The following is a 72,089-nucleotide window of genomic DNA, read 5'->3' as shown; positions in this document are numbered from 1 at the left end:
CACTATACAAACACACACACACACATGATAACATTCACACTATACAAACACACACACACACATGATAACATTCACACTATACAAACACACACACACACACATGATAACATTCACACTATACAAACACACACACACACACATGATAACATTCACACTATACAAACACACACACACACACATGATAACATTCACACTATACAAACACACACACACACATAACATTCACACTATACAAACACACACACACACATGATAACATTCGCACTATACAAACACACACACACACATGATAACATTCACACTATACAAACACACACACACACACATGATAACATTCACACTATACAAACACACACACACACATAACATTCACACTATACAAACACACACACACATGATAACATTCACACTATACAAACACACACACACATGATAACATTCACACTATACAAACACACACACACATGATAACATTCACACTATACAAACACACACACACATGATAACATTCACACTATACAAACACACACACACACATTCACACTATACAAACACACACACACATGATAACATTCACAATACAAACACACACACACATGATAACATTCACACTATACAAACACACACACACACATGATAACATTCACACTATACAAACACACACACACACACACATGATAACATTCACACTATACAAACACACACACACATGATAACATTCACACTATACAAACACACACACACACACACACACACACACATGATAACATTCACACTATACAAACACACACACACATGATAACATTCACACTATACAAACACACACACACATGATAACATTCACACTATACAAACACACACACACATGATAACATTCACACTATACAAACACACACACACATGATAACATTCACACTATACAAACACACACACACACAATAACATTCACACTATACAAACACACACACACATGATAACATTCACACTATACAAACACACACACACACACACACATGATAACATTCACACTATACAAACACACACACACATGATAACATTCACACTATACAAACACACACACACACACACACACATGATAACATTCACACTATACAAACACACACACACATGATAACATTCACACTATACAAACACACACACACATGACAACATTCACACTATACAAACACACACACACATGATAACATTCACACTATACAAACACACACACACATGATAACATTCACACTATACAAACACACACACACATGATAACATTCACACTATACAAACACACACACACACACACACACATGATAACATTCACACTATACAAACACACACACACATGATAACATTCACACTATACAAACACACACACACACACACATGATAACATTCACACTATACAAACACACACACACATGATAACATTCACACTATACAAACACACACACACATGATAACATTCACACTATACAAACACACACACACATGATAACATTCACACTATACAAACACACACACACATGATAACATTCACACTATACAAACACACACACACATGATAACATTCACACTATACAAACACACACACACATGATAACATTCACACTATACAAACACACACACACATGATAACATTCACACTATACAAACACACACACACACACACACACACATGATAACATTCACACTATACAAACACACACACACACATGATAACATTCACACTATACAAACACACACAAACACACACACACATGATAACATTCACACTATACAAACACACACACATGTCATTTTGTGTTGTAGATATGTGGTAGTGGAGTAGGGGCCTGAAGGCACACACTTACTGTGTTGATAAATCTGTTTTGAATGTGTTGGGTGGTCCTTTGCGAGGGGTGATGTATGCTAATGGGGATCCATAATAAACCCCAGGAAGAGCAGCTAATGGGGATCCATAATAAACCCCAGGAAGAGCAGCTAATGGGGATCCATAATAAACCCCAGGAAGAGCAGCTAATGGGGATCCATAATAAACCAGGAAGAGCAGCTAATGGGGATCCATAATAAACCCCAGGAAGAGCAGCTAATGGGGATCCATAATAAACCCCAGGAAGAGCAGCTAATGGGGATCCATAATAAACCCCAGGAAGAGCAGCTAATGGGGATCCATAATAAACCCCAGGAAGAGCAGCTAATGGGGATCCATAATAAACCCCAGGAAGAGCAGCTAATGGGGATCCATAATAAACCCCAGGAAGAGCAGCTAATGGGGATCCATAATAAACCCCAGGAAGAGCAGCTAATGGGGATCCATAATAAACCCCAGGAAGAGCAGCTAATGGGGATCCATAATAAACCCCAGGAAGAGCAGTTAATGGGGATCCATAATAAACACAAATACAAATCCCACTGCTACTGTTCTAAATGACAGCTGCAAATCAAATCAAATTATATTTGTCACATGCGCCGAATACAACAGGTGTAGACGTTACCAATGCAGTTTTAAGAAAATAAAGTTTAGAAAATGTTTACTAAATAAACTCAAGTAAAACATTTCAATAATACTAAATGAAACTAGTAGACAAGTCAGTGGTTTTGGTTGGTAGAGTTGGAAAGCTTGCTGATGAGAGTGGTTTGAGGGAGTTGACAGTTCCCCCTTCTGTGGTGATAAGGGATTTTCCTCCATGGTTACTCTCAGATCCTGTTGTTGATCTAATCTTGGTAGAGAAAAGAAATGATTGGTCAGAAGTCAGCGATAAAGGGATACTGGTTGACAATAACATTCGTAGAAGTTTTAATGCTTTGTTATCGGGTTTCACAGATGGATCCAAGGTAGTGGGCCCACATGAGCAGGCGTTTACGTTCATTCATTCGATGTGCAGATATGTAGAAGACTAAAGGATGAGCTGTCAGTGTACTCAGTTGAAATGTTGGCGAAAATAGTTCCCCTCCAGTGGGTGGAGAACGTACAAACTGTTTGAATTATAGGATGCTCAGATTCTCTGTCTGTATTGATTAGCTTAGCTGGTAAATCTAATAGGAGTTACTATTGGAGATATTCATGTTAGCATTTCGCTACACCCGCAATAACATCTGTTATATATACACTACCGGTCAAAAGGTTTAAAACACCTAATCATTCAAGGTTTTTTTTTTATTTTTACTATCTTCTACATTGTAGAATAATAGTGAAGACATTGACACTATGTAATAACACAAATGGAATCAAAACAAACGTGTTAAACAAATCAAAACATGTTTTATATTTGAGATTCTTCAAATAGCCACCCTTTGCCTTGATGACATATTATGGCAAGAATGCTTCACAGTGTTCAAGTAACAGACACATCTCAACATCAACTGTTCAGAGGAGACTGTGTGAATCAGGCCTTCGTGGTCGAATTGCTGCAAAGAAACCACTACTAAAGGACACCAATAATAAGAAGAGACTTGCTTGGGCCAAGAAACACGAGCAATGGACATTAGACCGGTGGAAATCTGTCCTTTGGTCGGATGAGGCCACATTGGAGATATTTGGTTCCAACCACTGTGTCTTTGTGAGACGCAGTGTGGGTGAATGGATGATCTCCGCATGTGTATTTCCCACCGTGAAGCATGGAGGAGGAGGTGTTATGGTCTGGGGGTGCTTTGCTGGCGACACTGTCTGTGATTTATTTAGAATTCAAGACACACTTAACCAGCATGGCAACCACAACATTCTGCAGCAATACGCCATCCCATCTGGTTTGCGCTTAGTGGGACTATCGTTTGTTTTTCAAAAGGACAATGACCCAACACACTCCAGACTGTGTAAGGCCTATTTTACCAAGAAGGGGAGTGATGGAGTGCTGCATCAGATGACCTGGCCTTCACAATCCCCTGACCTCAACCCAATTGAGATGGTTTGGGATGAGTTGGATTGCAGAGTGAAGGAAAAGCAGCCAACAAATGCTCAGCATATTGTATGTGGATACTCCTTCAAGACAGTTGGAAAAGCATTCCAGGTGATGCTGGTTGAGAGAATGACGAGGGTGTGCAAAGCTGTCATCAAGGCGGCATCAAGGTGGCTATTTGAAGAATCTCAAATATAACATATATTTTGAAGGGTTAACACTTTTTTGGTAACTAAAAGTGTTTTTTATTTATTTGTGCTATTTTCTACATTGCAGAATAATAGTGAAGACATCAAAACTATGAAATAACACATATTGAATCATGTGGTATCTACAAAAGTGTTAAACGAATAAATAGATATTTTATATTTGAGGTTCTTCAAAGTAGTTTAAGAATATTTTGAAGATAAATACACAACACAGAGGATTAGAGGTCAACACAGAACTAGAGAATGAGAGGACGCGAGAGTACTAACGACCAATAGGGAATTATCAATGGAAATAGTCAACATCGGTTTAGAATCTGTGCAATGTCAGTCCTGGACTCAGAGCTACGTGTGCCACGTTTTCATTGGTCTGTCCATTGAGTCTGGAGCAGGATACTTGTTATTTGGCCATTGGCCCAGGTGTACTGCAAGGACTTCTGATTGGTCAACCACAGGCTAGTGAGGGGGGTTAAACATAACATCCTGTTACTTTGTTCTGTGGAGAAAAACTGAGGACAGGGGAGAATGAATATCTACCATCTACCTCCCAGCAAAACATCTGTGATTTGTCCTTTTCAAATAAATCTATTTTTCTCCCCCTGATTTGCTTTGGGGTCTTTGTTATTGAAGAGTAACATCAACTGCTAACAGTAGCCACCCTTTGCCTTGATGACAGCTTTGCTCACTCTTGGCATTCTCTCAACCAGCTTCATGAGGTAGTCACCTGGGATACATTTCAATTAACAGGTGTCCCTTGTTAAAAGTTAATTTGTGGAATTTATTCCTAATTAATGCGTTTGAGCCGATCAATTGTGTTGTGACAAGGTATACAGAAGATAGCCCTATTTGGTAAAATACCAAGTCCATATTATGGCAAGATCAGCTCAAATAAACAAAGAGAAACGACAGTTCATCATTACTTCAAGAAATGAAGTTCAGTCAGGTCAGATTAGGAAGGAAGAAGTGATGTTCGGCTCGATTGATCTAGGACATTGTACATTGAACTCGTCATTACATCTGGTTGGCAAGCATGTGAAGGGTATGTGTCTGGAGTGTATGGTCAATGAAAATGGTGGAGCATCTGTTGTTATATTGTTGTAAGTATGCTGAAGGGAGAGAAAGATTGAAGTGTCATCGAGGTAGGACTGGGTTGAGGGAGGAGGTTGGAAGGGATGTTGGAGATAGGAGAGGGGAAGCATCTATTACAAGGTAGTACTGGGTTAGGTCGGAGGATTTAGAAATGTTGTAAACCGTGATTGACCACACACTCCAGCACAGTAGGTTGGCTCACCCATCGCGTTAGCGGGATCATTTTCGTCAACATCCGCTGAATTGCAGAGCGCCAAATTCAAATTAAATGACTATAAATATTTAATTTTCATGCTTCTTGTTAATCCACCTGGCGAGTCAGATTTCAAAAAAGCTTTACAGCGAAAGCAAACCAAGCGTTTATGTTAGAGCAGCTCTCTCAGCAGACAAAACATTACAAACAGCTAGCAGCAAAGTAAATTGGTCACAAAAGTCAGAAAAGCAATCAAATTAATTGCTTACCTTTGATGATCTTCAGATGTTTGCACTCACGAGACTCACAGTTACACAATAAATGTTCATTTTGTTCGATAAAGATGATTTTTATATCCCAAAACCTCCATTTGGTTGGCGCATTTTGTTTAGTATTCCACAGGCTCATACAGGTCACGACGGGCAGACGCAAATTCCAAATAGTATCCGTATAGTTCGTAGAAACATGTCCAACGTTTTTTATAATCAATCCTCAGGTCGTTTTTAAAATAAATAATCAATAATATTTCAACCGGACGGTAGCTTTTTCAATAGGGGAGAGAGAGAAAATGTCTGCTCCAAGCTGTTGACGCATGCAAAACTCTTGGGACACCCAGCCATCCACTGACGCGATGTGATCGTTCTCGCTCATTTTTCAGAATAAAAGGCTGAAACTATGTCTAAAGACTGTTCACACCATGTGGAAGCCATAGGGAAAGGAATCTAGATGATATCCCTTTAAATGGAATGAAGGCATGCAATGGAACAGAGAACTTTCAGGAAAAACCTTAACTTCCTGGTTGGATTTTCCTCAGGTTTTCGCCTGCAATATCAGTTCTGTTATACTCACAGACAATATTTTGACAGTTATGGAAACTTTACAGTGTTTTCTATCCGAATCTGCCAATTATATGCATATTCTGGGCCTGAGAAATAGGCAGTTTCATTTGGGTACGTTTTTCATCTAAACATCAAAATACTGCCCCCTAGTATCAACAGGTTAACGTTTGTTTGCGGACTGCCAATTATATCATAGAAGAAGAAGAATAAGGTAAAGGGGCGGAAGACGCAGCCATATCTGGGGTACGGTGAACATCTGATGAATCCTCTGATGACTTGTTTCTCAAAGCAACACAAGAAAGTAACCAGCTGGATCCCAACCTACCTACTATTCCAGGTCAGCTGTGTTTCACATGGCTGCAGTAAAACCTTCCTGGCCATCCAGCTAGTTCTGTGGGTCCTACATTTCAACAGAGCCAGCATTTATTTCAAGGGTCATGTGAGTAGTATAATTAGTGTAATTGTAGATCCTCAAATGGAGCAGAACCGTGTTTCGATGGGAAAAGGCCTGGCTACCTGGATCACTCCTGGGAAACATTAAACCCCTACAACTCATCCAGAACGCCGCAGCCCGTCTGGTGTTCAACCTTCCCAAGTTCTCTCACGTCACCCCGCTCCTCCGCTCTCTCCACTGGCTTCCAGTTGAAGCTCGCATCCGCTACAAGACCATGGTGCTTGCCTACGGAGCTGTGAGGGGAACGGCACCTCAGTACCTCCAGGCTCTGATCAGGCCCTACACCCAAACAAGGGCACTGCGTTCATCCACCTCTGGCCTGCTCGCCTCCCTACCACTGAGGAAGTACAGTTCCCGCTCAGCCCAGTCAAAACTGTTCGCTGCTCTGGCCCCCAATGGTGGAACAAACTCCCTCACGCCAGGACAGCGGAGTCAATCACCACCTTCCGGAGACACCTGAAACCCCACCTCTTTAAGGAATACCTAGGAGAGGATAAAGTAATCCTTCTCACCCCCTCCCCCTTAAAAGATTTAGATGCACTATTGTAAAGTGGCTGTTCCACTGGATGTCATAAGGTGAATGCACCAATTTGTAAGTCGCTCTGGATAAGAGCGTCTGCTAAATGACTTAAATGTAAATGTAAATGTAAAAAAAATATTTTAGACATCAGCTGCAGAAGGGATGTAAAAAAATATTTGTTGTTCACTGGCTGATGCTGGTGCCAGACCAGATGAGAGATAATTTGCCTCATTACTGAAAAAAACGCGTTGCCACGGACACCCTTTCTGTGTGTGTAACAAAGCAATCAACGACGTCATTTATTGGTGGAGATGAGCCAGAACCTGAGAAGGAGGGTGTGTGTGTGTGTGTGTGTGTGTGTGTGTGTGTGTGTGTGTGTGTGTGTGTGTGTGTGTGTGTGTGTGTGTGTGTGTGTGTGTGTGTGTGTGTGTGTGTGTGTGTGTGTGTGTGTGTGTGTGTGTGTGTGTGTGCGCAGTTTGGAGCAGACGTCCGTCACTCCACTGACATTTGACACAAGGGTCTTGTGTGGAGTAGGAGGAATGTACCTCAGTCAGCCATTACAAGTGCTGAGTCTTCTCTAATCTCACTAACCTCGCACACGAAGAAGTCTAACATGTAGGAGGAATGTATCTCAGTCAGCCATTACAAGTGCTGATTCTCCTCTAATCTCACTAACATCGCACACAAAGAAGTCTAACAAGTTTAAATACTTAGTTTAGTCTGTTTGTTAAAGTTCTAGTGTGGAGTGATGTGTAAATACAGCCTGGTCTCATAGATTAGATGTAACATAGTAAAATCTAAATGCAGGACAGTCAAATTAGTATGATATGTTTAATTTGGTATGGTTACTTAAGACATAAGGTTACTAAAGGAAACAACTAAATTAGGGTGGTTGGTTGGAATGGATGAGTGGGTGTATAATGTGAACTTCTAGCAACCGAAAGGTGTTCAAATCTCATCAAGGACAACTTTAGCTAATTCGCAACTTAACACCTACTTACTATTTTTCTGCTACTTTGCAACTACTTGGCCTTTTAATTAACCCTTACCCTAACCGTAACCCTTTTAACCTAACTCCTGAACTTAGCCTTAACCCCTAACTCCTAGCTTAGCTAACATTAGCATTAGCGACCTAGCTAACATTAGCATTAGCGACCTAGCTAACATTAGCATTAGCGACCTAGCTAACATTAGCATTAGCAACCTAGCTAACACTAGCCACAACAAACTGGAATTTGTAACATGTCATGAGTTTTACAAATGTGTAACATATTGTACGAATTGCAATTCATAACATATTGTGCAAATTTGCAATTCGTAGCGTATCAAAATAATTGTAATAATTGTAATTCGTAACATATCATACTAATTGGAGTGTCCTGGATTGACATGTTCTATGTTAAATCTACCCCTGAGTGCAGGTTAGTTTATACGGTATGGTATGAAGTTAGTTATTGGCCCTCAAACTCCCTTTTCCAAAATACCTCCAACATGGTGTAGGCCTGAAATTATACCCTTAAGATTCTGTCTTTTGTTGGGGCCATGTGGAAAAGCTATTCCTGATCTGACTGAACAGGCTGCCAACATCAGTAGCTGTAGTAACCTTACACTTTCAGAACATAGGGTAGCCTGCACGTTCAGGGTGTGTGTTCAGGAGCTGACAGGCTGCCATTCTAAACACACACACACACACAGAGACCACCCGAATGGTCACAGAACCCTAAAAAAAAAAGATTCCTAATCCTTCAGCACCCCTTTATCTCTCTAATAGAGATGGTCTATCCCGTGCAGGGGTTCAGGTTCAAAGTTCCTCTACTCTTTCCACCCCTAGGATCCTCAACGGTCCATGACCCGGTCCAAGTATTTCATGGTATGTGGCACATGTAACAAATAAAGTTTGATTTGATTTCTGATGTGCTGTTCCTTCTATTTCCATAGTATATTTCTGTATTGTTTTAGTGATTCACCATAGTAAAAGGCTCAGGTTTTCTGGGTCTTTATGTTTTTGGTGGATAAGTTTCTGAATGTCTTTCTTAGTTTTTTACATTCTTTTTCAAAACATTTGCTGTTGTTGTTGATTTTCTAAGGTAGTCTGCTTGACATTTTTCGATTTCATAGGGAAGCTGAGAAGTAAAATATACTGTTAGGTGTTCTACTGCCAAGTTTACACCTTCATTGTCACAGTGAAACCTTTGGTGCAGGAAATTCTCTATAAGGGATTTAATTTGTTGTTGCCTAATTGTTTTTTGGTAGATTTCCACACTATTTTCCTTCCTTCTATAATGTTTCTTAATATTATTCAGTTCCTTTGGCTTTTATGCCTCATGATTGAGCAAAGCTCTGTTCAAGTAGACTGATTTTGCTGTGGTCTGATAGGGGTGTCAGTGGGCTGACTGTGAACTGTCTAAAAGACTCTGGGGTTGAGGTCAGTGATAAAATAGTCTACAGTGCTACTGCCAAGAGATGAGCTATAAGTGTACCTGCCATAGGAGTCCCCTCGAAGCCTACCATTGACTATGTACATACCCAGGATGTAACAGAGCTATAAGTGTACCTACCATAGGAGTCCTCTTGAAGCCTACCATTGACTATGTACATACCCAGGATGTAACAGAGCTATAGGTGTACCTACTATAGGAGTCCCCTCGAAGCCTACCATTGACTATGTACATACCCAGGATATAACAGAGCTATAGGTGTACCTACTATAGGAGTCCCCTCGAAGCCTACCATTGACTATGTACATACCCAGGATGTAACAGAACTATAGGTGTACCTACTATAGGAGTCCCCTCGAAGCCTACCATTGACTATGTACATACCCAGGATGTAACAGAGCTATAGGTGTACCTACTATAGGAGTCCCCTCGAAGCCTACCATTGACTATGTACATACCCAGGATGTAACAGAGCTATAGGTGTACCTACTATAGGAGTCCCCTCGAAGCCTACCATTGACTATGTACATACCCAGGATGTAACAGAGCTATAGGTGTACCTGCCATAGGAGTCCCCTTGAAGCCTATTGACTATGTACATACCCAGGATGTAACAGAACTATAGGTGTACCTACTATAGGAGTCCCCTCGAAGCCTACCATTGACTATGTACATACCCAGGATGTAACAGAACTATAGGTGTACCTACTATAGGAGTCCCCTCGAAGCCTACCATTGACTATGTACATACCCAGGATGTAACAGAACTATAGGTGTACCTACTATAGGAGTCCCCTCGAAGCCTACCATTGACTATGTACATACCCAGGATATAACAGAGCTATAGGTGTACCTACTATAGGAGTCCCCTCGAAGCCTACCATTGACTATGTACATACCCAGGATGTAACAGAACTATAGGTGTACCTACTATAGGAGTCCCCTCGAAGCCTACCATTGACTATGTACATACCCAGGATGTAACAGAACTATAGGTGTACCTACTATAGGAGTCCCCTCGAAGCCTACCATTGACTATGTACATACCCAGGATGTAACAGAGCTATAGGTGTACCTACCATAGGAGTCCTCTTGAAGCCTACCATTGACTATGTACATACCCAGGATGTAACAGAGCTATAGGTGTACCTGCCATAGGAGTCCCCTCGAAGCCTACCATTGACTATGTACATACCCAGGATGTAACAGAGCTATAGGTGTACCTACCATAGGAGTCCCCTCGAAGCCTACCATTGACTATGTACATACCCAGGATGTAACAGAGCTATAGGTGTACCTGCCATAGGAGTCCCCTCGAAGCCTACCATTGACTATGTACATACCCAGGATGTAACAGAGCTATAGGTGTACCTGCCATAGGAGTCCCCTCGAAGCCTACCATTGACTATGTACATACCCAGGATGTAACAGAGCTATAGGTGTACCTGCCATAGGAGTCCCCTCGAAGCCTACCATTGACTATGTACATACCCAGGATGTAACAGAGCTATAGGTGTACCTGCCATAGGAGTCCCCTCGAAGCCTACCATTGACTATGTACATACCCAGGATGTAACAGAGTTATAGGTGTACCTGCCATAGGAGTCCCCTCGAAGCCTACCATTGACTATGTACATACCCAGGATGTAACAGAACTATAGGTGTACCTACTATAGGAGTCCCCTCGAAGCCTACCATTGACTATGTACATACCCAGGATGTAACAGAACTATAGGTGTACCTACTATAGGAGTCCCCTCGAAGCCTACCATTGACTATGTACATACCCAGGATGTAACAGAACTATAGGTGTACCTACTATAGGAGTCCCCTCGAAGCCTACCATTGACTATGTACATACCCAGGATGTAACAGAACTATAGGTGTACCTACTATAGGTGTCCCCTCGAAGCCTACCATTGACTATGTACATACCCAGGATGTAACAGAGCTATAGGTGTACCTACTATAGGAGTCCCCTCGAAGCCTACCATTGACTATGTACATACCCAGGATGTAACAGAACTATAGGTGTACCTACTATAGGAGTCCCCTCGAAGCCTACCATTGACTATGTACATACCCAGGATGTAACAGAACTATAGGTGTACCTACTATAGGTGTCCCCTCGAAGCCTACCATTGACTATGTACATACCCAGGATGTAACAGAGCTATAGGTGTACCTACTATAGGAGTCCCCTCGAAGCCTACCATTGACTATGTACATACCCAGGATGTAACAGAACTATAGGTGTACCTACTATAGGAGTCCCCTCGAAGCCTACCATTGACTATGTACATACCCAGGATGTAACAGAACTATAGGTGTACCTACTATAGGAGTCCCCTTGAAGCCTATTGACTATGTACATACCCAGGATGTAACAGAACTATAGGTGTACCTACTATAGGAGTCCCCTTGAAGCCTATTGACTATGTACATACCCAGGATGTAACAGAACTATAGGTGTACCTACTATAGGAGTCCCCTCGAAGCCTACCATTGACTATGTACATACCCAGCGTCCGACACTGCTGCAGGAGTTGTGACCCGTTTTGTTGGTTATATTGTTGTAGTTGTAGTCTAGGGAGGAATATGGGGGAGGGAATACTGTCTCCTCCAGACAGGTGCTTGTCCCCCTGTGTGCTGAAGGTGTCAGGTTCTTGTCCAGTTCTGGCATTTGGGTAGCCACAGACTAGTACATGTCCCTGAGCCTGGAAATTGGAAACTGAAGAAGCTGTCATCATTAAAGTATAAAGATTCTATTGGGGGAATATACAGTCGGAAGTTTACATACACCTTAGCCAAATACATTTAATCTCAGTTTTTCACAATTCCTGACATTTAATCATAGTAAACAATCCCTGTTGTAGTTCAGTTAGGATCACCACTTTATTTTAAGAATGTGAAATGTCAAAATAATAGTAGAGAGAATTATTTATTTCAGCTTTTATTTCTTTCATCACATTCCCAGTGGGTCAGAAGTTTACATACACTCAATTAGTATTTTGTAGCATTGCCATTAAATTGTTTAGCTTGGGTCAAACGTTTTGGGTAGCCTTCCACAACCTTCCCACAATAAGTTGAGATAATTTTGGCCCATTCCTCCTGACAGAGCTGGTGTAACTGAGTCAGGTTTGTAAGCCTCCTTGCTCGCACACGCTTTTTCAGTTCTGCCCACAAGGTTCTGCCCACAAGGTCATTACAAGGTCATTATCCGTTTGGAAGACCCATTTGCGACCAAGCTTTAACTTCCTGACCTATGTCGAGATGTTCCTTCAATATATCCACGTAATTTTCCATCCTCATGAAGCCATCTATTTTGTGAAGTGAACCAGTCCCTCCGGCACCAAAGCACGCCCACAACATAATGCTGCAACTCCCATGCTTCATAGTTAGAATGGTGTTCTTCAGCTTGCAAGCCTCCCTCTTTTGGTCATTATGGCCAAACAGTTCTATTTTTGTTTCATCAGACCAGAGGACATTTTTCCAAAAAGTTTGATCTTTGTCCCCATGTGCAGTTGCAAACCGTAGTCTGGCTTTTTAATGGCGGTTTTGGTGCAGTGGCTTCTTCCTTGCTGAGCGGCCTTTCAGGTTATGTTGATATAGATCTCGTTTGATTGTGGATATATATACTTTTGTATCTGTTTCCTCCAGCATCTTCACAAGGTCCTTTGCTGTTGTTCTGGGATTGATTTGCACTTTTTGCACCAAAGTACTTTCATCTCTAGGAGACAGAACGTGTCTCCCTCCTGAGCGGTATGATGGCTGCGTGGTCCCATGGTGTTTATACTGGTGTACTATTGTTTGTACAGATGAATGTGGTACCTTTAGGCATTTGGAAATTGCTCCCAAGGATGAACCAGACTTGTGGAGGTCTACAATTTTTTTTTCTGAGATCTTGGCTGATTTCTTCTGATTTTCCCATGATGTCAAGCAAAGAGGCACTCCGTTTGAAGGTAGGCCTTGAAATACATCCAAACATCTCAATCGAAAATCAAATCAAGAGTCGGCTTTCTATTCCGCAACAAAGCCTCCTTCACTCACGCTGCCAAGCTTACCCTAGTAATACTGACTATCCTGTACGATCCTCGACTTCGGCGATGTCATCTGCAAAATCGCTTCCAACACTCTACTCAGCAAACTGGATGCAGTTTATCACAGTGCCATCCGTTTTGTCACTAAAGCACCTTATACTACCCACCACTGCGACTTGTATGCTCTAGTCGGCTGGCCCTCGCTACATATTCGTCGCCAGACCCACTGGCTCAGGTCATCTACAAGGCCATGCTAGGTAAAGCTCCGCCTTATCTCAGTTCACTGGTCACGATGGCAACACCCATCCGTAGCACGCGCTCCAGCAGGTGTATCTCACTGATCATCCCTAAAGCCAACACCTCATTCGGCCGCCTTTCGTTCCAGTACTCTGCTGCCTGTGACTGGAACGGATTGCAAAAATCGCTGAAGTTGGAGACTTTTATCTCCCTCACCAACTTCAAACATCAGCTATCTGAGCAGCTAACCGATCGCTGCAGCTGTACATAATCTATTGGTAAATAGCCCACCCATTTTCACCTACCTCATCCCCACAGTTTTTATTTATTTACTTTTCTGCTCTTTTGCACACCAATATCTCTACCTGTACATGACCATCTGATCATTTATCACTCCAGTGTTAATCTGCAAAATGTAATTATTCGCCTACCTCCTCATGCCTTTTTGCACACAATGTATATAGACTCCCCTTTTTTCTACTGTGTTATTGACTTGTTAATTGTTTACTCCATGTGTAACTCTGTGTTGTCTGTTCACACTGCTATGCTTTATCTTGGCCAGGTCGCAGTTGCAAATGAGAACTTGTTCTCAACTAGCCTACCTGGTTAAATAAAGGTGATCTCAACTAGCCTACCTGGTTAAATAAAGGTGTTCTCAACTAGCCTACCTGGTTAAATAAAGGTGTTCTCAACTAGCCTACCTGGTTAAATAAAGTGTTCTCAACTAGCCTACCTGGTTAAATAAAGGTGATCTCAACTAGCCTACCTGGTTAAATAAAGGTGTTCTCAACTAGCCTACCTGGTTAAATAAAGGTGTTCTCAACTAGCCTACCTGGTTAAATAAAGGTGTTCTCAACTAGCCTACCTGGTTAAATAAAGGTGTTCTCAACTAGCCTACCTGGTTAAATAAAGGTGTTCTCAACTAGCCTTCCTGGTTAAATAAAGGTGTTCTCAACTAGCCTACCTGGTTAAATAAAGGTGTTCTCAACTAGCCTACCTGGTTAAATAAAGGTGTTCTCAACTAGCCTACCTGGTTAAATAAAGGTGTTCTCAACTAGCCTACCTGGTTAAATAAAGGTGTTCTCAACTAGCCTACCTGGTTAAATAAAGGTGTTCTCAACTAGCCTACCTGGTTAAATAAAGGTGTTCTCAACTAGCCTACCTGGTTAAATAAAGGTGTTCTCAACTAGCCTACCTGGTTAAATAAAGGTGTTCTCAACTAGCCTACCTGGTTAAATAAAGGTGTTCTCAACTAGCCTACCTGGTTAAATAAAGGTGTTCTCAACTAGCCTACCTGGTTAAATAAAGGTGTTCTCAACTAGCCTACCTGGTTAAATAAAGGTGTTCTCAACTAGCCTACCTGGTTAAATAAAGGTGTTCTCAACTAGCCTACCTGGTTAAATAAAGGTGTTCTCAACTAGCCTACCTGGTTAAATAAAGGTGTTCTCAACTAGCCTACCTGGTTAAATAAAGGTGTTCTCAACTAGCCTACCTGGTTAAATAAAGGTGTTCTCAACTAGCCTACCTGGTTAAATAAAGGTGTTCTCAACTAGCCTACCTGGTTAAATAAAGGTGATCTCAACTAGCCTACCTGGTTAAATAAAGGTGTTCTCAACTAGCCTACCTGGTTAAATAAAGGTGTTCTCAACTAGCCTACCTGGTTAAATAAAGGTGTTCTCAACTAGCCTACCTGGTTAAATAAAGGTGTTCTCAACTAGCCTACCTGGTTAAATAAAGGTGTTCTCAACTAGCCTACCTGGTTAAATAAAGGTGTTCTCAACTAGCCTACCTGGTTAAATAAAGGTGTTCTCAACTAGCCTTCCTGGTTAAATAAAGGTGTTCTCAACTAGCCTACCTGGTTAAATAAAGGTGTTCTCAACTAGCCTACCTGGTTAAATAAAGGTGTTCTCAACTAGCCTACCTGGTTAAATAAAGGTGTTCTCAACTAGCCTACCTGGTTAAATAAAGGTGTTCTCAACTAGCCTACCTGGTTAAATAAAGGTGTTCTCAACTAGCCTACCTGGTTAAATAAAGGTGTTCTCAACTAGCCTACCTGGTTAAATAAAGGTGTTCTCAACTAGCCTACCTGGTTAAATAAAGGTGTTCTCAACTAGCCTACCTGGTTAAATAAAGGTGTTCTCAACTAGCCTACCTGGTTAAATAAAGGTGTTCTCAACTAGCCTACCTGGTTAAATAAAGGTGTTCTCAACTAGCCTACCTGGTTAAATAAAGGTGTTCTCAACTAGCCTACCTGGTTAAATAAAGGTGTTCTCAACTAGCCTACCTGGTTAAATAAAGGTGTTCTCAACTAGCCTACCTGGTTAAATAAAGGTGTTCTCAACTAGCCTACCTGGTTAAATAAAGGTGTTCTCAACTAGCCTACCTGGTTAAATAAAGGTGTTCTCAACTAGCCTACCTGGTTAAATAAAGGTGTTCTCAACTAGCCTACCTGGTTAAATAAAGGTGTTCTCAACTAGCCTACCTGGTTAAATAAAGGTGTTCTCAACTAGCCTACCTGGTTAAATAAAGGTGTTCTCAACTAGCCTACCTGGTTAAATAAAGGTGTTCTCAACTAGCCTACCTGGTTAAATAAAGGTGTTCTCAACTAGCCTACCTGGTTAAATAAAGGTGTTCTCAACTAGCCTACCTGGTTAAATAAAGGTGTTCTCAACTAGCCTACCTGGTTAAATAAAGGTGTTCTCAACTAGCCTACCTGGTTAAATAAAGGTGTTCTCAACTAGCCTACCTGGTTAAATAAAGGTGTTCTCAACTAGCCTACCTGGTTAAATAAAGGTGTTCTCAACTAGCCTACCTGGTTAAATAAAGGTGTTCTCAACTAGCCTACCTGGTTAAATAAAGGTGTTCTCAACTAGCCTACCTGGTTAAATAAAGGTGTTCTCAACTAGCCTACCTGGTTAAATAAAGGTGTTCTCAACTAGCCTACCTGGTTAAATAAAGGTGTTCTCAACTAGCCTACCTGGTTAAATAAAGGTGTTCTCAACTAGCCTACCTGGTTAAATAAAGGTGTTCTCAACTAGCCTACCTGGTTAAATAAAGGTGTTCTCAACTAGCCTACCTGGTTAAATAAAGGTGTTCTCAACTATCCTACCTGGTTAAATAAAGGTGTTCTCAACTAGCCTACCTGGTTAAATAAAGGTGTTCTCAACTAGCCTACCTGGTTAAATAAAGGTGTTCTCAACTAGCCTACCTGGTTAAATAAAGGTGTTCTCAACTAGCCTACCTGGTTAAATAAAGGTGATCTCAACTAGCCTACCTGGTTAAATAAAGGTGTTCTCAACTAGCCTACCTGGTTAAATAAAGGTGTTCTCAACTAGCCTACCTGGTTAAATAAAGGTGTTCTCAACTAGCCTACCTGGTTAAATAAAGGTGTTCTCAACTAGCCTACCTGGTTAAATAAAGGTGTTCTCAACTAGCCTACCTGGTTAAATAAAGGTGTTCTCAACTAGCCTACCTGGTTAAATAAAGGTGATCTCAACTAGCCTACCTGGTTAAATAAAGGTGTTCTCAACTAGCCTACCTGGTTAAATAAAGGTGTTCTCAACTAGCCTACCTGGTTAAATAAAGATGATCTCAACTATCCTACCTGGTTAAATAAAGGTGTTCTCAACTAGCCTACCTGGTTAAATAAAGGTGTTCTCAACTAGCCTACCTGGTTAAATAAAGGTGTTCTCAACTAGCCTACCTGGTTAAATAAAGGTGTTCTCAACTATCCTACCTGGTTAAATAAAGGTGAAATAAAAAATAAATAAAAAAGGTACACCTCCAATTGACTCAAATAATATCAATTAGCCTATCAGAAGCTTCTAAAGCTGTTTAAAGCCATAGTCAACTTAGTGTATGTACTTCCGACTTCAACTGTAGGTAGCACACACGATTTTCTCTGTTGAGATCATTTACTTATTAATTTCTTGCCAGATGTAAAATGTTCCTGTTTTGACTCATTTAACAGAGTGAGTTGGGTTCTCTCTCTCTCTCTCTCTCTCTCTCTCTCTCTCTCTCTCTCTCTCTCTCTCTCTCTCTCTCTCTCTCTCTCTCTCTCTCTCTTAAGGAAAACACTTTCACATCCCCTCTCTCTGTTTCTCTCTCGCTCTGGCTCTTTTTCACTCTGTCTCTCTCTATCTGACCTAAGGAAAATACTTTCACATCTCCTCTCTCTCTCTTTCTCAATTTAATTCAATGACTTGATTGACATGGGAAACATATGCTTACGTTGCTAAAGCAAGTGATGTAGATAATAAACAAAAGTGAAATAAACAATAAAACTGAACAGTAAACATTACATTCACAGAAGTTCCAAAATAATAAATACATTTCAAATGTCATAATATGTATATACAGTGTTGTAACGATGTAACCAGTAGATATTGGATTTTATCAAAATAGTGTTTGTTTTCTAATTCTTTGTGGATCTGTGTAACCTGAGGGAAAAATGTGTCTCTAATATGGTCATACATTTGTCATTTCTCAATAGCAAGGCTATGCTCACTGAGTCTGTATATAGTCAAGGCTGTCCTTATGTTTGGGTCTGTCACAGTGGTCAGGTATTCTGCCACTCTTTACTCTTTGTTCAGGTCTCAGGTCCTCTCTCTCTCTCTCTCTCTCTCTCTCTCTCTCTCTCTCTCTCTCTCTCTCTCTCTCTCTCTCTCTCTCTCTCTCTCTCTCTCTCTCTCTCTCTCTCTCTCTCTCTCTCTCTCTCTCTCTCTCTCTCTCTCTCTCTCTCTCTCTCTCTCCATGCTAAGGAAAACAGATACAGACTGGGTATCCTCCTCGGCTGTTGGAGAACATACTACCTATTTCTACTTGTTATTTTTGTCTTAACTTGTTTTATAGTTTTTATTTATATTGACGAATGAACTGCATTGTTGGGGGAGAAGTGTTGAGGGAACATTATTGAGGGAGCTTTGTTGAGGGAGCTTTGTTGAGGGAGCTTTGTTGAGGGAGCTTTGTTGAGGGAGCATTGTTGGGAGAGCATTGGTGAGGGAGCTTTGTTGAGGGAACATTATTGAGGGAGCTTTGTTGAGGGAACATTGTTGGGAGAGCATTGGTGAGGGAGCTTTGTTGAGGGAACATTTTTGAGGGAGCTTTGTTGAGGGAGCTAGCACAGACAGACAGAGAGACACAGACAGACAGACAGACAGACAGACAGACAGACAGACAGACAGACAGACAGACAGACAGACAGACAGACAGACAGACAGACAGATCCTAACCGACTTGCCAAAACTGTAGTTTGTTAACAAGAAATGTGTAGAGTGGATGAAAAACGAATTTTAATGACTCCAAACTAAGTGTATGTAAACTTCCGACTTCAGCTGTATGTCGGTATTCCTCTTGTCCCGATGGGTAGGACGGTGTGCAGTGCGATGCCAATTGCAAATTGAAGTGGAATTGGACTGAATTCTGTCCCCACAATTTTAGCTGTACAAGACTGTGTGTACTGCATTCAAACATGGAGATTATTTTTGAATTAATATGACAAAAGTTTATTTTTAAACTAACCAAGACTGAATGTGTAATATCTTGGGCTCCACGGTGCATTTACAGACCATTTCATCTGGAGGCAGCCTTTTATTAGGATTTCAACTTTAATAGATAGAAACATTTCCAAATACATCGTTCATTGTCCTGAAGGAGATGAAGTCATGTCTGGCAGCCCTAACATTATATCCAGGGGAGAAGCACAGTTATGTAACTGACACAATACATTACCCGAGAGACAGAAACATTGACTCAAGTATATCTCTTTAGGTAAGCCGTTGCTCCTGGCAACAAGCCCCTGTCTCAGTTTCACCTTGTTTCGTCATTGTAATTAATGGACTGGAGGGATATGTGAACATTTGAAACTGGACTAATGTAATGTGGAGTTGTGATGTCATAAAGAACCAGAAGCAGACATTCCAGGGCCGTGAGGTCATAATAGGGTTGTTATTGGCAGGACTGTCACGGCGCTCTTTAGATCACACATTATCCCACATTTCCTGGTCACACGATCATCACAGTAGGGTGCATCGTTATGTTTTTCTTGACCTGTGCCAATCTGTGATGTCGTATAGCCGCAGAGTGAAGAGAACATACAGATTTGTGAGGACAGTGGGACAGTGATGTTTCCTTAAAAGATCTGGCTCATAAGACATCCTTTTGCCATGTGTTTTTGTTATTCTTGGTCTGGTCCAGCCAATGATAAGGGGTGCAGTTATATGCTTAAAAATTGAAATAACTTGTTGAATAAAGATCTAAAATTAAAAATAAATCACTTATGGTAACAAAAAAACATCCATTGTATTCGGCATAGTAAACCCCCCCCCCACACACACACACACACCTGCATATGCCCAGCATGGAAACAGCATTGACCATGACTGAACATACCTATATATTGATGGTCAGATTGTGCAACAGGAGAACATTCATGGGAGGATGTTGCTGTTGTGCTGTCGTGTCTACCACAGGAAACAAAAAGCAGAAGAGGGGAAGAATGTCCCACGTGTACTAGTCATACCAGATTGACAGATATTTAAATAGAGAGAGGTGGATTTTCATTCATTTCACTGACTTGAAGAACCTATACGCCTGCATCTCAAGTAGACGACCCAACGATTCCAATCTGCCGAGAGAGAAGAAGACTAACTCAATCTTCCCCTGGGCGGGAAGCATCAGGTGGGTTCACTCAGACACATGAGACAGAATTACTCAACATCTGTCAACAGGACACAAACAAAATGTTGAACATGTAAAACAGGGAATAAGATATTAAACCTCATGTAATTTTGAAAGTTCAATATTTATGCTTTGTTAATTGTAAGGGCTTCATGGATGTACATGGTTCAAGTCCATCTACAGGTGCATTTTGTAAGTGCATTTTTTTATTAAATTAAAAACAGCTTTTTTGAATGGGAGGGCAGTTCTATTGTCTAACCCTAACCCTAATCCAGTCATCCTGACAGTAAACGATGATGGTAATAGTATGCAATGATAATAACGATAATGACAATAACAATAATGATAATAACGATAATGATGATAATATTGATAATGATAATGTTAATAATATTGATAATAATGATCATGATCATGATGTTAATATTGATAATAATGACAATGATAATAACGATAATGTTGATAATATTGACAATGATAATAACGATAATATTGATCATAACGATAATGTTGATAATATTGATAATGATAATACTGATAATAATTATAAACTGACTGTATTAATAGATGAAATTAGGAAGAATAAAGAGCTATGCAACTTTCACTTATTTTATTTTGCTTTACACAGCACAGCCCTCGACATGGACAACACAACAGAATTGGCCCTGACCCCTGTCAATAACAACTTCACCAACAGCAACTGTTCCCGTGACAACGTGCTGAAGACGGTGGTGTTTCCTGTTCTCTACTCCCTCCTCTTCCTGTTGGGCCTGTCGCTCAACGGCCTGGCAGTGTGGGTGTTCTTCAGCATCCCCAGCCGCTCCCACTTCATCATCTACCTCAAGAACATTGTGGTGGCCGACGTCCTCATGACCCTCACCTTCCCCTTCAAGGTGCATGATATTAATGATAATGATAGGAATGATATTAATTATAATGATAAGAATGATAATAACGATAATGATAATATTGATAATAATTAAAATAATAATGATAATATTGATACTAATGATAATAATGATAATATTGATACGAATGATAATAATGATAATATTGATACTAATAATAATGATAATAATTTTAATCATAATGATAATAATGATAATATTGATAATAATGATAATAAATCAGAATGATAATAATGATAATATTGATAATAATGATAATAATTTTAATCATAATGATAATAATGATAATATTGATAATAATGATAATAATGATCATATTTTTTATCATAATGATAATAATGATAATGATAATACTGGTAATACTGATAGTAGTGATAATGAAGATAATATGAATAAAGTGTATAACAAAAACAATGGAAGTATTGATTCTAAAGATAATAAATATAATATTGATACAACTATTTAAAAACTTTTTTTTTTTAAAGCCATTAAATCACTAACCTTAATAAAGACAATAAAGATGTGTTTTTCCTTCAGGTGCTGTCTGACTCCAACATGGCGTCCGTGGGTCTGCGTGTCTTTGTCTGCCGTGTCTCCTCTGTGCTCTTCTATCTCACCATGTACATCAGCATCCTCTTCTTCGGCCTCATCAGCATCGACCGCTGCAGGAAGACCCTCCAGCCCTTCAAGATGACCAACATGGCCCGTCTGACCCACAGAAAGCTGCTCTCTGTGGCTATCTGGGCCTCCCTGCTGACCCTCTCCCTGCCCAACATGATCCTGACCAGCCACAGCCCCACCTCGGCCTATTTCAAGTGCAGCGTTCTTAAAACGGAGGCTGGGCTGCTCTGGCATGAGGTGGTCAACTATGTGTCCCAGATAATCTTCTGGGGGAACTTGGTGACAGTGATAGTGTGTTACACACTCATCACCAAAGAACTGTACAGTTCATACGCCCGCACCAGGGCATGCCGTTCTACTGGAGCCATAGACAACACTGGTACTGGTGTGGGTAATGTTGAAGGGCAGCGCCAGCCCCGGAGGAAGAGTGTGAGTTCAAACGTCTTCCTGGTGCTGGCTGTGTTCTTTGTGTGCTTCGTGCCGTTCCACTTCTCCCGCGTACCGTACACCCTGAGCCAGACGAGGGTACACCTGTTTGACTGCAACCTCAAGCTGTTCTTCTTCCAGCTGAAGGAGAGTACACTCTGGCTGTCCTCCCTCAACTCCCTCCTGGACCCTCTCATCTACTTCTTCCTCTGCAAGTCCTTCAGAACCACCCTGTTCAAGACCCTCCGTCTCCCACCTGGGACCTGCAGCTGGCTCACTGGGAGAGGGTCCGATCCCAACACAGCAGAGGATCAGACCCAAACACAGGAGACTCCCCTGGGAGACACATCTATTATGTAATCTATCTGTATTTAGGTAATAGGTAACTAAAACTCTATGTTCTATCTATGTATCGTGAAGATCTGATGAATGTTTCACAGAGGATCATTACTGCCCTCTCCTGGAAGGTTGACTAAACTGAACTGTGTGTTCATTAAAATGCCTGGGCAATGGGAACAATCAATGTAAACTCAATGAGAAACAATATTTTAGCCAGTGATGATTATGATAATATGCAGAGCAGCTGTTCCAGTACAGCAATAGCTCTATGTTTGTTACACCAGTCTGATACACCAGTCTGATACACCAGTCTGATACACCAGTCTGTTATACCAGTCTGATACACCAGTCTGTTACACCAGTCTGATACACCAGTCTGATACACCAGTCTGTTACACCAGTCTGATACACCAGTCTGATACACCAGTCTGATACACCAGTCTGATACACCAGTCTGATACACCAGTCTGATACACCAGTCTGATACACCAGTCTGATACACCAGTCTGTTACACCAGTCTGATACACCAGTCTGATACACCAGTCTGATACACCAGTCTGATACACCAGTCTGTTACACCAGTCTGATACACCAGTCTGATACACCAGTCTGTTACACCAGTCTGATACACCAGTCTGATACACCAGTCTAATACACCAGTCTGATACACCAGTCTGTTACACCAGTCTGATACACCAGTCTGATATACCAGTCTGTTACACCAGTCTGTTACACCAGTCTGATACACCAGTCTGATACACCAGTCTGATACACCAGTCTGTAACAGTTAGTAGAATGTTATAACACCCTCTAAACATCACCGTAACCTCATGCCAAGGAACTCACCTCGGGTCTCCCTGTCAGTCTCGTAACAGCTTAGTTCCCTACACTGGCATTCTGCTTTGACTTCATCACTGTTTTGGCCTAGGAACTGAAATAAGAGACATACGTACTTCCCCTGTAATTATGTATAACCATGGCACAGTGCAAAACGTTCTTTACAGCATAAAAATATGACATGTGATTGTTTTTTTCTCTCTTCTATTAAATTAGTCATGTACAGTGCCTTGCGAAAGTATTCGGCCCCCTTGAACTTTGCGACCTTTTGCCACATTTCAGGCTTCAAACATAAAGATATAAAACTGTATTTTTTTGTGAAGAATCAACAACAAGTGGGACACAATCATGAAGTGGAACGACATTTATTGGATATTTCAAACTTTTTTAACAAATCAAAAACTGAAAAATTGGGCGTGCAAAATTATTCAGCCCCCTTAAGTTAATACTTTGTAGCGCCACCTTTTGCTGCGATTACAGCTGTAAGTCACTTGGGGTATGTCTCTATCAGTTTTGCACATCGAGAGACTGACATTTTTTCCCATTCCTCCTTGCAAAACAGCTCGAGCTCAGTGAGGTTGGATGGAGAGCATTTGTGAACAGCAGTTTTCAGTTCTTTCCACAGATTCTCGATTGGATTCAGGTCTGGACTTTGACTTGGCCATTCTAACACCTGGATATGTTTATTTTTGAACCATTCCATTGTAGCTTTTGCTTTATGTTTTGGATCATTGTCTTGTTGGAAGACAAATCTCCGTCCCAGTCTCAGGTCTTTTGCAGACTCCATCAGGTTTTCTTCCAGAATGGTCCTGTATTTGGTTCCATCCATCTTCCCATCAATTTTAACCATCTTCCCTGTCCCTGCTGAAGAAAAGCAGGCCCAAACCATGATGCTGCCACCACCATGTTTGACAGTGGGGATGGTGTGTTCAGGGTGATGAGCTGTGTTGCTTTTATACCAAACATAACGTTTTGCATTGTTGCCAAAAAGTTAAATTTTGGTTTCATCTGACCAGAGCACCTTCTTCCACATGTTTGGTGTGTCTCCCAGGTGGCTTGTGGCAAACTTTAAATTACACTTTTTATGGATATCTTTAAGAAATGGCGTTCTTCTTGCCACTCTTCCATAAAGGCCAGATTTGTGCAATATACGACTGATTGTTGTCCTATGGACAGAGTCTCCCACCTCAGCTGTAGATCTCTGCAGTTCATCCAGAGTGATCATGGACCTCTTGGCTGCATCTCTGATCAGTCTTCTCCTTGTATGAGCTGAAAGTTTAGAGGGACGGCCAGGTCTTGGTAGATTTGCAGTGGTCTGATACTCCTTCCATTTCAATATTATCGCTTGCACAGTGCTCCTTGGGATGTTTAAAGCTTGGGGAATCTATTTGTATCCAAATCCAGCTTTAAACTTCTTCACAACAGTATCTCGGACCTGCCTGGTGTGTTCCTTGTTCTTCATGATGCTCTCTGCGCTTTTAACGGACCTCTGAGACTATCACAGTGCAGGTGCATTTATACGGAGACTTGATTACACACAGGTCGATTGTATTTATCATCATTAGTCATTTAGGTCAACATTGGATCATTCAGAGATCCTCACTGAACTTCTGGAGAGAGTTTGCTGCACTGAAAGTAAAGGGGCTGAATAATTTTGAACGCCCAATTTTTCAGTTTTTGATTTGTTAAAAAAGTTTGAAATATCCAATAAATGTCGTTCCACTTCATGATTGTGTCCCACTTGTTGTTGATTCTTCACAAAAAAATACAGTTTTATATCTTTATGTTTGAAGCTTGAAATGTGGCAAAAGGTCGCAAAGTTCAAGGGGGCCGAATACTTTCGCAAGGCACTGTATATAAAAACCATTCTTCAACACATCAATACGATATCTAAGGAATAAATCTCCTGATTTCAGACGATTAACTGAAAGCTAGCCGTTCTGTATGTCAGACATTATACAACCTATTTAACAGATGGTCTATGGGGAGGTGAGAGGGTGCAGCCTGTTGCTGCAGGGGCGGATTGGCCATCTGGCAATTTTGGCAAATGCCAGATGGGGTGGACAGTTTTTGTTGTTGGGTGTGCTGGTAGAAATTGACACAAGCACAAAAAATAATATATATACATGGCCAGCGGCCCATGGGCCTGATAAGATATATATATATATTTTTTGTACATTTCTGTTTTATACTAATCTACAGGTAACTGCCCAAATGATGGAAACACTTGAGTACATGAGGGATACAAATTATATTAAAAGCCGGTGCTTCCACACAGGTGTGGTTCCTGAGTTAACTAAGCAATTAGTGTCCGATCATGCTGGGCAGGCCATTATTTTGGCAATTATTTTGGCTACCATGGGAATGACGCAATAAGATGACCAATGCCATCATGCATAGGGAACAAGTGGTCACTGGATGGTTTGATGAGAATGAAAACTATTTCGACCATATCCCATGTCCGTCTCAGTCACCAGATCTCAACCCAATTGAACACTTCTGGAGCAGCGTTTCCAACCATCATCAACAAAACACCAAATGATGGAATCCCTTGTGAAAGAATGGTGTTGCATCCCTCCAATAGAGTTCCAGACACGTGTAGAATCTATGGCAAGGTGCATTGAAACTGTTCTGACTCGTGGTGGCCCAATGCCCTATTGAGGCCCTATACACCGTAACAGATTTCTTTGTATTATCTTTTACCAGATCTGTTGTTTATATTCTCCTACATTCCTTTCACATTTCCACAAACTTCAAAGATGTTCCTTTCAAATGGTACCAAGAATATGCATATCCTTGCTTCAGGGCCTGAGTTACAGGCAGTTAGATTTGGGTATGTCATGTTAGGTGAAAATTGAAAAAAGGGGCAAATCCTGCCGTCCTGTACCTTCCTGACTCTGACCTGCTTACGAACCTCTGCCCACCCTGACCCCGAGCCTGCCTGCCGTCCTGTACCTGCCTGACTCTGACCTGATCACAAACCTATGGCCACCCTGACCCCGAGCCTGCCTGCCGTCCTGTACCTGCCTGACTCTGACCTGATCACAAACCTCTGGCCACCCTGACCCCGAGGCTGCCTACCGCCCTGTACCTGCCTGACTCTGACCTGATCACAAACCTCTGCCTGTCCTCATTCTGCCCTTTGCCCCGTGTTTATAATAAATGATCTGAGAACTGTACTATCTGCCTCCGGTGTCTACATCTGGGTCATATCCTGAGTCATGATAATACATAATATGACATTTGAAATGTCTTTGTTCTGTTTACTGTTAATTTTTTATTGCTTATTTCACTTTTGTTTATTATCTACCTCACTTGCTATGGCAATGTTAACATGTGTTTCCCATGCCAATAAAGTCCTTAAATTGAAATTGAATTGAGTACATGGCATCCTCACATCTAATCTGATGAGGTCTGATCTTTTGAAGAAGCAAAAACAACAACTTCCCCATGAGAATAATATAAAAATGCACGTGGAATCCGGGGGAAGTGTTAGGAGAAATACTATTCCGCCATTTAGAGCCTGTGGTGCTATCAGCAGTACATCATTCATGACAACAACAACATCATACGCCTCAGTTCTTAGAGCGCGGCTCTAGCAACACCAGGATTGATTCCTGGGTCATATTACTAAATGTACACTACCGTTCAAAAGTTTGGGGACACTTAGAAATGTCCTTGTTTTTTAAAGAAAAGCAAGTTTTTTTTGTCCATTAAAATAACATCAAATTGATCAGAAATACAGTGCAGACGTTGTTAATGTTGTAAATGACTATTGTAGCTGGAAACGGCAGATTGTTTTATGGAATATCTACATAGGTGTACAGGGGACCATTATCAGAAACCATCACTCCTGTGTTCCAATGGCACTTTGTGTTAGCTAATCCAAGTTCATCATTTTAAAAGGCTAATTGATCATTAAAAAAACCTTTTGCAATTATGATAGCACAGCTGAAAACTGTTGTTCTGATTAAAGAAGCAATAAAACTGGCCTTATTTAGATTTCTTTAGACTAGTTGAGTATCTGGAGCGTCAACATTGGGTCGGTTCAATGGCCAGAAACAAAGACCTTTCTTCTGAAACTCGTCAGTCTATTTTTGTTCTGAGAAATTAAGGCTATTCCATGTGAGCAATTGCCAAGAAACTGAAGATCTCATACAACGCTGTGTCCTACTCCCTTCACCGAACAGCGCAAACTGGCTCTAACCAGAACAGAAAGAGGTTAAGGCAGCAGCTACTCTTCCTAGCAAAATTAAGTCAGTTATATTTCTTTTTTAAAACATTACAATGCATTTACAACAGCTTTCACAACATATTAAATTGTGACGAAAGCTGAAGATACTGATAACTAAAACAGTGTGTCTATTTGACCTCTTGCCCATTTCCAGGAAGTGTATAAGGTGACGTAGAAAATAGGTTGCGGTAACATAGCTCACATGTTAGCAGAGACATTGTAGTGACTTTCCTCCATGCAGAGACATTGTAGTGACGTTCCTCCATGCAGAGACATTGTAGTGACTTTCCTTCATGCAGAGACATTGTAGTGACTTTCCTCCATGCAGAGACATTGTAGTGACTTTCCTCCATGCAGAGACATTGTAGTGACTTTCCTCCATGCAGAGACATTGTAGTGACTTTCCTCCATGCAGAGACATTGTAGTGACTTTCCTCCATGCAGAGACATTGTAGTGACTTTCCTCCATGCAGAGACATTGTAGTGACTTTCCTCCATGCAGACATTGTAGTGACTTTCCTCCATGCAGAGACATTGTAGTGACTTTCCTCCATGCAGAGACATTGTAGTGACTTTCCTCCATGCAGAGACATTGTAGTGACTTTCCTCCATGCAGAGACATTGTAGTGACTTTCCTCCATGCAGAGACATTGTAGTGACTTTCCTCCATGCAGAGACATTGTAGTGACTTTCCTTCATGCAGAGACATTGTAGTGACTTTCCTCCATGCAGAGACATTGTAGTGACTTTCCTCCATGCAGACATTGTAGTGACTTTCCTCCATGCAGAGACATTGTAGTGACTTTCCTCCATGCAGAGACATTGTAGTGACTTTCCTCCATGCAGAGACATTGTAGTGACTTTCCTCCATGCAGAGACATTGTAGTGACTTTCCTCCATGCAGAGACATTGTAGTGACTTTCCTCCATGCAGAGACATTGTAGTGACTTTCCTCCATGCAGACATTGTAGTGACTTTCCTCCATGCAGAGACATTGTAGTGACTTTCCTCCATGCAGAGACATTGTAGTGACTTTCCTCCATGCAGAGACATTCAGTGCAGAGACATTGTAGTGACTTTCCTCCATGCAGAGACATTGTAGTGACTTTCCTCCATGCAGAGACATTGTAGTGACTTTCCTTCATGCAGAGACATTGTAGTGACTTTCCTCCATGCAGAGACATTGTAGTGACTTTCCTCCATGCAGAGACATTGTAGTGACTTTCCTCCATGCAGACATTGTAGTGACTTTCCTCCATGCAGAGACATTGTAGTGACTTTCCTCCATGCAGAGACATTGTAGTGACTTTCCTCCATGCAGAGACATTGTAGTGACTTTCCTCCATGCAGAGACATTGTAGTGACGTTCCTCCATGCAGAGACATTGTAGTGACTTTCCTCCATGCAGAGACATTGTAGTGACTTTCCTCCATGCAGAGACATTGTAGTGACTTTCCTTCATGCAGAGACATTGTAGTGACTTTCCTCCATGCAGAGACATTGTAGTGACTTTCCTCCATGCAGAGACATTGTAGTGACTTTCCTCCATGCAGACATTGTAGTGACTTTCCTCCATGCAGAGACATTGTAGTGACTTTCCTCCATGCAGAGACATTGTAGTGACTTTCCTCCATGCAGAGACATTGTAGTGACTTTCCTCCATGCAGAGACATTGTAGTGACTTTCCTCCATGCAGAGACATTGTAGTGACTTTCCTCCATGCAGAGACATTGTAGTGACGTTCCTCCATGCAGAGACATTGTAGTGACGTTCCTCCATGCAGAGACATTGTAGTGACGTTCCTCCATGCAGAGACATTGTAGTGACTTTCCTCCATGCAGAGACATTGTAGTGACTTTCCTCCATGCAAAGACATTGTAGTGACGTTCCTCCATGCAGAGACATTGTAGTGACTTTCCTCCATGCAAAGACATTGTAGTGACGTTCCTCCATGCAGAGACATTGTAGTGACTTTCCTCCATGCAAAGACATTGTAGTGACGTTCCTCCATGCAAAGACATTGTAGTGACTTTCCTCCATGCAAAGACATTGTAGTGACTTTCCTCCATGCAAAGACATTGTAGTGACGTTCCTCCATGCAGAGACATTGTAGTGACTTTCCTCCATGCAAAGACATTGTAGTGACGTTCCTCCATGCAAAGACATTGTAGTGACTTTCCTCCATGCAAAGACATTGTAGTGACGTTCCTCCATGCAGAGACATTGTAGTGACTTTCCTCCATGCAAAGACATTGTAGTGACGTTCCTCCATGCAGAGACATTGTAGTGACTTTCCTCCATGCAAAGACATTGTAGTGACGTTCCTCCATGCAAAGACATTGTAGTGACGTTCCTCCATGCAAAGACATTGTAGTGACTTTCCTCAAAGACAGTCTTTCACAACTTCGCCGGTGATTTCCTTTTTACTTTATTTATTTATATAAACACATCCTCGACTCTTTTTGTCTTAAATACTATTTTCACTGTTTTGAATTGGAAGAATGTAAATTCACTAGCTATTCTCTCATGACAAAGAATGTATGCAAATATAACACATCTGACAAAAGCATGCCTTTGACAAAGACATTTCAGACATTTTTCTTGTGAAGTTTCTTATGAATCACAATCATAAGACTTGTGTATGCTATCAATTGTATTTTGCAATAACCATAGAGTATCAATTCACACAATGAAAATTAACCATATTGTGGTGTCAAATGTATTTCTTAAATAAAAGGAATAACATTAAAAAGGGGAAATCTGTGATTGGTACATTCATGTTTTAATTTATAACCCTCAAACTACGGCCTGGGGTATACTTTTGATCAAATGTGGGTAATTCAATTCTTCAAAATGTTCATATTGTCAATCAACTTGTTCTAAACAAATCAAAGAAATGCAAAGAAACCACTACTAAAGGACACCAATAAGAAGAAGAGACTTGCTTGGGCCAAGAAACAAATATGAGATTTTTGGTTCTAACCGCTGTGGCTTTGTGAGATGCAGAGTAGGTGAATGGATGATCTCCGCATGTGTGGTTCCCACCGTGAAGCATGGAGGAGGAGCTGTGGTGGTGCTTTGCTGGCGACACAATAAATCTGTGATTTATTTAGAATTCAAGGCACACTTAACCAGCATGGCTACCACAGCATTCTGCAGTAATTTGCCATCCCATCTTGTTTGCACTTAGTGAGACTATCATTTGTTTTCAACAGGAAAATGACCCAAAACACCACCAGGCTGTGTAAGGGCAATTTGACCAAGAAAGAGAGTGATGGAGTGCTGCATCAGATGACCTGGCCTCCTCAATCACCCGACCTCAACCCAATTGAGATGGTTTGGGATGAGTTGGACTGCAGAGTAAAGGAAAAGCAGCCAACAAGTGCTCAGCATACGTGGGAACTCCTTCAAGACTTTTGGAAAAGCATTCCAGGTGAAGATGGCAAGAGTGTGCAAAGCTGTCATCAAGGCAAAGGGTGGCTACTTTAAAGAAACCTGCACATTATAAGAAGAAGAAAAAACATCTTATTTTAATTTAGAGAATATGCATTGTCTATGTTTTGATAAGAAATCATTTGATATGTTGCTATGAGTAGTGCTTTTTCCAATAGTTTCTTGTTGGGGTCTAAATGACCCCAGTTGAGGATCCATGTCAAATATGTTGGTCGTTTGAGGGTTAAATTAATGATATTTCGACAATTCTCCATTGAACATGTTTTGAAGACAGTGTTTTTTACAATGACATGGTTAACAAATGAAACAAACTTATATTTGAGGTTCTGATGGGTTATGACAGTTGAAATAAGCACAGGAAGCATTTAAATTCTTAAATTATATTCATCAAGAAACAATTACTACATTGAATTCATTAAAAAATGTATGTACCGATCTCAGATTTCCCCTTTAAATGTAGAAATACATTTTTATTTGAATAATTTTTCTTGCTCTGCATATTTTTCAGATTCCTCAAATCTAGTACCACAATGCCATCACTTTCCCCTCCACTGGACTGTGGCTTTAATGAAGATACCATAAATATGACTATAACAAGTCTCTACTTCCTGTCGTTCATCCCGGCCCTCATCATCAATGGGGTAGCAGTCTGGGTCTGCATGCGCCTTCAGTCAACGTCCACCTTCATGGTGTATCTGAAGAACCTTCTGGCTGCTGATCTTCTCATGACCCTGACCATCCCTCTCAAAGCAGCCAATATCCTGCCCAGCGCTCCTCTGGCTCTGAAGGCCTTTTCCTGTCGCTACTCTGATGCTATTTTCTATCTCTGTATGTACATGAGCATCATTCTATTGGGCCTCATCAGTCTGGACTGCTTCTTCAAGATCATCAAGCCCTGTGGCAGGTTGTTGGGTCAGAACCTGGTCTTTGGAAAAGTTATGTCTGCCTCCATCTGGGTGGTGCTGTTGGCCACTGATGTCATTCCAATCATGATCCTGACCAATCAGGATCCCACCAACAAGACTAACGAAGCCTGTATGGAAATGAAGAGTGACGCAGGACACGGTTTGCACAAGAGGCGTGGTCATATTCAACAGCTCAATCTTCTGGGTGGTGTGTGTTCTCATTTGTTTCTGCTACGTATGCATAGCAAGGAAGGTTTTTAAATCATACAGGAAATCCGGAAGCAGCAATGACGAAGGGGAGGCATAAGATTAACATGCGGGTGTTTTTGGTTCTGGTGGTTTTCTTGGTGTGTTTTGGCCCCTACCACGCCATACGCATCCCCTACCCCCAGCATCAGGTTACCCAAACAACCAGCTGCGCTAAGGCTGCCTTCCGGATCTCTAAGGAGATCACCTTGTGGATGTCAGCCATGTCTGTCTGGACCCTCTCATCTACTTCTTCCTCTGTAAGACCTTCAGAACCACCCTGTTCAAGACCCTCCGTCTCCCACCACGCCATACACATCCCCTAAACCCAGCTTCAGGTTACCCAAACAACCAGCTGCGCTAAGGCTGCCTTCCGGATCTCTAAAAAGCTTGTGGATGTCAGCCATGTCTGTCTGGACCCTCTCATCTACTTCTTCCTCTGTAAGACCTTCAGAACCACCCTGTTCAAGACCCTCCGTCTCCCACCTGGGACCTGCAGCTGGCTCACTGGGAGAGGGTCCGATCCCAACACAGCGGAGGATCAGAACCAAACACAGGAGACTCCCCTGGGAGACAATTGAAGTTTTAAGAAAATACCCCCCAAAAATCTAAATAAATGTATGAGAGAAGAATAACAAATCATTAAAGAGCAGCAGTAAACAACAATAGCGGGGCTATATACAGGGGCACCGGTGTCAAGGTAATTGAGGTCATATGTACATGTAGGTAATTATTAAAGTGACTATGCGTAGATAATAACAGAGAGTAGTAGTAGCAGCGTTGCGGGGGGGTGCAATGAAAATGGTCTGGGTATCCATTTGATGAGCAATTCAGGAGTCTTATGGCTTGGGGGTAGAAGCTATTTAGGAGCCTCTTGTACCTAGACTTGGTGCTCCGGTACCACTTGCCGTGCGGTAGCAGAGAGAACAGTCTATGACTAGGGTGGCTGGAGTCTTTGACCATTTTTAGGTCCTTCCTCTGACACCACCTGGTATAGAGGTCCTGGATGGCAGGAATCTTGGCCGCGGTGATGTACACTACCCTCTGTAGTGCCTTGCAGTCGGAGGCCGAGCAGTTTCCTTACCAGGCAGTGATGCAACCCGTCAGGATGTTGTCGATGGTGCAGCTGTAAAACCTTTTGAGGATCTGTGGACCCACGACATGGCAGGAAGCTTGGCCCCAGTGATGTACTGGGCCGTAGGCTCTACCCTCTGTAATGCCTTGTGGTCAGAGGCCGGGCAGTTGCCATACCAGGCAGTGATGCAACCCGTCAGGATGCTCTCGATGAAGCAGCTGTAAATCCCATGGCAAATCTTTTCAGTCTCCTGAGGGGGAATAGGTTTTGTCGTGCCCTCTTCACGACTGTCTTGGTGTGCTTGGACCATGTTAGTTTGTTGGTGATGTGGACGCCAAGGAACTTGAAGCTCTCAACCTGCTCCACTACAGCCCCGTCGATGTGAGTGCGGGTGTGTTTGGTCCTCCTTTTCCTGTAGTCCACAATCATCTCCTTTGTCTTGATCACATTGAGGGAGAGGATGTTGTCCTTGCACCACACGATCAGGTCTCTGACCTCCTCCATATGGGCTGTCTCATCATTGTCCATGATCAGGCCTACCACTGTTGTGTCATCAGCAAACTTAATGCTGGTCTTGGAGTCGTGCCTGGCCGTGCATTCATGAGTGAACAGGGAGTACAGGAGGGGACTGCGCACGCACCCTTGAGGGGCCCCCGTGTTGAGGATCAGCGTGGCGGATGTGTTGTTACCTACCCTTGGCTCCTGACTCCGGCCCGTCAGGAAGTCCAGGATCCAGTTGTAGAGGGAGGTGTTTAGTCCCATGATCCTTAGCTTAGTGATGAGGGCACTATGGTGTTGAACGCTGAGCTGTAGTCAATGAATAACATTCTCTCATAGGTGTTCCTAGATCTGGATCTGTTGGGGCAGTATGCAAATTGGAGTGGGTCTAGGGTTTCTGGGATAATGGTGTTAATGTGAGCCATAACCAGCCTTTCAAAGCATTTCATGGCTACGGACGTGAGGGCTATGGGTCTTAGTGTTCTTGGGCACAGGGACTATGGTGGTCTGCTTGAAACATGTTGGTATTACAGACTCAGACAGGGAGAGGTTGAAAATGTCAGTGAAGACACTTGCCAGTTGGTCAGCGCATGCTCGGTGTACACATCCTGGTAATCCATCTGGCCCTGCAGCCTTGTGAATGTTGACCTGTTTAAAGGTCTTACTCACATCGGCTGAGGAGAACGTGATCCCAAAGTCGTCCGGAACAGCTGACGCTCTCATGCATGTTTCAGTGTTGCTTGCCTCGAAGCGAGCATATAAGTTATTAAGCTTGTCTGGTAGGTTTGTCACTGGGCAGCTCTTGGCTGTGCTTCCCTTTGTAGTCTGTAATAGTTGACAGGCCCTGCCACATCTGGCGAGTGTCGGAGCCGGTGTAGTACAATTTGATCTTAGTCCTGCATTGACGCTTTGACTGTTTGATGGTTCGTCGCAGGGCATAGCAGGATTTCTTATAAGCTTTGGGTTAGAGTCCCACTCCTTGAAAGTGGCAGCTCTACCCTTTAGCTCAGTGCGAATGTTACCTGTAAACCATGGCTTCTGATTGGGGTATGTACGTACAGTCACTGTGGGGACGACGTCCTCGATGCACTTATTGATAAAGCCAGTGACTGATGTGGTGTACTCCTCAATGCCATCGGAAGAATCCTGGAACATATTCCAGTCTGCGCTAGCAAAACAGTCCTGTAGTCTAGCATCTGCTTCATCTAACCACTGTTTTATAGACCGAGTCACTGGTGCTTCCTGCTTTAATTGTTAGCTTGTAAGCAGGAATCAGGGGGATAGAGTTATGGTCAGATTTGCCAAATGGAGGGCGAGGGAGAGCTTTGTACGCGTCTCTGTGTGTGGAGTAAAGGTGGTCTAGACCTTTGTTCCCTCTTGTTGCATATTTAACATGCTGGTAGAAATTAGAACTGATTTAAGTTTCTCTGCATTAAAGTCCCAGGCCACCAGGAGCGCCGCCTTTGGATTAGCCTTTTCCTGTTTGCTTATGGTGGTATACAGCTCATTGAGTGTGGTTTTAGTGCCAGTCTCGGTCTGTGGTGATTTTGCATGTTTTCATATAGACCTAGGAGAGCCCTTGAAAAAGTTTATCATTTGGCAGACAATGGATTAGATTGAGATATTTCCAAACAATGGATTAGACTAAGATATTTCCAAACAATGGATTAAACTGAGATATTTCTATATATTTTCCTTTCCCTTTTTTCAGATGCTGCAATGACACCTAACCTGCCATCTAACCTGACACCTAACCTGACATCTAACCTGACACCTAACCTGACATCTAACCTGACATCTAACCTGACATCTAACCTGACATCTAACCTGACATCTAACCTGACATCTAACCTGACATCTAACCTGACATCTAACCTGACATCTAACCTGACACCTAACCTGACACCTAACCTGACATCTAACCTGACATCTAACCTGACATCTAACCTGACACCTAACCTGACATCTAACCTGACACCTAACCTGACACCTAACCTGACATCTAACCTGACATCTAACCTGACATCTAACCTGACATCTAACCTGACATCTAACCAGACATCTAACCTGACATCTAACCTGACATCTAACCTGACATCTAACCTGACATCTAACCTGACATCTAACCTGACATCTAACCTGACACCTAACCTGACACCTAACCTGACATCTAACCTGACATCTAACCTGACACCTAACCTGACATCTAACCGACTTCAGACTGGCATCTAACCTGACATCTAACCTGACATCTAACCGACTTCAGACTGGCATCTAACCTGACATCTAACCTGACATCTAACCTGACATCTAACCTGACACCTAACCTGACACCTAACTGACTTCAGACTGGCACCTAACCTGACATCTAACCTGACACCTAACCTGACATCTAACCGACTTCAGACTGGCATCTAACCTGACATCTAACCTGACATCTAACCTGACACCTAACCTGACACCTAACCTGACATCTAACCTGACATCTAACCTGACACCTAACCTGACACCTAACCTGACATCTAACCTGGCATCTAACCTGACATCTAACCTGACATCTAACCTGACATCTAACCTGACACCTAACCTGACACCTAACCTGACACCTAACCTGACATCTAACCTGGCATCTAACCTGACACCTAACCTGACACCTAACTGACTTCAGACTGGCATCTAACCTGACATCTAACCTGACATCTAACCTGACATCTAACCTGACATCTAACCTGACACCTAACCTGACATCTAACCTGACACCTAACCTGACACCTAACCTGACACCTAACCTGACATCTAACCTGACATCTAACCTGACACCTAACCGACTTCAGACTGGCATCTAACCTGACACCTAACCTGACACCTAACCTGACACCACCTGAACCTGACATCTAACCTGACATCTAACCTGACACCTAACCGACTTCAGACTGGCATCTAACCTGACACCTAACCTGACATCTAACCTGACACCTAACCTGACACCTAACCTGACACCTAACCTGACACCTAACCTGACACCTAACCTGACACCTAACCTGACATCTAACCTGACATCTAACCTGACATCTAACCTGACACCTAACCTGACACCTAACCTGACATCTAACCTGACACCTAACCTGACATCTAACCTGACATCTAACCTGACATCTAACCTGACACCTAACCGACTTCAGACTGGCATCTAACCTGACATCTAACCTGACACCTAACCTGACACCTAACCTGACACCTAACCGACATCAGACAGGCACCTAACCTGACACCTAACTGACTTCAGACTGGCATCTAACCAGACACCTAACCTGACATCTAACCTGACATCTAACCTGACATCTAACCTGACATCTAACCTAACCTGACATCTAACCTCCTAACCTGACATCTAACCTGACATCTAACCTGACATCTAACCTGACATCTAACCTGACATCTAACCTGACATCTAACCTGACATCTAACCTGACACCTAACCTGACACCTAACCTGACATCTAACCTGACACCTAATCTGACACCTAACCTGACACCTAACCGACATCAGACTGACACCTAACCTGACACCTAACCTGACATCTAACCTGACACCTAACCTGACACCTAACCTGACACCTAACCTGACACCTAACTGACTTCAGACTGGCATCTAACCAGACACCTAACCTGACATCTAACCTGACACCTAACCTGACATCTAACCGACATCAGACTGGCATCTAACCTGACATCTAACCTGACATCTAACCTGACACCTAACCTGACACCTAACCTGACACCTAACCTGACACCTAACCTGACACCTAACCTGACACCTAACCTGACATCTAACCTGACATCTAACCTGACATCTAACCTGACATCTAACCTGACACCTAACCTGACATCTAACCTGACATCTAACCTGACATCTAACCTGACATCTAACCTGACATCTAACCTGACATCTAACCTGACACCTAACCTGACACCTAACCTGACACCTAACCTGACACCTAACCTGACATCTAACCTGACACCTAACCTGACATCTAACCTGACATCAGACTAACCTGACATCTAACCTGACATCAACTGACATCTAACCTGACATCTAACCTGACATCTAACCTGACATCTAACCTGACATCTAACCTGACACCTAACCTGACACCTAACCTGACACCTAACCTGACACCTAACCTGACACCTAACCTGACACCTAACCTGACATCTAACCTGACACCTAACCTGACACCTAACCTGACATCTAACCTGACATCTAACCTGACATCTAACCTGACATCTAACCTGACACCTAACCTGACACCTAACCTGACACCTAACCTGACACCTAACCTGACATCTAACCTGACACCTAACCTGACACCTAACCTGACATCTAACCTGACACCTAACCTGACACCTAACCTGACATCTAACCTGACATCTAACCTGACATCTAACCTGACATCTAACCTGACATCTAACCTGACACCTAACCTGACACCTAACCTGACACCTAACCTGACACCTAACCTGACATCTAACCTGACATCTAACCTGACATCTAACCTGACACCTAACCTGACATCTAACCTGACATCTAACCTGACACCTAACCTGACATCTAACCTGACATCTAACCTGACATCTAACCTGACATCTAACCTGACATCTAACCTGACATCTAACCTGACACCTAACCTGACACCTAACCTGACACCTAACCTGACATCTAACCGACTTCAGACTGGCATCTAACCTGACATCTAACCTGACACCTAACCTGACATCTAACCGACTTCAGACTGGCATCTAACCTGACATCTAACCTGACATCAAACCAGACACCTAACCAGACACCTAACCTGACATCTAACCTGACATCTAACCTGACACCTAACCTGACATCTAACCTGACACCTAACCTGACATCTAACCTGACATCTAACCTGACATCTAACCTGACACCTAACCTGACACCTAACCTGACACCTAACCTGACACCTAACCTGACACCTAACCTGACATCTAACCTGACATCTAACCTGACATCTAACCTGACACCTAACCTGACATCTAACCTGACACCTAACCTGACACCTAACCTGACATCTAACCTGACATCTAACCTGACATCTAACCTGACATCTAACCTGACATCTAACCTGACATCTAACCTGACATCTAACCTGACACCTAACCTGACACCTAACCTGACACCTAACCTGACATCTAACTGACACCTAACCTGACACCTAACCTGACACCTAACTGACTTCAGACTGGCATCTAACCTGACATCTAACCTGACACCTAACCTGACACCTAACCGACTTCAGACTGGCATCTAACCTGACATCTAACCTGACATCTAACCTGACATCAGACTGGCATCTAACCTGACATCTAACCTGACATCTAACCTGACATCTAACCTGACACCTAACCTGACACCTAACCTGACATCTAACCAGACACCTAACCTGACACCTAACCTGACATCCCTAACCCTGACATCTAACCTGACACCTAACCTGACACCTAACCTGACATCTAACCAGACACCTAACCTGACACCTAACCTGACACCTAACCTGACATCTAACCAGACACCTAACCTGACACCTAACCTGACACCTAACCTGACATCTAACCTGACACCTAACCTGACACCTAACCTGACATCTAACCTGACATCTAACCTGACACCTAACCTGACATCTAACCTGACACCTAACCTGACACCTAACCTGACACCTAACCTGACATCTAACCTGACACCTAACCAGACACCTAACCTGACACCTAACCTGACATCTAACCAGACACCTAACCTGACATCTAACCAGACACCTAACCTGACATCTAACCTGACACCTAACCTGACACCTAACCTGACACCTAACCTGACATCTAACCTGACATCTAACCTGACACCTAACCTGACATCTAACCTGACACCTAACCTGACACCTAACTGACTTCAGACTGGCATCTAACCAGACACCTAACCTGACATCTAACCAGACACCTAACCTGACATCTAACCTGACACCTAACCTGACATCTAACCTGACACCTAACCTGACACCTAACCGACTTCAGACTGGCATCTAACCTGACATCTAACCTGACATCTAACCAGACACCTAACCTGACACCTAACCTGACACCTAACCTGACATCTAACCTGACATCTAACCTGACATCTAACCTGACACCTAACCTGACATCTAACCTGACACCTAACCTGACACCTAACCTGACACCTAACCTGACATCTAACCTGACATCTAACCTGACACCTAACCTGACACCTAACCTGACACCTAACCTGACACCTAACCTGACACCTAACTGACTTCAGACTGGCATCTAACCAGACACCTAACCTGACATCTAACCTGACACCTAACCTGACATCTAACCTGACATCTAACCTGACACCTAACCTGACACCTAACCTGACACCTAACCTGACACCTAACCTGACCCTAACCTTGACATCTAACCTGACATCTAACCTGACATCTAACCTGACACCTAACCTGACATCTAACCTGACACCTAACTGACTTCAGACTGGCATCTAACCTGACATCTAACCTGACACCTAACCTGACACCTAACCTGACATCTAACCTGACACCTAACCTGACACCTACCCGGTCAGACTGGCATCTAACCTGACATCTAACCTGACATCTAACCTGACATCTAACCTGACACCTAACCTGACACCTAACCTGACACCTAACCTGACACCTAACCTGACATCTAACCTGACACCTAACCTGACATCTAACCTGACATCTAACCTGACACCTAACCTGACATCTAACCTGACACCTAACCTGACATCTAACCTGACACCTAACCTGACACCTAACCTGACATCTAACCTGACATCTAACCTGACACCTAACCTGACACCTAACCTGACATCTAACCTGACACCTAACCTGACATCTAACCTGACATCTAACCTGACATCTAACCTGACATCTAACCGACTTCAGACTGGCATCTAACCTGACATCTAACCTGACACCTAACCTGACATCTAACCGACTTCAGACTGGCATCTAACCTGACACCTAACCTGACACCTAACCTGACACCTAACCTGACACCTAACCTGACACCTAACCTGACACCTAACCTGACACCTAACCTGACATCTAACCTGACACCTAACCTGACACCTAACCTGACACCTAACCTGACATCTAACCGACTTCAGACTGGTATCTAACCTGACACCTAACCTGACACCTAACCTGACACCTAACCTGACACCTAACCTGACACCTAACCTGACATCTAACCTGACACCTAACCTGACACCTAACCTGACATCTAACCTGACATCTAACCTGACATCTAACCTGACACCTAACCTGACACCTAACCTGACACCTAACCTGACACCTAACCTGACACCTAACCTGACACCTAACCTGACATCTAACCTGACATCTAACCTGACATCTAACCTGACATCTAACCTGACACCTAACCTGACATCTAACCTGACACCTAACCTGACATCTAACCTGACATCTAACCTGACACCTAACCAGACACCTAACCTGACATCTAACCTGACATCTAACCAGACACCTAATCTGACACCTAACCTGACACCTAACCTGACATCTAACCTGACATCTAACCTGACACCTAACCTGACATCTAACCTGACATCTAACCTGACATCTAACCTGACATCTAACCTGACACCTAACCAGACACCTAACCTGACATCTAACCTGACATCTAACCTGACATCTAACCTGACATCCCCATTCTTCATCTGGACTGTGGCTCTTTCAATCATGGCGACCTAGATGTGGTTATCCGATATATGTTCCCGCTTGCCTTGCTGTTGAATGGGGTCATGTCCTGGGTCTCCCTACACCGGAGCTCAACCTTCATGGTGTATCTGAAGAACCTTGTGGCCGCTGACCTTCTCATGAACCTGACAACACCTGACCACGCCTCTCGTGGCAGCCAGTGAACAGGCCTCCAGATTGGAGCAGAGGTCTAAAGCACTGTATCTCAGTGCTGGATTCATCATTATAGACCCTGGTTCGATGCCGGGCTGTATCACAACCAGGAGTGACATAGGGTGGAGCACAATGTGACTTGTCTGGGTTAAGGGAGGCCAGGGTAGGCCGTCATTGTAAATAAGAATTTGTTCTTAACTGACTTGTCTAGTTACATTTAAAAAAAATACAAATAAACTTCCAACCTCATCTGTTGGGTTATGAGAATTTGCCTGTCTCTACTCCGGTGTTATCTTCTACACAAGAATCCCTCTACTGGGCCTCATCAGTCAGTCAGCATATTGATTGCAGGACCCGCGCAAATAATACACTCGACCATTGCTACTCTAACTTCCGCAATGCATACAAGGTCCTCCCCGGCCCTCCCTTCGGCAAATCCGACCACGACTCCATCTTGCTTCTACCATCCTATAGGCAGAAACTCAAACAGGATGTACCCGTGACTAGAATCATTCAATGCTGGTCTGACCAATCGGAAACCACGCTTCAAGATTGTTTTGATCACGCGGACTGGTAAATGTTCCGGGCAGCCTCAGAGAATAACATCAACCTATACGCTGACTCTGTGACTGAGTTAATCAGGAAGTGTATAGGAGATTTTGTACCCACAGTGACTATTAAAACCTACCCAAACCAGAAACCGTGGATAGATGGCAGCATTTGCGCAAAACTGAAAGTGCGAACCATGCATTTAACCATGGAAAGAGGACTGGGAATATGACCGAAAATAAACAGTGTAGTTATTCCCTCAGCAAGGCAAATCATTCACTTCTCTGGGATATGTGGGACGCTAGCGTACCATCTGGTCAAGAGCCAGGGAAAATGCAGAGCGCCAGATTCAAATAGATTACTATAAAAATCTAACTTTCATTAAATCACACATGCAAGATAGCAAATTAAAGTTACACTTGTTGTGAATCCAGCCAACATGTCAGATTTCAAAAAGGCTTTTCGGCGAGAGCAAACAATGCTTTTATCTGAGGATGGCACCATAGTAAACAAAGAGAGAAAGCATATTTCAACCCGGCAGGCGTGACACAAAACGCAAAAATATAATTCATGCCTTTACCTTTGACGAGCTTCTTTTGTTGGCTCTCCAATATGTCCCATAAACATCACAAATGGTCCTTTTGTTCGATTAATTCCGTCGATATATATAAAAAAATTCAATTTATTTGGCGCGTTTGATCCAGAAAAACACAGGTCCCAACGTGACTACAAAATATCTCAAAAGTTACCTGTAAACTTTGGCAAAACATTTCAAACTACTTTTGTAATACAACTTTAGGTATTTTTTTTACGTGAAATCAATAAAATTCAAGACGGAATGATCTGTGTTCAATACAGGAGGAAAACAAACTGTAGCTTTCTGGTCACGCGCCTCTATCTAACAGTACACTACAAGTGACCCTCGTTCAAGATGGCCGTACTTCTTCATTACACAAAGGAAAAACCTCAACCAATTTCTAAAGACTGTTGACATCCAGTGGAAGCGATAGGAACTGCAAGAAGGTTTCCGAATGGATTCCGAATGAAAACTAATTGAAAAGAGTGACCTCAAAAACAAATGAATGGTTTGTCTTCGGGGTTTCGCCTGCTAAATAAGTTCTGTTAAACTCAGACATGATTCAAACAGTTTTAGAAACTTCAGAGTGTTTTCTATCCAAATCTACTAATGATATGCATATCTTATCTTCTGGGGATGAGTAGAAGGCTGTTGAATTTGGGAATGCATTTAATCCGGACGTGAAAATACTGCCCCTGTCACCAAGAAGTTAAATAAGCGAAATGTCAGTACAGGGACAAAGTGGAGCCGCAATTCAATGTCTCAGACACGAGACATGTGTGGCAGGGTCTACAGGCAATTACGGACTACAAAAAGAATACCCGCTACGTCACAGACACCGACGTATTGCTTCCAGACAAACTTTACACCTTCTTTGCACACTTTGAGGATAATACAGTGTCACTGACACAGCCTGCTAACAAGGACTGCGGGCCTCTCCTCTCCTTCTCTGTGGACAACTTGAGTAAGACGTTTAAACGTGTTAACCATTGCAAGGCTGCTGGCACAGACGGCGTCCCTAGCCACGCCCTGAGAGCGTGCTGGTATGTTTACTGACATATTCAATCACTCCCCATCCAAGTCTGCTGTTCCCACATGCTTCAAGATGGCCACCATGGTTCTTGTAGGCAAAGATAACTGAACTAAATGACTATTGCCTGTAGCACTCACTTCTGTCCGCATGAAGTGCTTTGAGAGACTAGCCAAAGATCATATCACCTCCACCTTACCGGCCATCCAAGACCCACTTCAGTTTACATACCGCTCCAACAGGTTCATTGACAATGCAATCGCCATCACACTGCACACTGCCCTATCCCATTTGGACAAAATCAATACCTATGTAAGAATGCTGTTCATTGACTACAGCTCAGCATTCAACACCATAGTACCCTCCAAGCTCATCATTAAGCTGGAGGCCCTGGGTCTCCACCCCCGCCCTGTGCAATTGTGTCCTGGACTTTCTGATGGGTAGGAAAGAACATCTCCACCCCTCTGATCCTCAATACTGGGGCCCCACAAGGGTGCATGTTCAGCCCCCTCCTGTATTCCCTGTTCACCCATGACTGCGTGGCCATGCACGCCTCCAACTCAATTATCAAGTTTGCAGAAATCACAATAGTAGTGGGTTTGATTACCAGCAACGACGAGACGGCCTACAGGGAGGAGGTGAGGGCACTCGGAGTGTGGTGTCAGAAAAACAACCTCACACACAACATCAACAAAACAAAGGAGATGATCGTGGACTTCAGGAAACAGCAGAGGGAGCAGCCCCCTATCCACATCGAAGGGACAGTAGTGGAGAAGGTGGAAATAAGTTCCTCGGCGTACACATCACAGACAAACTGAAATGGTCCACCCACACAGACAGTGTGGTGAAGAAGGCGCAAAAACGCCTCTTCAACCTCAGGAGGCTGAAAAAATGTGGTGTGTGGCCACAAACCCTGACATACTTTTACAGATGCACAATCGAGAGCATCCTGTCGGGCTGTATCACCACCTGGTACGGCAACTGCTCCGCCCACAACCATAAGGCTCTCCAGAGGGTAGTGAGGTCTGCACAACGCATCACGGTTGCAAACTACCTGCCCTCCATGACACCTACACCACCCAATGTCACAGGAAGGCCCAAAAGATCATCAAGGACAACAACCACCCGAGCCACGGCCTGTTCACCCCGCTACCATCCAGAAGGCGAGGTCAGTACAGGTGCATCAAAGCTGGGACCAAGAAAGTGAAAAACAGCTTCTATCTCAAGGCCATCAGACTGCTAAAACAGCAATCCCTAACTCAGATAGGCTGCTGCTTACATAGACTCAAATCATTGGCCACTTGAATAAATGGTTCACAAGTCACTTTAAACAATGCCACTTTAATAATATTTACATATCTTACATTACTCATCTTATATGTAAACTCAGCAAAAAAAATAAACGTCCTCTCACTATCAACTGCGTTTATTTTCAGCAAATTTAACATGTGTAAATATTTGTATGAGCATAACAAGATTCAACAACTGAGACATAAACTGAACAAGTTCCACAGACGTAACTACCAGAATTTGAATAATGTGTCGCTGAACAGAGAGTGGGTCAAAATCAAAGTAACTGTCAGTATCTGGTTTGGCCACCAGCTGCATTAAGCACTTCAGTGCATCTCCTCATGGACTGCACCAGATTTGCCAGTTCTTGTTGTTAGATGTTACCTCACTCTTCCAACAAGGCACCTGCAAGTTCCCAGACATTTCTGGAGGGAATGGGCCTAACTCTCACCCTCAAATTGAACAGGACCCAGACATGCTCAATGGGATTGCGATCCGGGCTCTTCGCTGGCCATGGCAGAACACTGACATTCCTGTCTTGCAGGAAATCACGCACAGAACGAGCAGTATGCCTGGTGGCATTGTCATGCTGGAGGGTCATGTCAGGATGAGCCTGCAGGAAGGGTACCACATGAGAGAGGACGATTGAGATTGCCTGCAATAACAACAAGCTCAGTCCGATGATGCTGTGACACACCGCCCCAGACCATGACAGATTCTCTACCTCCAAATCGATCCCGTTCCAGAGTACAGGCCTCTGTGTAACGCGAATTCCTTTGACGATAAACCCGAATCCGACCATCACCCCTAGTGAGATAAAACCGCAACTCATCTGTGAAGAGCACTTTTTGCCAGTCCTGTCTGGTCCAGCGACGGTGGGTTTGTGCCCATAGGTGACGTTGTTGCCGGTGATGTCTGGTGAGGACCTGCCTTACAACAGGCCTACAACCCCTCAGTCCAGCCTCTCGCTGACTATTGCGGACAGTCTGAGCACTGAGGGAGGGATTGTGCGTTCCTGGTGTAACTCAGGCAGTTGTTGTTGCCATACTGTACCTGTCACGCAGGTGTGATGTTCGGATGTACCAATCCTGTGCAGGTGTTGTTAACGTGGTTTGACACTGCAAGGACGATCAGCTGTCCGTCCTGTCTCCCTGTAGCACTGTCTTAGGTGTCTCATAGTACGGACATTGCAATTTATTGCCCTGGCCACATCTGCAGTCCTCATGCCTCCTTGCAGCATGCCTAAGGCATGTTCACGCAGATGAGCAGGGACCCTGGGCATCTTTCTTTTGCTGTTTCTCAGAGTCAGTAGAAAGGCCTCTATAGTGTCCTCAGTTTACATAACTGTGACCTTAATTGCCTTCCGTCTGTAAGCTGTTAGTGTCTTAACGACCGTTCCACAGGTGCATGTTTATTAATTGTTTATGGTTCATTGAACCAGCATGGGAAACAGTGTTTAAACCCTTTACAATGAAAATCTGTGAGTTATTTGGATTTTTACGAGTTATCTTTGAAAGACCGGGTCCTGAAAAAGGTCCGTTTCTTTTTTTTTTGTGCTGAGTTTATGTATTGTATCTTATACCATCTATTGTATCTTGCTTATGGTGCCTGGACATCGCTCATCCATATATTTATATGTACATATTCTTATCTTTTCCCTTTAGATTTGTGTGTATTAGGTGGTTGTTGAGGAATTTTAAGATTACCTGTTAGAGTTTACTGCACTGTCAGAACTAGAAGCACAAGCATTTCGCTACACTCGCATTAACATCTGCTAACCACGTGTATGTGACCAATACTATTTTATTTTATTTGATGTGGTTGTCTCACCTAGTTACCTTAAGAAGGATGCACTTACTGTAAGTCGCTCTGGAGAAGAGCATCTGCTTAATAACTAAAATGAAAAATGAAAAATAAGGAAGGTCACACCAACGGTTAGTTCACTGTTACTTTTTATCTTTGTTATCACCTGATCATGCAAAGCCACCCACTGGTCACAATCTGGTTGAATCAACGTTGTTTCAATGTCATTTGGCAACGTATTGTGACGTGGAATCGACATGGGAAAAGACATTCGATTTGAAAAGTCATTTTAACTGTCATTTTGAGAGTGGAATTCAAACCATCTGAATTATCTCATCATTGTTACAATTTAAAAAATACATTTTTTTTTACGTAAGGCAAATCTTGCATAAATTATGTTGAATTTGTACCTTTTTGAAACAACGTTAGATCTTAAATGTCATATCCACCATCAGGAAAAATGTATGCACTTTAAATAAAGGTTGATGTGATTTATATTCTTTGACATTGATTCTTGGTTGAGATGGAGACGCGAATCCAACATTCCAATTATTAATTTGTTTTAAACCCACTGGAATTAAAGTCAGACTAAGTCAGTGGGACAAAATATACATCTCTTTCAAATGTTGATGATGTTATTTGGTTGCGTTGACAACCAAACACAATTTAACATCCACTTTTGGCCTTTTAACTTATCGACAAGTTAATAAATTATAGGTTGGATTCATGCCCCCCAAATGAAAAAATAATCATAATAATTAAAGAAGAGAATTAAGCCAGTGGCTCAGATGAAACTATCAATGTGTTAGATATTCAAATATTGGTATTTGGTTGCGTTGACAACAAAAAAACACAATTCAATATGACTTTTGTAAAACAGTAAATAGCCGTATAAAGTTAAGAATATCTGACAAACTAATGTAACGGTATTAATTCAACCTTAAAATAATGACTAACTCACTCATCCATGTCCACATTTTGAGGTTCTCCTGCTGTAACTGTAAGTGTCTTCTTATTGTCATCATAGAATACGTGAATGCTCAAGATGACATGCTAAGGTCGTAGGTCAGTGGGAGATTGCTATCGTCACAATTGCTATAATAATCTGTACCAAATCTCAAACTGCATTGATCACTTGCATCATGTACTTGTCATGTTGTCTCAACTGCAATCCAGGTGATTTGGTTCTGCTATTGGATGAAGCACAGTAATAACACCATTCATTGTTAAATAAATACACCATATCTGACATTTTAATTCTCATTTGAACTTTGTTGTGCTTTTAAATGGTTAAAAGTGCAGTGATGACTGTTTTAGATGAGAACTAAACCCCAAAAAGAAATCAGACATGGTTTTTCCCCATTGGTATTTGGTTGTGCTTTCAGACGGTTGAAACACATTCAAAAGTCAATTCACTTTCGACTGTCTCTCTTTGAGCGAGTGACTATATCAGTCGGTTTTTCCACAAATCCTGACATTTAATCCTAGTCTTAGGTCAGGGTAGCCTAGTGGTTAGAACGTTGGACTAGTAACCGAAAGGTTGCAAGTTCAAACCCCTGAGCTGACAAGGTCCAAATCTGTCGTTCTGCCCCTGAACAGGCAGTTAACCCACCGTTCCTAGGCCGTCATTGAAAATAAGAATTTGTTCTTAACTGACTTGCCTCGTTAAATAAAAAATATTGTTTTAATCTCATTGATCAACGTCTCAACCTCATTATCCAAGTTGAAAGTGCACGGTGTTCTCAGTGGCCAATCGCACCCGGTTTGTCTATTTCTCCTAGTACCTGTGTATTGGTGTTATGTAGGCATAACCTAAGAACTACCTACACATGTCAACGTAGTCACTGGACTCCATTAAAAAACAGTGAAGACTCTTGTTTTGTAGTTAACAGTATTAACAGTAAGGGTATTTCATACACTACTTCTGTAAATAACCTTTAAAAACTTCAGTGAACGATCATAACGGAAGTTTGTCTGTTTTGGACTTTTATTTCATACTGTGGTTGAGGAACTATTGTCGTTGTGGTTAAGCGTGCTTTGTAACAAACAGTCGTAGGGTATTTTTGATAAAAAAAGAAGTGGGTCATTTCGCTGCTGGTTCCCATACACAGGAACTATTACACAGGAAGTCAGATATTTTATCACTAATCTGTGTCGCGTTAAAATAGCACTGACATTACAGTGGTAACAACCTCAAGCTTCCGCAAGCCTCGGTCTTTAAATCAGCCCCTTCTACACCCACAACGATTCAGCTACAGGCAAAACACTGTGTTTTAGAGAGGACACAACAAACACTTCAGCTCAAAGAAACACACAAACATATTGAATAACACATTGTCCCACACATTGTCCCACACATTGTCCCACACAGTGTCCTGCACATTGTCATTCACACTGTCATTCACACTGCCCTGACACTGTCATTCACACTGTCATTCACACTGTCATTCACACTGCCCTGACACTGTCATTCACATTGTCATTCACACTGTCATTCACACTGTCATTCACACTGTCATTCACACTGCCCTGACACTGTCATTCACACTGTCATTCACACTGCCATTCACACTGCCCTGACACTGTCATTCACACTGTCATTCACACTGCCCTGACACTGTCATTCACATTGTCATTCACACTGTCATTCACACTGTCATTCACACTGTCATTCACACTGCCCTGACACTGTCATTCACACTGCCCTGCACACTGTCATTCACACTGTCATTCACACTGCCCTGCACACTCTCATTCACACTGTCATTCACACTGTCATTCACACTGTCCTGCACACTGTCATTCACACTGCCCTGCACACTGTCATTCACCCTGCCCTGACACTGTCCTGCACACTGTCCTGCACACTGTCATTCACACTGTCATTCACACTGTCATTCACACTGCCCTGACACTGTCATTCACACTGTCATTCACACTGCCCTGCACACTGTCATTCACACTGCCATTCACACTGTCATTCACACTGTCATGCACACTGCCCTGACACTGTCATTCACACTGTCATTCACACTGCCCTGCACACTGCCATTCACACTGCCATTCACACTGTCATTCACACTGTCATTCACACTGCCATTCACACTGTCATTCACACTGCCATTCACACTGCCCTGCACACTGTCATTCACACTGTCATTCACACTGCCCTGCACACTGTCATTCACACTGTCATTCACACTGCCCTGCACACTTTCATTCACACTGTCATTCACACTGTCATTCACACTGTCCTGCACACTGCCCTGCACACTGTCATTCACACTGCCCTGCACACTGTCATTCACACTGCCCTGCACACTGTCATTCACACTGTCCTGCACACTGTCATTCACACTGCCCTGCACACGGTCATTCACACTGTCATTCACACTGCCCTGCACATTGTCATTCACACTGTCATTCACACTGTCATTCACACTGTCATTCACACTGCCCTGCCACTGTCATTCACACTGTCATTCACACTGCCCTGCCACTGTCATTCACACTGCCCTGACACTGTCATTCACACTGCCCTGCACACTGTCATTCACACTGCCCTGCCACTGTCATTCACACTGCCCTGACACTGTCATTCACACTGCCCTGCCACTGTCATTCACACTGTCATTCACACTGCCCTGACACTGTCATTCACACTGCCCTGACACTGTCATTCACACTGCCCTGCCACTGTCATTCACACTACCCTGACACTGTCATTCACACTGCCCTGCACACTGTCATTCACACTGTCATTCACACTGCCCTGCACACTGTCATTCACACTGTCCTGCACACTGTCATTCACACTGCCCTGCACACTGTCATTCACACTGTCATTCACACTGTCATTCACACTGTCCTGCACACTGCCCTGCACACTGCCATTCACACTGCCATTCACACTGTCATTCACACTGTCATTCAGACTGTCATTCACACTGTCATTCACACTGCCCTGCACATTGTCATTCACACTGTCATTCACACTGTCATTCACACTGCCCTGCACACTGTCATTCACACTGTCATTCACACTGCCCTGCCACTGTCATTCACACTGTCATTCACACTGCCCCGCCACTGTCATTCACACTGCCCTGACACTGTCATTCACACTGCCCTGCACACTGTCATTCACACTGCCCTGCACACTGTCATTCACACTGTCATTCACACTGCCCTGCCACTGTCATTCACACTGCCCTGACACTGTCATTCACACTGTCATTCACACTGCCCTGCACACTGTCATTCACACTGTCATTCACACTGCCCTGCCACTGTCATTCACACTGCCCTGACACTGTCATTCACACTGCCCTGACACTGTCATTCACACTGCCCTGCACACTGTCATTCACACTGCCCTGCCACTGTCATTCACACTACCCTGACACTGTCATTCACACTGCCCTGCACACTGTCATTCACACTGTCATTCACACTGCCCTGCACACTGCCCTGCACACTGTCATTCACACTGCCCTGCACACTGCCATTCACACTGTCATTCACACTGTCATTCACACTGTCATTCACACTGCCCTGCACACTGTCATTCACACTGTCATTCACACTGTCATTCACACTGTCCTGCACACTGCCCTGCACACTGTCATTCACACTGTCATTCACACTGCCCTGCACACTGTCATGCAATCAGCAGAGATGTTTTTTTGCTTGCTCAAAACCACACTGTGTGCTCACAACCACAGCCTCTTTGCTCTTCTGATTGCAAAGGGGTTTGAACTCAATAAAGAGCAAGGGGTGGGAGGACTGGGCCAGGGGGGGAGGAGTGGATGGTGTCCGGCCCGGGGCCCGGAGGTCTCTTAAGATATCAGTCAGGCAGTGAGTCCTGATTGCTGCATCGCCGCTCAACACCTAGTGAAACTGATGTACACTGGCACCCGGGAGACTTGGCTTCCAACCTCTCAGTGGACCATTAAACAGGAAGAGAGGAGAGACCGGCTCATTCACACACAGCGTAAGACTGGCAAAGTCCTTGGGATTGCGACAAGAAAACCCCTACCTCTATAAAGAGAACACCCGTACAAAAAGAACATCACATACTGCACAGTACACTCAAATAGACCGTGTTGTTTGGTAGGTGTGGAAAGATTAGAAGGGAAAACAGCTGAATGCGGGATATTTCACTTCTTCATATAGAACGAAGACTGTTCATCATATTGTCCGTTTCCAGTGACTTTCTTTCATAATAATCTAAGCTTCATTTAAAGGAGGGTAAGGACATTTTCATTCACGTATTTCATGTCGTTTATATGTTTGACAGTGTTCAATAACAATTCTGCATAGCAATTGAATAGCAATTGTCGCAGGGATAGAGTACACATTCAAGCTTGTTTATAAAAATCTATTTACTTCTTCATGGACTGTTCTAAAGTACAGTGTGCGAGCTGATCCAGACTGAATCGATTCACTGATCCAGACTGAATCGATTCACTGATCCAGACTGAATCGATTCACTGATCCAGACTGAATCGATTCACTGATCCAGACTGAATCGATTCACTGATCCAGACTGAATCGATTCACTGATCCAGACTGAATCGATTCACTGATCCAGACTGAATCGATTCACTGATCCAGACTGAATCGATTCACTGATCCAGACTGAATCGATTCACTGATCCAGACTGAATCGATTCACTGATCCAGACTGAATCGATTCACTGATCCAGACTGAACCGATTCACTGATCCAGACTGAATCTATTCACATTTATGTAAGGACTGAGTGTATTTTCAGGGATTTGACTCAAATCTCTCATAAAGTTGTGGAAACACGATTTGAAAGGGATCCATCTCCTCTGAGTATCAGTCTTACAAACCCTTAAATGGTTCCAACTTTCAAAAAAAATGTGCCTTGGTTGCCATAGCACCTGTTACTGCACGGAGTGTCATTCTAAACTGGTTTGGATTCCCTGTGTAAAGTGGCATGGACGGACGGACGGACGGACGGACAGACAGACCACCACTGTTCATGTACTGTCGATCATCGGTATAGATTGTATCGCTCCTGTAGACAGGACTAAACTGGTGTAGTTTATTATGGACTCACTGGAAGGTCTAGAAACAGACTTTCGTTGATTGGGGAAAAAAACGATGACTAAGTTAGAGTTTGACTTGAGACTTTGCTCACCAAGTCATTCAGTCTTTTTCCTCAGCGTAGCTTACTGTTGAGCTCTCACTTCCCTTTCTCTAATCTTCTCCAAACTGTACCTTCCTTCTTCATTCATTTCACCAGAAAGGAAAACAACTTGACTGAGCGCTTTTAGATAAAAGTGAGTGTGACAATTACATGCATGAAAAAAATATAATGTTCTTTGTGTGTATCGTATGGGGCGATACAGTCATGAGTTAAAGTTAATTTACGATCTAAATGTTGTACAAAAGCACATTAACACACACACATCTCATGCACACATGCAAAGACCAATCTGTACACAAATACTGAAGGGGAAGAATGATTGGTTTAATAAAGATTCAAAGTTACGTTTGTGAGAATATAGTGGTGTTTATGGCCATTTACAGCAATCCAGAAATAACTGCATTTCAACAGAGCTTTTTCCTTACAAAAAATGTATCAACCCCGACAAAAATGTCCATTAATTATAATCCACATTTCCTGTTGCTGGGAGGCTGTGTGTTAGTGGGTGGCTGTGTGTTACTAGGTGGCTGTGTGTTAGTGGTTGGCTGTGTGTTACTAGGTGGCTGTGTGTTACTAGGTGGCTGTGTGTTAGTGGTTGGCTGTGTGTTACTAGGTGGCTGTGTGTTACTAGGTGGCTGTGTGTTAGTGGGTGGCTGTGTGTTACTAGGTGGCTGTGGGCTACTAGGTGGCTGTGTGTTACTAGGTGGCTGTGGGTTAGTGGGTGGCTGTGTGTTACTAGGTGGCTGTGGGCTACTAGGTGGCTGTGTGTTACTAGGTGGCTGTGGGTTAGTGGGTGGCTGTGTGTTACTAGGTGGCTGTGTGTTAGTGGGTGGCTGTGTGTTACTAGGTGGCTGTGGGTTAGTGGGTGGCTGTGTGTTACTAGGTGGCTGTGTGTTAGTGGGTGGCTGTGTGTTACTAGGTGGCTGTGTGTTACTAGGTGGCTGTGTGTTAGTGGGTGGCTGTGTGTTACTAGGTGGCTGTGTGTTAGTGGGTGGCTGTGTGTTACTAGGTGGCTGTGTGTTAGTGGGTGGCTGTGTGTTACTAGGTGGCTGTGTGTTACTAGGTGGCTGTGTGTTACTGGGTGGCTGTGTGTTACTAGGTGGCTGTGGGCTACTAGGTGGCTGTGTGTTACTAGGTGGCTGTGGGTTAGTGGGTGGCTGTGTGTTACTAGGTGGCTGTGGGCTACTAGGTGGCTGTGTGTTACTAGGTGGCTGTGGGTTAGTGGGTGGCTGTGTGTTACTAGGTGGCTGTGTGTTAGTGGGTGGCTGTGTGTCACTAGGTGGCTGTGGGTTAGTGGGTGGCTGTGTGTTACTAGGTGGCTGTGTGTTAGTGGGTGGCTGTGTGTTACTAGGTGGCTGTGTGTTACTAGGTGGCTGTGTGTTAGTGGGTGGCTGTGTGTTACTAGGTGGCTGTGTGTTAGTGGGTGGCTGTGTGTTACTAGGTGGCTGTGTGTTAGTGGGTGGCTGTGTGTTACTAGGTGGCTGTGTGTTACTAGGTGGCTGTGTGTTACTAGGTGGCTGTGTGTTAGTGGGTGGCTGTGTGGCAGGTTGTTAATGAGCTCATAGAGGGTGAAGATGCTGAAGGAGATCTCATCATAGACAAGACAGGCCACGTCTGACGTGTCCCAGCTGAAGGCAGCTCCCGGTAGGCCAGGTCAGAGTAGGAACTGGGGCCTCGTAGATCACCCGCGGGCCAGACCAGCTGTCCGGGTGGAGGTGTAGGGAGGCAGGGCACAGCCAACCCACAGCTCTCTGCGTCCTCCCCCATCAGGACAGGTAGCCTATCCTAATCAGAGAAGTCATTGAAATGACACTCTCTAATTGTTTTATTTTTTACATTTTGTCAGGAAATGCAGCTCTGTCTCAGGTTCTGCTTCGGTGCAGTGGTTGTCTCTATCGCTCTCTCTTTCTCACTCTATTCTCTCTGTTTCTCTCTCTCTCTCCCTCTCTTTTTTGGTGAATGCATGTTGTGTTGCTATGGGGAAATAGAGGCCTTACTGTTTACTATTCATCCAATCATTTTTATTCTGTTTTCTCTCCATAGTACTGCTGGGCGTGAGGATGAACGGCAGCCAATCAAACCTGTCTCTGAAGTGTGTGCGTGACACCAGCGTGACGGCGGTGGTCTTCCCCTGTCTCTACAGCGCCCTCTTCCTGTTTGCGCTGGTACTCAACTGCCTGGCTGCATGGATCTTCTTCAACATCCGTAGCACCACCACCTTCGTGGTCTACCTGAAGAACGTAGTAAGGGAACCAGCATTTATTTTCTGTGATAAACAAATTTAGTCATGACTGCCAGAAATGGTTGAACAATAACGACTGATGACTGACGTGACGTCCTGTCCGTCAACAGGTGGTGGCAGACCTGCTGATGACCCTGTCCATCCCGGTGAAGGTCCTCGCGGACACCGACGTGGGCTCCTGGCGTCTGCGTGCGTTCTACTGTCGCTACTCCGCCGTCCTCTTCTACACCACCATGTACATCAGCATCCTGCTCCTGGGGCTCATCAGCCTGGACCGCTACCTCAAGATAGTCAGGCCCTTCGGGAAGTGCGCCCTCCAGAGGGTCGGGGTGGGACAGGCCTTGAGTGCGGCCGTCTGGGCTGTGATGGTGTCTCTGGCTCTGCCCAATACCATTCTGAGTGACCGCACACCGTCGGGTTCTCCTGGTCGGCTGAAGTGTACCTCTCTAAAGGGTCAGGCCGGTCTGCTGTGGCACGAGGGCTTCAACTACTTCTGCCAGGTACGGGCTACATTCTTGCACGTCGGCATCATTCCACTGAATGGTATCCTGGCGGTAGTATGTTAACCTGGCTAACCAAGGGACAGTATTTACAGAGATTGTCCCTGTGTTGTTCAATGCATTTTCTCCTCCTCTTCCCAGGTGGTGTTTTGGGGAACACTGGCTCTGATGCTGCTGTGTTATACTTTCATCAGTCGTAAAGTCTACGAGTCCTACAAAGCCTCGCGTAGTGGCTCCAACGCGGCCAGCCGCAGGACCAAGGCCAAAGTCTTTGTGGTGGTGGTGGTGTTTTTCGTTTGTTTCGCCCCTTTTCATTTCGCCAGAGTGCCCTACACTCTTACCCAGACCCGAAAAACAGCCAACCACTGCTGGGCGCAGAACGCGCTCTACGTTGCCAAGGAGACCACTCTCTGGCTCTGTGCCACTAACGTGTGTCTGGACCCGCTGATCTATGTGTTCCTGTGCAGGGTGTTCCGGAAAAGATTGACAGACGTGCTCAATCGCAAGCCCCACCCCCAGGGTGCTTTGGAGTCGCCCACGGCAACCTCTACACATTTGGAGATGTCACAGATGGTGAATAACAGAATACTGGATGTCAGCTTGGCCTAGAAGCACAACAATGTACATTATTTTGTCATTTATTTTCCCCCAGCCTGTTGAATTGTAGATGTAACTTGGCCTGATGTTAACCCCTGGACAGATTGTGACCAGAGGAAAGCCTTCAAAACATCTTTGGATAAGTGGCTCTTTTGACTAAGACAATGTTGCAGGTCTAATAGGCTATAAACAGCAGTGTTCCCACATCACCTCTGTGATAGCCCATTGTGTTGAAGAGCATTCTGAAACAAAATGTCTGGTGTGACATTAGATAACCAAACTGCCTCGGGAGTTTTTCCAAATATCATGTTAAAAATCATCCACAGGAGACAATCCAGGCGAATGTGTCCGTCAAGTTATTGTTTTCCTCAGCGTAGCTTACTGTCGAGCTCTCACTTCCCTTTCTCTAATCTTCTCCAAACGGTACCTTCCTTCTTCATTCATTTCACCAGAAAGGAAATCAACTTGACTGAGCGCTTTTAGATAAAAGTGAGTGTGACAATTATATGCATGAAAAAAATATAATGTTCTTTGTGTGTATCGTATGGGTTGATACAGTCACATGAGATAAAATACATTTACGATCTAAATGTTGTACAAAAACACATTAACTCACACACGACATACACATTTCATGCAAAGTCCAATCTGTACACAAATACTGAAGGGGAAGAATGGTTGGTTTAATAAAGATTCAAAGTTACGTTTGTGAGAATATAGTGGTGTATATGGCCATTTACAGCAATCCAGAAATAACTGGAACGGGAGGGTAGAGACAGGGAGGGAGGGAGGGAGGGTAGAGATAGGGAGGGTAGAGACAGGGAGGGAGGGAGGGTAGGAGGGTAGAGATAGGGAGGGAGGGAGGGAGGGAGGGTAGAGATAGGGAGGGAGGGAGGGAGGGAGGGAGGGTAGAGATAGGGAGGGAGGGAGGGTAGAGATAGGGAGGGAGGGAGGGAGGGTAGAGATAGGGAGGGTAGAGACAGGGAGGGAGGGAGGGAGGGTAGAGACAGGGGGAGGGAGGGAGGGAGGGAGGGTAGAGATAGGGAGGGTAGGGGGAGGGAGGGGGAGGGAGGGAGGGAGGGAGGGAGGGAGGGAGGGAGGGAGGGAGGGAGGGAGGGTAGAGACAGGGAGGGAGGGAGGGAGGGTAGAGACAGGGAGGGAGGGAGGGAGGGAGGGAGGGAGGGAGGGAGGGAGGGAGGGAGGGAGGGAGGGAGGGAGGGAGGGAGGGAGGGAGGGAGGGAGGGAGGGAGGGAGGAGGGAGGGAGGGTAGAGATAGGGAGGGTAGGACAGGGAGGGAGGGGAGGGAGGGAGGGAGGGAGGGAGGGAGGGAGGGAGACAGGGAGGGAGGGAGGGAGGGAGGGAGGGAGGGAGGGTAGAGACAGGGAGACAGGGAGACAGGGAGGGAGGGAGGGAGGGAGGGAGGGAGGGAGGGAGGGAGGGTAGAGACAGGGAGGGAGGGAGGGAGGGAGGGAGGGAGGGAGGGAGGGAGGGAGGGAGGGAGGGAGGGAGGGAGGGAGGGAGGGGAGGGGGGGGGGAGGGTAGAGACAGGGAGGGAGGGAGGGAGGGTAGAGACAGGGAGACAGGGAGGGAGGGAGGGAGGGAGGGAGGGAGGGAAGAGACAGGGAGGGAGGGAGGGTGGAGGGAGGGAGGGTAGAGACAGGGAGGGAGGGAGGGAGGGAGGGAGGGAGGGAGGGAGGGAGGGAGGGAGGGAGGGAGGGAGGGAGGGTGGGAGGGAGACAGGGAGGGAGGGAGGGAGGGAGGGGGAGGGTGGGAGGGTAGAGACAGGGAGGGAGGGAGGGAGGGTAGAGATAGGGAGGGAGGGAGGGAGGGAGGGAGGGAGGGAGGGAGGGAGGGAGGGAGGGAGGGAGGGAGGGAGGGAGGGAGGGAGGGAGGGAGGGAGGGAGGGTAGAGGCAGGGAGGGAGGGTAGAACTTTGAGAAAGTATTAGGACACCTGTTATAACTGTGTCCTAACCTAAGTCTGTGACCTGTACAAACCTCTACATAGTTCCTGTAGAAGGTGCCCTTGTGCATGACCAGAAGGTGAGCCTGGGTGTCTGAGGAGCTGAGTATCTCCTCACAGAAGGCCAGGAAGGAGCTGGAGAGGGACAGCATGGCGGGGACACGGTACATCACTCCATTGACCTCATTATGGAACAGCATCATGCTGGGAAATACGGCGATGATCTCATGTCTGGTCCCAGAGAAGCCCATCCCAGAGAGACAGTTGACAGAGTTCATTGAAAGTGATCCAATATGCAGAAAGAGAGAGTCGTCCTACAAAATGTTCAACAAAATGTGAAGATTAGCCCAACTGTGTGACAGAGTAATCACATTAGCAGGGAATGAAGTCTTGCAGGTCTCGGCCTATATTTAAGTTGTATTCATTGATAGTCCCGTAAATAAGGGGCAGGTCTCGGCCTATATTTAAGTTGTATTCATTGATAGTCCCGTAAATAAGGGGCAGGTCTCGGCCTATATTTAAGTTGTATTCATTGATAGTCCCGTAAATAAGGGGCAGGTCTCGGCCTATATTTAAGTTGTATTCATTGATAGATCCATAAATAAGGGGCAGGTCTCAGCCTATATTTAAGTTGTATTCATTGATAGTCCCGTAAATAAGGGGCAGGTCTCGGCCTATATTTAAGTTGTATTCATTGATAGTCCCGTAAATAAGGGGCAGGTCTGATATTTAAGTTGTATTCATTGATAGTCCCGTAAATAAGGGGCAGGTCTCGCCTATATTTAAGTTGTATTCATTGATAGTCCCGTAAATAAGGGGCAGGTCTCAGCCTATATTTAGACTGTATTCATTGATAGTCCCGTAAATAAGGGGCAGGTCTCGATATTTAAGTCATTGATAGTCCCGTAAATAAGGGGCAGGTCTCGGCCTATATTTAAGTTGTATTCATTGATAGTCCCGTAAATAAGGGGCAGGTCTCGGCCTATATTTAAGTTGTATTCATTGATAGTCCCGTAAATAAGGGGCAGGTCTCGGCCTATATTTAGACTGTATTCATTGATAGTCCCGTAAATAAGGGGCAGGTCTCGGCCTATATTTAGACTGTATTCATTGATAGTCCCGTAAATAAGGGGCAGGTCTCAGCCTATATTTAAGTTGTATTCATTGATAGTCCCGTAAATAAGGGGCAGGTCTCGGCCTATATTTAAGTTGTATTCATTGATAGATCCGTAAATAAGGGGCAGGTCTGGCCTATATTTAAGTTGTATTCATTGATAGTCCCGTAAATAAGGGGCAGGTCTCGCCTATATTTAGAGTTGTATTCATTGATAGTCCCGTAAATAAGGGGCAGGTCTCGGCCTATATTTAAGTTGTATTCATTGATAGTCCCGTAAATAAGGGGCAGGTCTCGGCCTATATTTAAGTTGTATTCATTGATAGTCCCGTAAATAGGGGCAGGTCTCCCATTGATAGTCCCGTAAATAAGGGGCAGGTCTCGCCTATATTTAGACTGTATTCATTGATAGTCCCGTAAATAAGGGCAGGTCTCGGCCTATATTTAAGTTGTATTCATTGATAGTCCCGTAAATAAGGGGCAGGTCTCGGCCTATATTTAAGTTGTATTCATTGATAGTCCCGTAAATAAGGGGCAGGTCTCGCCTATATTTAAGTTGTATTCATTGATAGTCCTGCAAATAAGGGGCAGGTCTCAGCCTATATTTAAGTTGTATTCATTGATAGTCCCGTAAATAAGGGGCAGGTCTCGGCCTATATTTAAGTTGTATTCATTGATAGTCCCGTAAATAAGGGGCAGGTCTCGGCCTATATTTAAGTTGTATTCATTGATAGTCCCGTAAATAAGGGGCAGGTCTCGGCCTATATTTAAGTTGTATTCATTGATAGTCCCGTAAATAAGGGGCAGGTCTCGGCCTATATTTAAGTTGTATTCATTGATAGTCCCGTCTCGCCTATATTTAGACTGTATTCATTGATAGTCCCGTCTCGGCCTATATTTAAGTTGTATTCATTGATAGTCCCGTAAATAAGGGGCAGGTCTCGGCCTATATTTAGACTGTATTCATTGATAGTCCCGTAAATAAGGGGCAGGTCTCGCCTATATTTAAGTTGTATTCATTGATAGTCCCGTAAATAAGGGGCAGGTCTCGGCCTATATTTAAGTTGTATTCATTGATAGTCCCGTGGGGCAGGTCTCATATATTTAAGTTGTGATAGTCACGTAAATAAGGGGCAGGTCTCGCCTATATTTAACTGTATTCATTGATAGTCCCGGGGGGCAGGTCTCGCCTATATTTAGACTGTATTCATTGATAGTCCCGTAAATATTTAAGTTGTATTCATTGATAGTCCCGTAGGTCTCTCGCCTATATTTAAGTTGTATTCATTGATAGTCCCGTAAATAAGGGGCAGGTCTCGATATTTAAGTTGTATTCATTGATAGTCCCGTAAATAAGGGGCAGGTCTCGGCCTATATTTAAGTTGTATTCATTGATAGTCCCGTAAATAAGGGGCAGGTCTCGGCCTATATTTAGACTGTATTCATTGATAGTCCCGTAAATAAGGGGCAGGTCTCGGCCTATATTTAAGTTGTATTCATTGATAGTCCCGTAAATAAGGGGCAGGTCTCGCCTATATTTAAGTTGTATTCATTGATAGTCCCGTAAATAAGGGACAGGTCTCGGCCTATATTAAGTTGTATTCATTGATAGTCCCGTAAATAAGGGGCAGGTCTCGGCCTATATTTAAGTTGTATTCATTGATAGTCCCGTAAATAAGGGGCAGGTCTCGGCCTATATTTAAGTTGTATTCATTGATAGTCCCGTAAATAAGGGGCAGGTCTCTATATTTAAGTTGTATTCATTGATAGTCCCGTAAATAAGGGGCAGGTCTCAGCCTATATTTAAGTTGTATTCATTGATAGTCCCGTAAATAAGGGGCAGGTCTCGCCTATATTTAAGTTGTATTCATTGATAGTCCCGTAAATAAGGGGCAGGTCTCAGCCTATATTTAAGTTGTATTCATTGATAGTCCCGTAAATAAGGGGCAGGTCTCGGCCTATATTTAAGTTGTATTCATTGATAGTCCCGTAAATAAGGGGCAGGTCTCGCCTATATTTAAGTTGTATTCATTGATAGTCCCGTAAATAAGGGGCAGGTCTCGCCTATATTTAAATTGTATTCATTGATAGTCCCGTAAATAAGGGGCAGGTCTCGGCCTATATTTAAGTTGTATTCATTGATAGTCCCGTAAATAAGGGGCAGGTCTCAGCCTATATTTAAGTTGTATTCATTGATAGTCCCGTAAATAAGGGGCAGGTCTCGGCCTATATTTAGACTGTATTCATTGATAGTCCCGTAAATAAGGGGCAGGTCTCGGCCTATATTTAAGTTGTATTCATTGATAGTCCCGTAAATAAGGGGCAGGTCTCGGCCTATATTTAAGTTGTATTCATTGATAGTCCCGTAAATAAGGGGCAGGTCTCGGCCTATATTTAGACTGTATTCATTGATAGTCCCGTAAATAAGGGGCAGGTCTCGCCTATATTTAAGTTGTATTCATTGATAGTCACGTAAATAAGGGGCAGGTCTCGGCCTATATTTAGACTGTATTCATTGATAGTCCCGAAATAAGGGGCAGGTCTCCCGTATATTTAAGTTGTATTCATTGATAGTCCCGGGGGCAGGTCTCGGCCTATATTTAAGTTGTATTCATTGATAGTCCCGTAAATAAGGGGCAGGTCTCGGCCTATATTTAAGTTGTATTCCCCGTAAATAAGGGGCAGGTCTCGCCTATATTTAAGTTGTATTCATTGATAGTCCCGTAAATAAGGGGCAGGTCTCGGCCTATATTTAGACTGTATTCATTGATAGTCCCGTAAATAAGGGGCAGGTCTCGGCCTATATTTAAGTTGTATTCATTGATAGTCCCGTAAATAAGGGGCAGGTCTCGGCCTATATTTAAGTTGTATTCATTGATAGTCCCGTAAATAAGGGGCAGGTCTCGGCCTATATTTAAGTTGTATTCATTGATAGTCCCGTAAATAAGGGGCAGGTCTCAGCCTATATTTAGACTGTATTCATTGATAGTCCAGTAAATAAGGGGCAGGTCTCGGCCTATATTTAAGTTGTATTCATTGATAGTCCCGTAAATAAGGGGCAGGTCTCAGCCTATATTTAAGTTGTATTCATTGATAGTCCCGTAAATAAGGGGCAGGTCTCAGCCTATATTTAAGTTGTATTCATTGATAGTCCCGTATATAAGGGGCAGGTCTCAGCCTATATTTAGACTGTATTCATTGATAGTCCCGTAAATAAGGGGCAGGTCTCAGCCTATATTTAAGTTGTATTCATTGATAGTCCCGTATATAAGGGGCAGGTCTCAGCCTATATTTAAGTGTATTCATTGATAGTCCCGTATATAAGGGGCAGGTCTCAGCCTATATTTAGACTGTATTCATTGATAGATCCGTATAAGGGGCAGGTCTCAGCCTATATTTAGACTGTATTCATTGATAGATCCGTATATAAGGGGCAGGTCTCAGCCTATATTTAAGTTGTATTCATTGATAGATCCGTAAATAAGGGGCAGGTCTCGGCCTATATTTAGACTGTATTCATTGATAGTCCCGTAAATAAGGGGCAGGTCTCAGCCTATATTTAAGTTGTATTCATTGATAGATCCCGTAAATAAGGGGCAGGTCTCAGCCTATATTTAAGTTGTATTCATTGATAGATCCGTAAATAAGGGGCAGGTCTCAGCCTATATTTAAGTTGTATTCATTGATAGTCCCGTAAATAAGGGGCAGGTCTCAGCCTATATTTAGACTGTATTCATTGATAGTCCAGTAAATAAGGGGCAGGTCTCAGCCTATATTTAAGTTGTATTCATTGATAGTCCCGTAAATAAGGGGCAGGTCTCGGCCTATATTTAGACTGTATTCATTGATAGTCCAGTAAATAAGGGGCAGGTCTCAGCCTATATTTAGACTGTATTCATTGATAGTCCAGTAAATAAGGGGCAGGTCTCGGCCTATATTTGAGAGGTGTATTCATTGATAGTCCCGTAAATAAGGGGCAGGTCTCAGCCTATATTTAAGTTGTATTCATTGATAGTCCCGTAAATAAGGGGCAGGTCTATATATTTAGACTGTATTCATTGATAGTCCCGTAAATAAGGGGCAGGTCTCAGCCTATATTTAAGTTGTATTCATTGATAGTCCCGTAAATAAGGGGCAGGTCTCAGCCTATATTTAAGTTGTATTCATTGATAGTCCCGTAAATAAGGGGCAGGTCTCAGCCTATATTTAAGTTGTATTCATTGATAGTCCCGTAAATAAGGGGCAGGTCTCAGCCTATATTTAAGTTGTATTCATTGATAGTCCCGTAAATAAGGGGCAGGTCTCGGCCTATATTTAAGTTGTATTCATTGATAGTCCCGTAAATAAGGGGCAGGTCTCAGCCTATATTTAAGTTGTATTCATTGATAGTCCCGTAAATAAGGGGCAGGTCTCGGCCTATATTTAAGTTGTATTCATTGATAGTCCCGTAAATAAGGGGCAGGTCTCAGCCTATATTTAAGTTGTATTCATTGATAGTCCCGTAAATAAGGGGCAGGTCTCGGCCTATATTTAAGTTGTATTCATTGATAGTCCCGTAAATAAGGGGCAGGTCTCGCCTATATTTAAGTTGTATTCATTGATAGTCCCGTAAATAAGGGGCAGGTCTCGGCCTATATTTAAGTTGTATTCATTGATAGTCCCGTAAATAAGGGGCAGGTCTCGGCCTATATTTAAGTTGTATTCATTGATAGTCCCGTAAATAAGGGGCAGGTCTCGGCCTATATTTAAGTTGTATTCATTGATAGTCCCGTAAATAAGGGGCAGGTCTCGGCCTATATTTAAGTTGTATTCATTGATAGTCCCGTAAATAAGGGGCAGGTCTCGGCCTATATTTAAGTTGTATTCATTGATAGTCCCGTAAATAAGGGGCAGGTCTCGCCTATATTTAAGTTGTATTCATTGATAGATCCGTAAATAAGGGGCAGGTCTCGGCCTATATTTAGACTGTATTCATTGATAGTCCCGTAAATAAGGGGCAGGTCTCGGCCTATATTTAAGTTGTATTCATTGATAGTCCCGTAAATAAGGGGCAGGTCTCGGCCTATATTTAAGTTGTATTCATTGATAGATCCGTAAATAAGGGGCAGGTCTCGGCCTATATTTAGACTGTATTCATTGATAGTCCCGTAAATAAGGGGCAGGTCTCGGCCTATATTTAAGTTGTATTCATTGATAGATCCGTAAATAAGGGGCAGGTCTCAGCCTATATTTAAGTTGTATTCATTGATAGTCCCGTAAATAAGGGGCAGGTCTCGGCCTATATTTAAGTTGTATTCATTGATAGTCCCGTAAATAAGGGGCAGGTCTCAGCCTATATTTAGACTGTATTCATTGATAGTCCAGTAAATAAGGGGCAGGTCTCAGCCTATATTTAAGTTGTATTCATTGATAGTCCCGTAAATAAGGGGCAGGTCTCAGCCTATATTTAAGTTGTATTCATTGATAGTCCCGTAAATAAGGGGCAGGTCTCGGCCTATATTTAGACTGTATTCATTGATAGTCCCGTAAATAAGGGGCAGGTCTCGCCTATATTTAAGTTGTATTCATTGATAGTCCCGTAAATAAGGGGCAGGTCTCGGCCTATATTTAGGTTGTATTCATTGATAGATCCGTATATAAGGGGCAGGTCTCGGCCTATATTTAAGTTGTATTCATTGATAGTCCCGTAAATAAGGGGCAGGTCTCGGCCTATATTTAAGTTGTATTCATTGTCCCCAAAGAAAGAAAAGTGATCAACAACAATACCGATAAAAACAAATCAATAATAAAATGTGTGTGCAGGTTGGAAGCCCAAGGGCTTGAAAACCACAACACCCAAAAATGCAGACAGTGGGGAGAACAAGTATTTGATACACTGCCGATTTTGCAGGTTTTCCTACTTACAAAGCATGTAGAGGTCTGTAATTTTTTTAATCATAGGTACACTTCAACTGTGAGAGACGGAATCTAAAACAAAAATCCAGAAAATCACATTGTATGATTTTAAGTAATTAATTTGCATTTTATTGCATGACATAAGTATTTGATACATCAGAAAAGCAGAACTTAATATTTGGTACAGAAACCTTTGTTTGCTATTACAGAGATCATACGTTTCCTGTAGTTCTTGACCAGGTTTGCACACACTGCAGCAGGGATTTTGGCCCACTCCTCCATACAGACCTTCTCCAGATCCTTCAGGTTTCAGGGCTGTCGCTGGTCAATACGGACTTTCAGCTCCCTCCAAAGATGTTCTATTGGGTTCAGGTCTGGAGACTGTCTAGGCCACTCCAGGACCTTGAGATGCTTCTTACGGAGCCACTCCTTAGTTGCGCTGGCTGTGTGTTTTGGATCGTTGTCATGCTGGAAGACCCAGCCACGACCCATCTTCAACGCCCTTACTAAGGGAAGGAGGTTGTTGGCCAAGATCTCGCGATACATGGCCCTATCCATCCTCCCTTCAATACGGTGCCGTCGTCATGTCCCCTTCGCAGAAAAGCATCCCCAAATAATGATGTTTCCACCTCCATGCTTCACGGTTGGGATGGTGTTCTTGGGGTTGTACTAATCCTTCTTCTTCCTCCAAACACAGCGAGTGGAGTTTGGACCAAAAAGCTCTATTTTTGTCTCATCAGACCACATGACCTTCTCCCATTCCTCCTCTGGATCATCCAGATGGTCATTGGCAAACTTCAGACGGGCCTGGACATGCGCTGGCTTGAGCAGGGGGACCTTGCGTGCGCTGCAGGATTTTAATCCATGACGGCGTAGTGTGAGACTTCTTTGAGACTGTTGTCCCAGCTCTCTTCAGGTCATTGACCAGGTCCTGCCGTGTAGTTCTGGGCTGATCCCTCACCTTCCTCATGATCATTGATGCCCCACGAGGTGATATCTTGCATGGAGCCCCAGACCGAGGGCAATTGACAGTCATCTTGAACTCCTTACATTTTCTAATAATTGCGCCAACAGTTGTTGCCTTCTCACCAAGCTGCTTGCCTATTGTCCTGTAGCCCATCCCAGCCTTGTGCTGGTCTACATTTTTATCCCTGATGTCCTTAGACAGCTCTCTGATCTTGGCCATTGTGGAGATGATAGAGTCTGTTTGATTGAGTATGTGGACAGGTGTCTTTTATACAGGTAACGAGTTCAAACAGGTGCAGTTAATAATACAGGTAATGAGTGGAGAACAGGAGGGTTTTTTAAAGAAAAACTAATAGGTCTGTGAGAGCCGGAATTCTTACTGGTTGGTAGGTGATCAAATTCTAATTGTCATGCAATAATATGTAAATTAATTACTTAAAAATCATACAAATGTGATTTTCTGGATTTTTGTTTTAGATTCCGTCTCTCGCAGTTGAAGTGTACTGTACCTATGATAAAAATTACAGACCTCTACATGCTTTGTGAGTATGTGAGAGTTAGACTATATAGAGGAGATTACTGAGTAGTTTGGTTCTTCAGGCTGACCCACAGCCTTCATGGAGATTACTGAGTAGTTTGGTTCATCAGGCTGACCCCCAGTCTTCATGGAGGAGATTACTGAATAGTTTGGTTCTTCAGGCTGACCCACAGCCTTCATGGAGATTACTGAGTAGTTTGGTTCATCAGGCTGACCCCCAGTCTTCATGCAGGAGATTACTGAGTAGTTTGGTTCATCAGGCTGACCCCCAGTCTTCATGGAGGAGATTACTGAGTAGTTTGGTACATCAGGCTGACCCCCAGTCTTCGCTTGAAGTTATTGAGAGATGAGGTTTCATCTATGTGAAGAGTATAGTACCTCTATCTGATAGAGAATTAATGGTACCATACTTATTTTCCACCATAATTTGCAAATAAATTCATAAAAAATCCTACAAATGTGATTTTCTGGATTTTTTTCTTTCTCATTCTGTCTGTCATAGTTGAAGTGTACCTATGATGGAAATTACAAGCCTTTCTCATCTTTTTAATTGGGAGAACTTGCACAATTGGTGGCTGACTAAATACTTTTTTTGCCCCACTGTAAATGTAATGTTGTAAATCACCCAATAGAAAACACATGTTACCTTCATTATTAATCAAATGGAAGGTGGATGCGAGGATATCAATTAAATTACCAATGTCAGAATCGGGTGGCAGATGGACGTATCCAAGTAGTTTTTTTTTGCTGGTTAAAAGATAAAAAAGGTTGTAACAGGAGGGAATTTCTAGAAAAATAAAAAGATTCAACAATAATTTTATAGTATTTAAGTGTGAGTTCCTCTCTTACAGAGAATTTAAAATGTTTACGAACAAAAATAGACCCACCTTCTCCCACTCTTAATGCGCTACAGTGGTGAACAGCATTATAACAAGGAGACGGATAATGAACAAGGCGGTGAACAGCATTATAACAAGGAGACGGATAATGAACAAGGTGGTGAACAGCATTATAACAAGGAGACGGATAATGAACAAGGCGGTGAACAGCATTATAACAAGGAGACGGATAATGAACAAGGCGGTGAACAGCATTATAACAAGGAGACGGATAATGAACAAGGTGGTGAACAGCATTATAACAAGGAGACGGATAATGAACAAGGTGGTGAACAGCATTATAACAAGGAGACGGATAATGAACAAGGCGAGTGAACAGCATTATAACAAGGAGACGGATAATGAACAAGGCGGTGAACAGCATTATAACAAGGAGACGGATAATGAACAAGGTGGTGAACAGCATTATAACAAGGAGACGGATAATGAACAAGGCGGTGAACAGCATTATAACAAGGAGACGGATAATGAACAAGGCGAGTGAAAAGCATTATAACAAGGAGACGAATAATGAACAAGGCGAGTGAACAGCATTATAACAATGAGACGGATAATGAACAAGGCGGTGAACAGCATTATTAACAAGGAGACGGATAATGAACAAGGTGGTGAACAGCATTATAACAAGGAGACGGATAATGAACAAGGCGGTGAACAGCATTATTAACAAGGAGACGGATAATGAACAAGGAGGTGAACAGCATTATTAACAAGGAGACGGATAATGAACAAGGCGGTGAACAGCATTATAACAAGGAGACGGATAATGAACAAGGCGGTGAACAGCATTATAACAAGGAGACGGATAATGAACAAGGCGGTGAACAGCATTATAACAAGGAGACGGATAATGAACAAGGCGGTGAACAGCATTATAACAAGGAGACGGATAATGAACAAGGTGGTGAACAGCATTATAACAAGGAGACGGATAGTGAACAAGGCGGTGAACAGCATTATAACAAGGAGACGGATAATGAACAAGGCGGTGAACAGCATTATTAACAAGGAGACGGATAATGAACAAGGTGGTGAACAGCATTATAACAAGGAGACGGATAATGAACAAGGTGGTGAACAGCATTATTAACAAGGAGACGGATAATGAACAAGGTGGTGAACAGCATTATAACAAGGAGATGGATAATGAACAAGGCGGTGAACAGCATTATTAACAAGGAGACGGATAATGAACAAGGTGGTGAACAGCATTATAACAAGGACACGGATAATGAACAAGGCGGTGAACAGCATTATAACAAGGAGACGGATAATGAACAAGGCGGTGAACAGCATTATAACAAGGAGACGGATAATGAACAAGGCGGTGAACAGCATTATAACAAGGAGACGGATAATGAACAAGGCGGTGAACAGCATTATAACAAGGAGACGGATAATGAACAAGGCGGTGAACAGCATTATTAACAAGGAGACGGATAATGAACAAGGCGGTGAACAGCATTATAACAAGGAGACGGATAATGAACAAGGCGGTGAACAGCATTATTAACAAGGAGACGGATAATGAACAAGGCGGTGAACAGCATTATAACAAGGAGACGGATAATGAACAAGGTGGTGAACAGCATTATAACAAGGAGACGGATAATGAACAAGGCGGTGAACAGCATTATAACAAGGAGACGGATAATGAACAAGGTGGTGAACAGCATTATTAACAAGGAGACGGATAATGAACAAGGCGGTGAACAGCATTATTAACAAGGAGACGGATAATGAACAAGGTGGTGAACAGCATTATAACAAGGAGACGGATAATGAACAAGGTGGTGACCAGCATTATAACAAGGAGACGGATAATGAACAAGGTGGTGAACAGCATTATAACAAGGAGACGGATAATGAACAAGGTGGTGAACAGCATTATAACAAGGAGACGGATAATGAACAAGGTGGTGAACAGCATTATAACAAGGAGACGGATAATGAACAAGGTGGTGAACAGCATTATAACAAGGAGACGGATAATGAACAAGGCGGTGAACAGCATTATAACAAGGAGACGGATAATGAACAAGGCGGTGAACAGCATTATTAACAAGGAGACGGATAATGAACAAGGCGGTGAACAGCATTATAACAAGGAGACGGATAATGAACAAGGCGGTGAACAGCATTATTAACAAGGAGACGGATAATGAACAAGGCGGTGAACAGCATTATAACAAGGAGACGGATAATGAACAAGGTGGTGAACAGCATTATAACAAGGAGACGGATAATGAACAAGGCGGTGAACAGCATTATAACAAGGAGATGGATAATGAACATGGTGGTGAACAGCATTATTAACAAGGAGACGGATAATGAACAAGGCGGTGAACAGCATTATTAACAAGGAGACGGATAATGAACAAGGTGGTGAACAGCATTATTAACAAGGAGACGGATAATGAACAAGGCGGTGAACAGCATTATTAACAAGGAGACGGATAATGAACAAGGCGGTGAACAGCATTATTAACAAGGAGACGGATAATGAACAAGGCGGTGAACAGCATTATTAACAAGGAGACGGATAATGAACAAGGCGGTGAACAGCATTATAACAAGGAGACGGATAATGAACAAGGTGGTGAACAGCATTATTAACAAGGAGACGGATAATGAACAAGGCGGTGAACAGCATTATAACAAGGAGACGGATAATGAACAAGGTGGTAGTGATTTTTTTTTAGGAAGACAGCAAACGATCAAATGAAAATAAAAAGTTTTTTTTTTAAATAAGCTTATTTTGGAAGTAGATAAATTGCTATATTAGGTTGTTAAATTGCTTAACATAATAGTAAATGACAAATTTCAGGTACATTTCAGGAAATTTGAATTTGCATCAACGCAATTATTATATTTATCTTTATCTTCATTAATAAGACCATGTTATCAGAGCTGATGTCCTTGGTTTCATTAATATCTAACAGGTTAAAGACCATGTTATCAGAGCTGATGTCCTTGGTTTCATTAATAAGACCATGTTATCAGAGTTGATGTCCTTGGTTTCATTAATATCTAACAGGTTAAAGACCATGTTATCAGAGCTGATGTCCTTGGTTTCATTAATAAGACCATGTTATCAGAGCTGATGTCCTTGGTTTCATTAATAAGACCATGTTATCAGGGTTGATATCCTTGGTTTCATTAATAAGACCATGTTATCAGGGTTGATGTCCTTGGTTTCATTAATAAGACCATGTTATCAGAGCTGATGTCCTTGGTTTCATTAATAAGACCATGTTATCAGAGCTGATGTCCTTGGTTTCATTAATAAGACCATGTTATCAGGGTTGATATCCTTGGTTTCATTAATAAGACCATGTTATCAGGGTTGATGTCCTTGGTTTCATTAATAAGACCATGTTATCAGAGCTGATGTCCTTGGTTTCATTAATATCTAACAGGTTAAAGACCATGTTATCAGGGTTGATGTCCTTGGTTTCATTAATATCTAACAGGTTAAAGACCATGTTATCAGGGTTGATATCCTTGGTTTCATTAATAAGACCATGTTATCAGGGTTGATGTCCTTGGTTTCATTAATATCTAACAGGTTAAAGACCATGTTATCAGAGCTGATGTCCTTGGTTTCATTAATATCTAACAGGTTAAAGACCATGTTATCAGAGCTGATGTCCTTGGTTTCATTAATAAGACCATGTTATCAGAGTTGATATCCTTGGTTTCATTAATAAGACCATGTTATCAGGGTTGATATCCTTGGTTTCATTAATAAGACCATGTTATCAGGGTTGATCTCCTTGGTTTCATTAATAAGACCATGTTATCAGAGTTGATATC

The 72,089-nt window shown here is 43.1% G+C and overlaps 4 protein-coding genes across 12 annotated transcripts; all 4 read left to right on the top strand.

Moving 5' to 3' along the window:
* Positions 1–20,479: 20,479 nt before the first annotated feature.
* On the top strand, positions 20,480–25,455 carry LOC118394772 (P2Y purinoceptor 12-like). The gene is made up of 3 exons (XM_035788312.2): positions 20,480–20,596; positions 21,225–21,489; positions 22,042–25,455. Exons 2-3 carry the CDS (start codon positions 21,238–21,240, stop codon positions 22,909–22,911), a joined length of 1,122 nt encoding a protein of 373 aa, XP_035644205.1. The 5' UTR covers positions 20,480–20,596; positions 21,225–21,237; the 3' UTR covers positions 22,912–25,455.
* A 6,544-nt stretch (positions 25,456–31,999) lies between these two features.
* Positions 32,000–32,581, top strand: LOC127931403 (P2Y purinoceptor 14-like). The gene has a single exon (XM_052525997.1). The coding sequence runs from the start codon at positions 32,000–32,002 to the stop codon at positions 32,579–32,581; it is 582 nt and encodes a 193-aa protein (XP_052381957.1).
* A 19,614-nt stretch (positions 32,582–52,195) lies between these two features.
* On the top strand, positions 52,196–57,611 carry LOC118387770 (P2Y purinoceptor 13-like). Its single transcript, XM_035776505.2, has 4 exons — positions 52,196–52,634; positions 55,605–55,804; positions 55,914–56,303; positions 56,445–57,611. Exons 2-4 carry the CDS (start codon positions 55,622–55,624, stop codon positions 56,910–56,912), a joined length of 1,041 nt encoding a protein of 346 aa, XP_035632398.1. The 5' UTR covers positions 52,196–52,634; positions 55,605–55,621; the 3' UTR covers positions 56,913–57,611.
* On the top strand, positions 53,707–55,598 carry LOC127915094 (keratin, ultra high-sulfur matrix protein-like). 9 transcript variants are annotated; one of them, XM_052493945.1, is made up of 2 exons: positions 53,707–54,192; positions 54,481–55,598. In XM_052493945.1, the coding sequence occupies exons 1-2, from the start codon at positions 53,877–53,879 to the stop codon at positions 55,113–55,115; spliced, it is 951 nt and encodes a 316-aa protein (XP_052349905.1). In that variant the 5' UTR covers positions 53,707–53,876; the 3' UTR covers positions 55,116–55,598. The 9 variants fall into 9 exon arrangements, with proteins under 9 accessions (XP_052349905.1, XP_052349791.1, XP_052349737.1 ...); XM_052493831.1 differs by having other exon boundaries at positions 53,707–54,228; positions 54,499–55,598; XM_052493777.1 differs by having other exon boundaries at positions 53,707–54,228; positions 54,445–55,598.
* Positions 57,612–72,089: the final 14,478 nt, after the last annotated feature.

Source organism: Oncorhynchus keta, chromosome 1 (assembly GCF_023373465.1).
Source record: "Oncorhynchus keta strain PuntledgeMale-10-30-2019 chromosome 1, Oket_V2, whole genome shotgun sequence".
NCBI lineage: Eukaryota > Metazoa > Chordata > Actinopteri > Salmoniformes > Salmonidae > Oncorhynchus > Oncorhynchus keta.
This window is presented reverse-complemented; position numbering and strand designations above follow the sequence as displayed.

What these genes read in the sequence shown, in the direction of transcription:
- LOC118394772 (XM_035788312.2), top strand. Translation starts at nt 21,238, where the DNA reads ATGGACAACACAACAGAATTGGCCCTGACCCCTGTCAATAACAACTTC. An exon ending in CCCTCACCTTCCCCTTCAAG is followed by an intron (nt 21,490 to 22,041) that starts GTGCATGATATT and finishes TTTTTCCTTCAG; the next exon opens with GTGCTGTCTGACTCCAACAT.
- LOC127931403 (XM_052525997.1), top strand. Translation starts at nt 32,000, where the DNA reads ATGACTATAACAAGTCTCTACTTCCTGTCGTTCATCCCGGCCCTCATC.
- LOC127915094 (XM_052493722.1), top strand. Translation starts at nt 53,877, where the DNA reads ATGATTGGTTTAATAAAGATTCAAAGTTACGTTTGTGAGAATATAGTG. An exon ending in GGGTGGCTGTGTGTTACTAG is followed by an intron (nt 55,003 to 55,056) that starts GTGGCTGTGTGT and finishes GTGTGTTACTAG; the next exon opens with GTGGCTGTGTGTTACTAGGT.
- LOC118387770 (XM_035776505.2), top strand. Translation starts at nt 55,622, where the DNA reads ATGAACGGCAGCCAATCAAACCTGTCTCTGAAGTGTGTGCGTGACACC. An exon ending in TGGTCTACCTGAAGAACGTA is followed by an intron (nt 55,805 to 55,913) that starts GTAAGGGAACCA and finishes GTCCGTCAACAG; the next exon opens with GTGGTGGCAGACCTGCTGAT. An exon ending in GCTTCAACTACTTCTGCCAG is followed by an intron (nt 56,304 to 56,444) that starts GTACGGGCTACA and finishes TCCTCTTCCCAG; the next exon opens with GTGGTGTTTTGGGGAACACT.